Raw genomic sequence first — 72,089 nt, 5'->3', positions numbered from 1 at the left:
TAAAAAATGTTTATGTGGATAAGAAATATGCGAGGGGGAGGTCCTCAGACAAGCCACCCAGAGACACGCAGGTAATTTATTTACTAACTTATGTGTTTCTCATTGTGAAGTTTATTTTGTGCATCATATGCTTCGATCTCTGTTATTCTCAAAACAACTTATTCCTTAATATACAGTCATTAATTACTACTAACATCAAGGTTTTCATTCTCTGGAAGAGCCATAAGTACCATGAAGAAGAACACCGGAGGGCCAGTTCCTATCATTCCTTTTCTCAGAGTCCACCTTATGAAAATCAATATGAAGAAAGGCGCTATGGGAAGCAAACTGGGATTTTAAGTAGAAAACCTGGTTCAGATCGTGGGTATTATGAAGGGAAGGTTTCTAGCTTCATATACAGTCCAGGTCGTCAGGGAGAGCAAATGTATGAGGACAGATTTGCCAATGAAAGTTATGCTTCGAGAAATTCAGACTACTCAGTGTCTAGCACAGGCAATCCATTGAGATTTGATGGTCAGTCACCAAACTTTCAGGACATAGGGTATAGCAGCCCTCCTTTACAACAAGTAAGGGATATCTTAATCGAAGATGGACAGCCCCGGACGACATTGAATACATACTCCGAGGCAAATGTTAAGAGGGGCTTAGATGGGATCCCACACCCACAGGTGAGTAATATATCTTGTGCTATTGCTTGTGATTTGCCATTTTCTAAGGTAAAGCAACTGAATTAGAATTTTTTACACATGTCAAGTTTATCCCCTTTTTTTTTGTTAAATTCAGACAACTGCATCATCAGGCAGCTTTGGATCCATTGAGAGAAACTCGATATCTCTTAAGCCAGCTAATTCAGGCAGCTTGATTGATACTGTCCTTGAGACCAAACATGCATCTGTAACCCCACAATCCGAGCCATCCACATCTCCCTCTTCACAGTTATCTGCTTCTGCACATGCCATGAATCAGGACCCCTTCAGTCTGTCAATTGTGCAGCAACCAATCACTTCTGGAACTCCATCTATAGATTTGTTTGCACATATCAATGATCAGTCTTCATCTACTACCCCTTCTGAGCAGAAAACGCCGGCTGTTCTTTTATCAGAAAATGTTGGATGGGCTACATTTGACTTACCTCACCAAGTGGGACCTACTTCTGAAACAACTAAGGGGCTTCCGTCAGTCGTGCCTCCTGGTGAAGAGCCACCTAAAGGGAAGAATGATTTATTTGCATCAGTAAGTAATGACTCGCAATGGTTTTCAATACAAAATTCTGCTACCTGTGGAACTTCATCCTCGATAGCTGATCAGCAGCATGTGAGTTTACATGAAGTTAAAGGATTTGCAGACACAAACAGCTCTCAGGTAAGGAATATTTTAATGTGAAATTTTGATGTGAAAAAACCACTGGTCTTCTTGTTATCAACAGTGTCATTGGTGCTACTTGGTGTGGTAATAATGTTTCTGGAGTCATTTTACTGCCACAAACATGTCCAAGAACATGTTCAATTAGAGATGATATTCCAAGTAATAGTTTTTGTTTTTGCAGTCTTGGAATGCTTTTGATGATTCGACTTGGAATATTCCTCAAACTTCATTGGGGGCTTTACTACAGACCACTGAGCCACAGATTCCTGTGCATAACCATCCTGCATCTGCTGATCAGTTTATTGGTTTGAAGGTTTCAGAGGTACTTCAGTTTTTCTGATGTTATATGCAAGATATAACATCTCTGCCTTTTAAGCTTATTGTTTTAAATCATTTGCAGGTGCCTGCCACGGGTGGCTTGCAAAAATCAGCCATAGATGAACTCACAGCTTTCGATGTGTCATTTAGCGGTGTGGCTGGTTCATCCTTTTCTTCATCTGTTCTGCCTTTGATGGTATGTAAGTTTTTCAAGTTTTTGTCATGCCTGCTTGTCTTTATCGCACAAGCATGTGGCCATTTACTTAAATAGTGGATGTAAATGGAGCTAAGGTTCTGTTCGGATAGCAACTTCCAGCTATGTTTACTTGAGGTTACTTGGGTTGAACTACTGGACTTAGAGTTACAAATTCATTGTTTGGTTTGTAGGGGCTGCAGTTGCAGCAAGTAGCTTTCTAATGTTTATTTTTAACTGAAAGTTGCAACTGCAGTCACCTGTTTGTTTGGTCATGTAGCTCAAGAGTATCCCATCACCCTTGAAATGGAGTGATGAGCTTATCTCCAACCTGCCACTTGAATAAAAACTACCCAAGTGCGATAACCATTGAATCAAACAAAAAGTTTTGCATTCACAAGAATATAACAGTCTAATCGAACAAAATTGCACATTATAAAACCCAACAATTCAATCAACATTTGTTACCATGCTCGAATAGTTCTACTATTCAAATCAAACAGTATTTTAATATAACATATAAATTGTCTACAACCATTTCAAAAGGCGCCCAACTGCTACCATTTCACATTCCAACTGTTTATGGTAGTTTGTATCCAACAGTTTACATCTACGCCCTTTGAGAAACAGAAAGATGCTAGGAAGAACTGGCGCATGGTCCTTATCCAGCTTATACAACCTGCATGGTATCAATTTGTTAGCCTTTTGAACAAGATATCCACTGAACATGCAGATAGAAATTATATGTGAAAACTGAATCTATAACCAATATAAAAAATGCGAGGATTCATCCTCTCCCTCTTTTCATCCTATTGCTGCTTTTGATCCACCTGCAATATTATTAAAAGCTGATTTTGATATCACCGGATTCTAATACAACAGTGTTCTGCAGTTCGAGTCTAGACAATACCAGTTTTTTTGAAAAAATATCTATTATATATTTAAAAATAAAAAATAAAAAATGTTATAGTAAAAAATAGTGCATATTAATAACAATTAACTATAATAGTTGGTTCCCCATAGAGATCTTGTAAATATTTTAGTTGTAAAATATTGTTTTATTTACATATAAAGTGAAACATATTCTCATAACAAACTTTGGCAATGTCAATCAATGTCTATTTCATTTTATGTAATGATTGCTATAATGAAATTATAACTGAATTACAATAGTTACTAAAATTCGATTTAAGGTCTGCAATCTTAGTACTGGGTACTGTACGAGTATCTTATTGGTTCGGTGGGGTACGGTAGCACCTTATGCTGAAACATTCTTTTAACCATTTTTCATACTTTTTATCTTGGTATACCTCGGTATGTCTCGGTACGGATTGATACACACCTCGGGACGCTTCGGTACGGAATGGTACGAGGCCTGTGCGGACTCAAACTTGAGTTTTATATTGGTTTCTATCCGGTATGGTGTGCCCCAAACTGGGTGGTATGGGATGGTACGACATATCATGATTCCATTACTTTGTTATAACATATTGAAGACTTCTTATGACGTTATAATGCCTGTTATTTTAAGCATATCACAGAAAGCAGCAATAAATGGATGATATGATTCCTTTACCAAGAAAGTTGGATATGATTCCATCTTGACATTTTTAGTAAAATTGATAAACATAGTTTTCTTTTATTTTTTCTACTTTTGTCTTTCTTGGTCATTAATTGAAGGGTCAATATGATAACCCACTTGTTGATGTTAGAGGTTGGCATGTAGGCGCACTGTTGTGAATAATCGTGATCTGTGATCACCCAATCCAATAACATAATATTTTATTATTTTGATAAATATACATCCAACTGAGGGATGTGAATTTCTATTATTTCTTTGTCTTGTAGAGAAGAATCGGTAAATTTTGCATAATAACCATTTAATTATGAATTTTGTGTGAAATGCTTTTTTCTTATAAAGCAATATATATTTAGTTGTCTCTAGACAATTTTGCCCCTAAATCTAGGTACAAGATAGACTATGCACATTTTCTGAGCTTTTTGTACATATTTGCTGAGCACTTGATACATATATACGAACATTTGATACATATTTGGTTAGACTACCATCCACATTGTACTCAGATGCATGAGCAAAATTGTCAAGGGATCCCCTAAAGGTGTATCATTTTGCAAAAAATAATCCATCCTTTTTGTGCAAAACCAATAATGAAATGGACTTTTTATGCAAGAATGCGAAAAGAAATTAATCAGTGAGATATATTCGTTAGGGTTGGCAATGGTAATTAGCATGGTTACATCAAACACAATTCACAAAGCTTGATGAATGTGGTATAAAGGTTTGGATTTAATACAAGAATGCATGAGTAATTATGGAGTGCATTTAATTCTTTAAATTCAAATTTCAATATTAATTTTATGAAGAGTGATCTAATTAATTTATGTCATTACTTTGTTATGAGCATGGTTTGCCGTACCGGTCCGTATCGGCCAGTATGGGCCGGTACGTACCGGTCCGCCCGGGATTGGTACCAGATCAGCGTGGAATCCGGTACCGGTAGCTTATCGTTGGAGAACCGGTATGGAACCGGTACGGACCGGTATAGAACCGGTACGGACCGGTATAGAACCGGTACGAGACCGGTATGAGATCGGTACGTACCGGTCCGGGCCGCCACAGGTACGCCGACCGGTACGGCGGATCTTGGTTATGAGTATTTATTTATTGTGTCAAATAACCCACTGTATTTTGTTTACATGAGAGAAATATCAAATACAAGCATAATTAACAAAATATGATTATTCATGTGAAGGTATGCTTTAAAAAATCGTGCATATGGTTTTTTCTTGACTTTAATCAAGTTTATTCACATTTATTGTATTATTTTAATTCAATTGGTTTCATAAAGGATCTAGAAGAATTAATTTTTCATCAATTAAAGATGCTTTAAATAAATCTATTTGCAAGTTATTATTTTTATATTTAAATAAAAATAGATTATTATTCTTTAAACGAAATACAGAGGGCCCTCAAGGAGCCAAGCTGTGTGTCCCAATGTCAAAAAGAGATATATACATATGTAGTTTGGAAAGGCATATTTACACATGTATTACTGCTTTTCCAGCAACAAGAAGAAGTTGGAAAACAGTTCAGATATCATGTTGCTTTCAACACGTTAGGCATGGAGAAGTACAACGTTACAGTTGAAACCAAATAATTTATTGTTCTCAAAAACAAGGTAAATTAGGAGAAACGAAGAAGAAATGAATAAAAGAGGTATCACAAAAACCCGAACAAAAGTACATGGGCTGCTGCAAGCAAGGGAGATAACAGAACAAAAGTACGACTAATAGTGAACCTCACGTGGTCTAAAAGAGAGCAATATATCAACAACACTTATAGCTCAGCAACAGAATTGATATGAATTAGCTAAACAACTGCCATGCCAATCATACAGTCACACATTAGCTCAAGAAAACGAAACGTAGTAGTCAACTAATCACAATTAACTTAACAACAAAATGATTAGCGAATAACTCAACAACACCTGTGACAATTGACCAATCATACATAGCCCAACAACACATTGAACAGTAGCAATAAGCACAAGACAAGAAAGTAAAATATTTGTATATAGGACAGAATTGCCGGGCAAGCATCCATGGAACAATTAGAAATGTCAAATGGCAGAACTACATGTTTGCTATTATCAGTAGATAAACCATCCTTGACACATGAACTTGCTAAATAGTCAGAAAGCAATGAGATAGTAGTATCTTAGCGCCAGGAGCATGGTACATTGTACCGGACCATACCAGGCGGTATAGGGCAGACCGTACCAGGCGGTGCGGGGCAAATCGCATCATACCGGTTCAGTACTGGTATCCGGTACGGATGGTGTACCGATGTTCAGTACGCCAACAAAATTCTGTACCAATACTGTGCTAGTGTGGCACCAGTACGGGGTCCGGTACCGAGACGGCGAACTTTAGCTAGGAGTCTACTTAAGTTAATAATAAGTCTGCCAAGCCAAGTGTCAAAGTGAAGTGAGGGAAGGTGAAGTGATGTCAAGGGATGCATGCCTATATACTGCCTCGTGAGGAGGACCTGCTTGGAAAGGTGAAGAAGTCCTCCTTCCACAAACGATTGCCATTCCTCATCAAGTTCTATTGGCTTGTTCAAGTAGGCCTCACCTTTGGGGTTGAGCTGATGTTGACAAACAACCACACAAAACTAATATAACCAAAACACTTACATACTCACAGGAAATGAGTGCTGAATAATTTGCAATACCTCTATATGAGTGTGGTGTTGATCCTCTCTTGTATTAATCTTCTTCTCATTGTCATCCTGTGACCCTCCACTAAGATCTTTTAGTTTCTCGATCTGATCATATGTTGATCTGAAGGTGCACAGATGATTAAGCACATTAGCCTCAATTGCACCAATGCTAGTAAAAGTTTCATTAACTGCCTTCACTGTAGCAGTGATGGCAGGTTTGTTGTAAGCCCTACTTTGGCTTGCTCAACCATGAACAAGATAAAGAATCGACTTATTTTACTGCTTCAACTTAACATTACCATCAACCCACGTACTATCCCCTTTGGGAACCTGATTAGGATTGTTGGGCTCCACCAGCTCTGGTTCCATCTAAAATTATCACACATGCACACATGAAGCTGTGGCAATGCTGAAAAGGGATAACATGTAAGAGAAAGCAGGGGAAGGCCAGATTTGGGTAGGGAATGCATGCTTTATTAACGAATATAAGATACTGAGCTGAGGTGCCTTGTATATTTTCTGTCAAGGTGTTTGGCAAACTTTACTGGGTTTGTGCCTCTGAAGTTGGTGGCACAAAGCTCCATTTATGGTAAGAGAATCTAGTTAAAAATGTAACAGTGTTTTGGATGTTGGTCGTAGTCTATTTTGTGTTAACTTCTGTACCCATTTGCGAATTACAAAGACATAATTGTGTCTGATTTGAAATACAACGAGATGAGGTTATGTGTATTCTATGTGTATACAGGTATTCATATCTAAGTATGAAATCTAAAGCATAACCATGTTCGATTCAAATCCAGTAGTCTTATATGAATTTAATTAGCATATCTCTATTTTGTCGAAACCATTAGTGATATATCCAGGACTGATGTATCAGCTAAGACAGTGTGAATCAAATAGTTTACTGCCTTGAGAAACCCATTGCACTCTATGGTCCGTTATAGATTCATGGTTTGGAAAGGCAAAGAAGGTTTGATATTTTGATGTACTTAATGCATGAAATTAAATGATAAAATCAACCACTATGATTGGTAGGCAGGATGCAAGACCAAGGGCTTGAAGCTAATGCTGCTTTGTTATCAAACATGGATGTTTTTTGCTTTGTTCTTATAGTTAATTTTCCAATACCATGTATATGGCAAGTAGAATTATTGGTGTACAGAACATTTGTATACATTTAAGTCGCCAATAAGGGGTGTTTGGTGGTTGGCCCCACCAGTCATGCAGACCCACAATGCATATGCACTGCAGATTATGTGCCTAAACTATAAATTGGGATATACTGTTTCTCTTTTGATCACAGATGGGGAGGAATTTTATTTTCCCTTATTTCCCGTCATGTGGGTGACATTTGCATGAAATGAATAGGGTTTCAGAATGTTGCCTGAAAGTAGTTTGTGCTTATATAATATGCACATAAAAATCTTTGCAAATGCATCTGATATTGATTCAAGTATAGGTCTTTATATAAAAACACCTGCAGGTACATGCATTTTTTTAATAATTTGATTAATTTGTGTTTTACAGGGTGGGACTACTCAAGAACGAAAATCAACAAATCCCTTTGACCTCCCATATGACTCAGAGCCAGAAGCTAGCAATATGGTATGTTATTTCTAACAATACTAATGGTATTTTTTTCCTAAAAAAAATAAAAGAGTGGGATGCTATTATTAGCTATTCGCCCCTCCCCACCTCCCATCCCTTTTCTTTCCTGGAGATGGTTAGGGATAAACAACTAGAGAGTGTTACAGATGTCAGTGATCATCAATCTGGGCACTAATTACAAGAAGCATAAACACAAACCCTGAAATTCCCTTAGAAAGTGCGCCTGCATTATGTGCGTCTAGATTTCCCTGATCTTGATTTGGCCTAAAGTTTTGGCAAACAAACCTATAACAAGTCTGATGAGGGTTAAATTTGAATATGATAATAAACACTGCAGAGCAGCGGTTCCTCTGTTTTCCTCAGTTGTATGTAGTAAAGCCTTGAAGTCGGGAAGGAAGAAGTTAGAGGAAAATAAGGTGAGAAATAAGAGATAGAAAGTGAGAGGAAAAGAAGAAGAGGAAAGCAGCACAAATTGATTTCACTCAAGTTTGTGCATAATCAGTTTTAACCAGGGTTACTAATATCCCCTCAAAAAAAAACAGGGTTTCTAATAAACACATCAGACTTTGAATGAGTTACTGAAATGCTCTTTCACAAGATGTGGTGTTAGGAGTTACTGAATGAGTTAGCTGCAGTTTTGCGTACTTTGGTCATAGCTGCGGTTTTGCATACTTTCATATTGCACTTATATTTTATATAAGTCTCTTGCCTAATTTTATATTGAAAACCCTAAAATAACATATTAGGGTTTCTAATAAACACATCATACTTTAAATGAGTTACTGAAATGCTCTTTCACAAGATGTGGTGTTAGGAGTTACTGAATGAGTTAGCTGCAGTTTTGCGTACTTTGGTCATAGCTGCAGTTTTGCATACTTTCATATTGCACTTATATTTTATATAAGTCTTTTGTCTAATTTTATATTGAAAACCCTAAAATAACATATTAGTGTTTGTATAAATTCTTAGTGGTGATTCATGCCCCTTGTCATCTCTTAAGTTTTTTCTATGCATAATTCAAAAATAAAAAGATTTTAAACGATTTTGGAATTTAGCAGCTGTTAGCAAAATTTAGCGGCCACTAATTTTAGAGCATTTTAGGTAAGTAATTTGGTTTCATAGCTATCTTCTGTAGTGTTTTTAATAAGTTTATGTCTAAATGAACTTTTAAGGTGAGGAGATGAAAATAAAATAATGCTTAAGAGCTGACCTAGATGGTTGATACTTCACATGGACTGGACTTTCTAGAAAACATACTAGCAGTGGGAAGATCATTACCAATTCAATTTTTTAGTCTTTCCTTATTAGTTTACGCATTGCTGCCAATATAGATGAGTTTAGGCAGGTTCATAGAATAGTGTATTATTAAAACAAGTCTCTCTCATTTGACTACCAAACCTTTCAATACGACAAATCTAGCGACTGCCATTTTTTCAGTTGAAAGCAAGGTCCACCGAACCAGTACCAAAACTTGTACCGGTTGGTGGACGGGTCAGTACGGTACCGGTTCGAAATCGGCACATCTATTTTTTTTGTTTTTTAAATTCAATTAACTGGTAATCAATCTTTTTAAATTTTTTTAATGATTTTAAGTCTAATTTGATATTTTTTGATGTTTTTATGATCTTGATTTAAGCTAAATGATGCATCTTGTTATTTTAAAATGATGCAAAACATAAAATGATTAGTGAGATATTGCATGCTACAAGAAGCAACATGAAATATCGTAGTGAGATAAAAAATGTAAAATAATACAATCAATTACATATATTTAATCATCGAATGGTGATGCCTCTCGTAGATATCCGGATCATTAGTATAGTCAGGAGGCACATCAGCCTATCCCTATAACCAAGCGGTGTTGTAGTTTTGTATGTTCATTTCATAAGAAACGTGCTTCGGATTATAAACACTCTCGGATCTCTCATTGAAGCTTTGACTCTAAGAGGTATTTTCTAACTGAAAATGGCTGATAAAAGGACTGTGAAGGAGCCCATCTGAATAAGTCGATAGCAAAATCCGACTTGTAAGATGCTTCGGGCTGTGTAGGGTAGTAGCCACTGGAAGATGCCTCAGACACACCATATCCTATCCGTATCCGTATGGATCATAGGCTGCATGTGGCTGCGGGTAATAGGATCTAGTATACAACTCGGAATTGATACATCTATGAATTTTACTCCATATGCGAGGTCATCTGCTGCTGCATCGTGTCCTATTGAATGACTTTGAGGAGTCCGTCTTCTATATGCAATCGTATCTTCGCGGGCTCTGCCAGATCGTGCACCGTGGTTTCATTTCTGTATAGCATGCATAAACTGGGACTTATCGGTGAATCGAAGATCATCCGATTGTCTTATAAATGGTGGTCTCATGCCCTCCACTCTTCCTAGCCAGTAGATCCATGACCACCAAAACTACTGCTTCTAGTTTTTGAATCCGAGTGACTGGCTCCTCCCCACACTCTCTATTGGGGCTGCAGGTACCTTTTTTTTTCTTTTTTGGTATGTTGGGAAGCTGCCTGTTTATCCTTTGTGCTATTCGCTGTCTGCTTTCCTTTCATCCCACTCTTTATTTGCTTATCTTTCGTGCCACTCTTTGTTTGCTTATCTTTCATGCCACTCTTTGCTTGCTTACCCTTCGTATCCTTTTGTCTAGCTATGTTGGAAGGACTTGTCGCCTTCCTGATCAAGTCGATCGAGTAGCGTAGTAGTCTTGTTTAAGCATCTCTCAATCATATCTCTGAGAAGATGTCTCAGACAAGGAGTCATGTGGTGACCGACTCCTTTGTAGCTGTGGCTGTAGCTATGGCTGATTAGTTGGAAGGATGCGTGGAATATTGCTCTTTGCCTATTGTCCTGCATTGACCCTAACCTCGCTGGCTATGAAACTCGCTGGTAGTGAAGGTGATCCTCGCTTATCAAGCTCCGACTCTTGCTGTTGGCCCATAAGTTATCCGATCATAGGATCATCCTTATCATCAACGAAAGCACTATAGATCGGATCTGTGTACTTTAGCTCCACTTTCTTCTGAATGCACTTCAGCCTCAACTTCAGATCGTAGTGAATATATGCAAGGTCAAGGCGCTTCTGTTTCAAACGATTTCTTTGCTTGCTGTGGATGAGGGCGAATGCGGACCAGTTCTCTCCGACGGTCTTATATTATGATCTATTATCAGTGATGATTTGTACAACATTTTTCTGTTTTATCTAATCAATCACCTCGTCCATTAGTATGAAGATGTATGTGGCATTGTACACTTGATTAAAAACATCAACTGACTTGTGGAAGAAAAGCTTCATATCACAATATGTCAGAAAGTTGATAATGTTTCGCTTGGTAGGACCGGTCCAACCATCATACATTGCCGTCAGTTCATATGTGGGTCACTTGCTCTTGTATGAGGCAATCCACTTCTCTAGCTCATTATTGTCAAGAAGCTCACCGTAGATGTGATTCGATTCTGAAGGATCTACATCGGGACCGGCAGTTTATATGAAAAAAATGACAAACCTATAGTACGCATTGTTTGCCACATTTTTTGGGATGTGGTTGAAGTGGAAATAGGATTCAATAGCTCACCGCATATCCTTATCTTTTTTCAGCATTATGTCAACCCTCTGCTGCTTTGAATCTCTGTTGGGGAAGATATGTAGATTTAAATGATGGATGGTTGCTTCTGGTGGAATTTCTTTGGATGATTTTTTTCGCTATCAAAAGCCTCTTGTATAGTTGCAATACGGCCACCGCCTCTGACGACCTCTCTGGCTGAGGAGGTTCTACTAAACTCTGGATTTGTCCTGCCGCTCGCAGAATCGAAGCTCGACTCGGAGTATGAGGGCCTAAATTGAGCCCTATACTTGTTCACCTCATCTTGCTGCTACTGATCATCTAGCTCGCCTGCATAGTAACTTGGATCTATGTTTCATCTGGAGCGGACACTTTTGACTCCCTAGAGTGAGAAAGGTGTTTCTGCGCATGATCTCATCAAAACTTGAATAATTGGACACCAAATTTTGCTGGAGAGTATTTTGCATGCCCCTAAATATGTTTCTATTTTTGCATTTTTTTGAATTTTATTATATATATATATATTTTAATCCAAAAATATATTTTTAATTTTTAAAAATTATATAATCTGAAAATTAAAAATTTTGATATCATTGTGTCGATCATCTATAGATCTATAACATATCATAAAATCAAGCCCAAATTGAAAGTTTTGGTATGATTTTTTCTTATTTTGCAAATTTTGAGCTTTTTTTTGAGCCAAAAAAATCGTGGGAATGAGATAAGAGAGAGAAAGTACACCTTATTTAGGTTTGGATCTTTCTTCAATCACATTGAATCGATGCGATTTTGGAGAAGGGGGAGCCGTTTAGATCTATGAAGTCTAAACTAACAGAGAAGAAGATGTTTGCCCTTCCCAACACCTTTTAACAAAAGATGCAAAGGGGGAGGGGGCTTGGTTCCGAACCAAATCGACTCGGTGGGAATTGGACGATTCGCTCCGAGTTTGAACAGAATCAGCCAATTCCGAATGGTTCCGGTTGGTTCGGTCCAGTTTCGGCCTTTTCCGGCTGGTTTCGGTTGGTTTGGAACCCGTTCCGGCCGCTTCAGGGCTGGAACCGAGTTTAATGGATGAACCGACCCAGTTACCCACTTGGTCGGCTCAGTACGGGCCGAACCAGGCGGTTCGGTCCAGTTTGGCCAACCTTGGTTGAAAGGTTTTGTTTCAAGGCTGAAATGATGTTGGATTGTCAAAGATAGGTGGTTTCTCTCCCTTCAATACCAATTAAGTATTGTGTTAGGTAAAACTTTCTGAAAGGGATTGAAACTTGGTTTGAGGCAAATTCACTTATTGTGACATTCAGTTCAGCATTATCATGAAGAAAACATGAGTGTTATGTTTATTCGCTTTTGTGCCTATCATGTAAATGGATGGCAGATGGCCTCAACCAAGTTATACGCATTCATCCTCTCTATAATTGACATCTTATAGAAGAACTTCAAATTAGGCTGTCGAGCATTGCCAAATTGTAGTCTTAATATAGTTTCTCATGACACAACTTCCAAGGCTCTAGAAGACAATCAACCACATGATATCATTCTCGACACCTTTTCAACCTTTGCATAATTCATCTAGAAAAATTTAAGTCATTGAGTTTTGAAGGGGTGTGAATTTCCAAATCTTATCATATAACCACCTTCAAAATCACATCTTGTACAGACAACTATCTTCCCTAGAGAAGTTTGCTACATTGTATTCACTTCATACATTTGCAAGCTTCTGTGGGAAGGTTAGACTTCAACCTGAACCAAATGTTTTGCTAAAGACATACTCTTTTAACCATCTACTGACTCACTCTCCTTGCATGCAAGGAGTAGGACAATGGTATTAAGTGTAATAGGAAGTTATGTACAATTCACTCTTTAATTACAGTTCAACATCTTGTTGGGTTATGGCTAGATTAAATTGATATTGTATAGACAATTCTGGTGGTTCTGGCTCCAGTTTCGACCAAACAAGAGAATCTTGAGAATTAAAAATTAGAAAATATGAAAAGTTCAGAAATTAAACATTATCTCCATGTCAAATACTGTGAAGTAAGTTTGTTCTGGACCTATTGGCATCTCTCAAATATGTACTGCATTACTAAGCCTAGATTGTAGACCTCTTGATATTGTTGAAATAAGTACAACTATTTGCGTTTGTGCAGATTCACACCAAAAATTGTGGATAGCATATTTCCTAATAGAGCAGGCTGTAGCTTATAAATGGGCTAGCTATAATATGAAAAGTTTTGCAATTTTAAATTTTACATGGGAATTTAGAAAAACCTATTTTACACTGAAAATCATCCAATCTATTTCCAATTGAAACATAATTTTGTTAAGATAAAAGAAAGAGAAAAGAAAGAGAAGCTCATCTTGTTAAATCTTAAATTGATTCTTAACTATCATACCACTGCTCTTGAATCCCTCTGTGCTTGCAAAAATGCTTGGGGAAGGCCAAAACTGGGCAAGCACTTTGATGCTTTTGTATTGTATTCTAGTGATGATTAATGATGAAGGCCAAAAACCACCTATGCGAGCCACAGCATGGTGTTCATTTTACTCAGGTATTCTGTGTTATGTTATGACATTGATCAAGAGTCAGGAGATAAATCTTCAATTGCCTAATGGAATCTTATCCTTACAAAGAGTTTAAGAAGAAACTGTTTCATCTTTGCAAAGAAGAGATTCAGGAGAAGCATTTTATTTTTATGGAAAATGATTTTCACTGCGCTAGCATAGGATGAAAGTGTAGATTTTAGGAGAGCAAGAGTCCATTTTCTGTCTTGAATATATTTAGGGTCTCTGAGGTGAGGTGGAAATGTCAACATAATGCTTAATGTGCCTACTGTTTGTTAACCTTGAGAAGTTCGTATCTGCCTGACTTTTACTTTTCAACCCATCAAAGGCTGCATTCTTACACTCAAGTGCTTCAACAAAAAAATTAGAGTGCTATCGTGTAGAGATGGGCATCAGACATGTCATTTAGGTGAAAACTTTCTGCACGTGAATCATTTTAGTTGTGAGCAAATAAATATTTGGTTATTGAGTACTAAGGTTATGTAAGCATAACTAGTAAGGAAACTGAGTTCAAGTTTTCTAGACTGCTTGGACAGTGAAGAACTCAAATGTTGTAGATTATGTAAATTGTCTTAAGAGAGATGGATTCATTTTACAGTAACTGAATATTATAGATTAGAGTTCTGAATCCACATTCATTTTTTTCCTAGTGGTTAATGATATTCCTGTGTTTAGTACAAGCTTTGGTAAATTTGGTTTGAACTTGGATGCATGTTTTTTTTTATTCTTTATTGATACAAGGTGCTTCTTATTTTGTGGATCTGTCTCATATATCATTTCAAATGTTATATATCATAGGTACTTCAAACTTTATCCTTGCGTGTGTTATAAAATGGGTAACAAGGTCTAATGGAGGCAATGTTCTTTTTTTGACCTGGTATAGAAAGTGATAATTATTCTTCAACTTTGATGTTTATTACTAATACCTAATGAGGGTTGTCGCTACTGCTTTACATGGAGCTTGGGTGCTTTAAAAAATGATTTGTATTCTTTTTTAAGTTATAAAGTGCAAACTTCTTTGAAGTGGTTCTCTATTATTCTGTACGTTGCTCAAAATTGTTCTTTTATTATTTGTTGCAGTTTTTGGACATGAGCTCACTGCAAGCAACCTTGCCAAATCAACAGTTGCCTAATGCTTTCCTTGGAGGTTTGTCTCAAACATGGTTTCCTCAGAATTCAGTGCCAACATACGTTCCTGCTGTAACTCAAGGTAAGTTCCTTATGACTGATATTATTACCAGGCAAATCTCATGATGCTGTTAATGTCCCTTGATTTTTTTGTTAACATCTAGGTCTAGCATTTATGCCCGGACATGTTTCAGGATCCCAGTTGCCGTAAGTTGCTTCCATCAACTGGTTGTTTCTATTTTCTGGAGTTTGTGTATGTACTAAATATATGGTGATGTCACAGGAACATACCTGCACAAGGCCCCGTATCATCTCTTGGGGGAAATCCCTTTGCATAGGAAAGTGAGCAATAACATTTACCATGGGCATTTTGATGGTGGCATTTGCTTTCCTCATTTTCAGCATGATCATTGGTTTATACAAATCAGGCGCATGTGATATTTCTCTTGTATTCATTATGCAATAGAACTTTTACCAGCGAGGTTGCAATGAGTGAATTTAGGAAAACTTGGATAACCTGAAGTAGTTTCTTTTGTTTTAATGCTTACCGGCTGCATTCTTTATCGGCTTGGGTGGACCTAAATATGCATGTCGACTTGAGAAGATGGGACACATGCGGCTTCAGTCTTTGCACAATTTATATTGCCTCCGTGCTAAGGTTGTGCATAGTCTTGTTACATGTCTTTTTGATAGTTAAGACAGTCGTACTGGTTTTATTCTAGGAATTCCATGCAGTTTGCTAATTTCTTTTGCTTCAGAGCATCATTTGTTGAGGCTATTATGGCATTATGGGTTAAGATTTAGTTCATGAAGTGGTCTATCTGCGTCCGCCTTATTTACTGCTACTAGTTCATGATGACCTCATCCTAATTCCTCATTAGTCGTACATTATGTGTTCCTGTTGAAGTTTAATCAAGATAAGGTTACTAATGTTGTCATGCGACTTTGCTTTGTCTTTGAGCATTTGAATGTGATGCAAAATGTTTTGCAGCTTGGTTTGATGTCCTATTTTCAAGGTTGCAAGATTTTGTTACAGTACCTGCTTACGTTTTTGTAGGAAGCTGGGCGTTATCGTGCTTGCCGTTTTCATTTACTAGCTATATATGAAAGGAACGGTACTGGCGGCTAAAATTGTTTATTTATTTATTATTTATTCATGGAAGTTGGGTTATGAGCATTTGCGGAACTGATGATATTATGACAGTTTGTCATAGATGGTCTCTACCCTTTTTCGGAGAAGATACTGTTAAGCGCCATCTTAGATTTTTTTCAGGATTGGATTGCAAATTCTCTGGTATTTATGGATTGCTCTATTAATCAAAATCTTGTGGGACGGGGATAAATTTTTGTGGATAATTTTTATCATCTTACAGTCTTAAGGGTTGGGATTTGAGTAGATTTTTACGAGATTTGAGGGCCAATACCTGTAAAATTTTTAGTTCAATTCTATAAGTAAATATAAGCTCTTGCTCATGAAGCTCTTTCAGGTGTTCCGTTTCCGAAGTCAAGTGATGAGTCAAAAACTCTTTGATGCTACAATGATCGATAAAACTTTCAGAATATTCAAACGCACTAGTTTTATTTCGTTTTCTGTTGTTTAGAATGCCTGTAGAGCATGGGAATGCTGATCTTTCTAGCGGTATTCTGAAACCAGGATATTTGATGGTGCGGTTGTAGTGCTGGGCGGGGATTAGTGTGTTCGTTGAGCATGGGACGCGGTTTGTCGTGATTTGATGTGGGTCAAGTGCGATTTAGCATACCGCTTTGTGGCAAATAATGTACATGCTGTTAACTAATTATGGTGGCAGAACAGATGGTTGAGCTCTACACTAGCATAAATAACTACCTGTTGCATGCGAGATTTTTCCTTTTCATCACAATGAATTGCCCTGTTGCTGTGGAAGTTGTGCCATGATACAGAGTACCAAAGATTACATCAGATAATGAAAGCTCCTAAAATATAGGTATGATGAGAAATTATTCATTTGCTGAGCAGTGATGGAGGAGGATGCTTCTTGCTTCGGAACATTTGGTTGATGGTGAGAGATGGAGTGGTCTTTCAGGCTAAATATGTATTTAGTTCTTGCAAAGCTACAAATCTCCGCCACCTCGGGTGTGTTGCGGAGATCAGACCAGTGCGTCCGATCGAAGCCGTGCATGAAAACATGCCCCTCGACATTTTTCATGCCCCTCGACATCCGGGGGGGGGGGGGGGGGGGGAGATGCATTGATGGTGCACCACGGTGTGAACGTCGATGAGCACCCAGCTCTCTGGCTTCACCTCCAATCTCCACACCCTGCGCTCGAGTTTGCTGCAATTATATTCAGTATGGTAGGGCCTGTCTCCATAATCCCCAAATTGTTGCCACTCGGGGTCGATTCAAGTCTCGCACAGCAGGACATCAAAGCTCTTATTTGCTTCTGATTTTGGATTATGTACACAAGATATCTATCCATCACTGAAGTGTTCATAACTTCTGTAAAGGGAAAAATTTTAATCACCTCTATTTGTAATTAATTTTTAGGACGGGCAAGAGTACAATAAGCTAAGGACAAAAAGGTGGCTGCACATTGTGCCTTGGCATACATCGCCTTAAAGATGTATTATGTAGCAACACAATAACTGCCATATGCGTTTGTGCTATATCTTTGAATCCAATTAAGGAAATATGAAGCTGTTTATATTGAACAACTAAATTATTAGAAATGAAAGAAAAATATTCCTAGTTTTACTTTCCAATATGGCTGCAAAAGGTCAAACTTGAACCCTTAATGAATATTAAAATTGATTTTCAAGATTTATATGCATTTGAGAACAAAATAGTAAATGTATGTGATTACTAGTTATGCGAAGAGGGATTTAAACTTATATCACATGCTTCGATCGGCATCAAGAAACTTAATCAACATAATCAATCGCTTCTATAACAAGGAGGTATTCATATTGAATCTGATTTTTCTTTTCTTTTTCCAACTAAAGATAAGAAACCTTTTAAATGAGTATCCAAAGCGAATTCTTTTTTTTTAATATAGAAAAAGATTAAAATAGAAGCTAGCTACTAGTTATCTTTAAAATGAGTTAGAAGGAAAAATAAATCACTTAATCTCTATCAAAGGGATGCTTGAATTCATATATCTAGATTATATGCGTTCAATATCTAGATTTTATTAAAATTAGTATCAATATAGTCTTAAGGATATAATTTGTGTGGACATATCCAATTTCATCTAAAATAAGTATATACTTAATATCAAATCCACATCTCTATGTATTTAAGATGAATATGGATATACAACTAATAAAATACAATATCCTAATCCTTATCCACAAATATGGATTTGAACTTTAAGAGATAGACTGCGCTCCATTCGACTGGATCTGGAGGCAAATCCTGTCGCGTCGAGAATCGTCTATTCCATATTAATTCTGGCACATATAGTTTTTCACTTTATCATTAATACCAGCCGTTTGAAAAAAGAAAAAAGAAAAAATAGTTCGGGATGCACTGCCCATGCTCATACCTATCCTTTAGTCTACTCATTTTAAATTATTGTTCTTTCCTTGCCATGTTGAATCTGAAAAGAGAAAAAAGAAAATATTTTGTTAAATGCTGACCACTCTCCCAACGGGGCCTCAGGGCTTAAAAAGAAAAAAAATATTTCATTAAATGTTGGAACCATGTATCCCGTCTTTCATTCTCCTCGTCTCAAAATAATACTCTCGTAGCACCTTGTTGGATCTCAAAAATTAATTTTTTTTAATTAATTGCCGGGACCGATATCTATGCTATTCTCTGTTCCTCTAGCAGGAGCTCCCCCGTCTCCATTGCAATAGCACCATGTCCAACTAAAAAAATATCTCTCTCTGTTGAAGCTCTCTCCTTTATAGCAGCGCCATATCATTCTGACAAAAAGAACTAATTAATTATCAGGACACAATGTATCTCTCTTCCTCCCTCTCTTGTAGCTCTTCCCTTCTCCCAATCATTCTCTCTGATCCTCTTGCTAGTTTTCTTCACCTTTTTCTCCTCCTCTTCCTCTCTCCCTCGCTTCCTCCACTGGTCTACCTCCCCCACCTGTATTGAGAACTATATTATAAAGCTACATACTTGTGCTCTCTTACTTTCCATGAGAAGCCCATAAGGTCAGAAGAAACTAAGATGGGAACACAAATATACCTCAAAAATCTGCATAGTGGAACTAAATTACAGCGACCAGAGCAAGTGGTAGCATCTTTGAGCAATTAGAGGTAAGTATAGAAGAATAATTTGAATGTTCTTTTACCTATTGGTGCGAATGAATTCAAGTAATAAACACTTATTGTTCAATAAGGAACACTAACATTCAGAAATAAATACTAATTACTTTACAGAAATAAACACTTACCCTTCAAAAGTAAACACCAACTTTAAAGAATAAACACTTATCCTTCAGAAATAAACACAAACTTTACACTTACCCTTCGGAAATAAATACTAATTATATATGAATAAACACTTATCATTCCATAATAAACACAAACATTTTCTAAATAAATACTTATCCTAAGCAATAAACAGTAACATTTCCCAAAATAAACCCTTATCCTATGGCAATAAACATTAATATTTCATAAATAAACACTTACCCTCCAGCAATAAATACTAAAGTTTATCGGATAAATATGATTGTAATTAAAGTAATGGTTAATGATTCAGTTAATGTAGTTGAATATATGTTTGCTACTAATGCATTAAGCTTAGCTTAACTCTATTATTTATTTTTATTAACACTAATTATATCAAATTAAATTATAGATGGAAGTAGAAAGTATGTACGATAATAGCAATGACAATCGTCTTCAGCACATTAGGCACTATTGCGAGTAGATGAAGTACTATGACTGATTATGTATCACTCTACAATACTTACATATCTGTTGATAAGGTAGACAGGTCAACTCAACCAACAAATGGAATTGGTGAGTCTCTCAATGAGGAAGAGCAACCATCACTTATTTGCAATGTTGATCTTTTAGCATTGCATGAAGGCATGGTCTTCAATAGTCCAGAAGAAGCAATAGGAGTATCCAACCGATATGCTTATCACAAAGAGTTTGATCTTTGGAAGGGATCATCTTATCAATCTACCAAGGGTAATGAAATCACCAAGCAAGAATACATATGTTGCAAAGAAGGAATGTATAAGCCTAAGTTCAAGCATCCTGTTGATGGAAAAGGTCATTCACACTGGATGGAAAGAAAAAATGTGCATTATGAAAAATGAAGTTGGAAAGTGGGAGGTCATGAAGTTTGTTGATGTTCATAATTGACTATGGTAGATCATGATGTTGCCTTGTGCTATTTTATTGAATGTACCATTCTATCATTTTTCAGGCTTGATTGTTGTATTTCTGTGATGAATTTTATCAAGTGCATAGTGAGTGTTCAGAACATTACCATTAATGATGCTGACGTTCCACGATTTCGTGCCAAAAATGCTACCACATCATAATGAAGGGTCAAGAAAGGGCATGATTGTATCTATGCTATCATTCTATTATAATGTCTTACCATGAAGTTGTACTTTGGAAGAGACCCAATGTGTATGTCTTTTTAGAACTTACTTGTATTTCAGTGAAATGTAATACATGTTAGATATCATAGGCATCATATTGTATATCATTAGCATACAACGAATGTTCTACATCATTATTAATTATAACAGATGTACCATTTTATAAATTGTTTATCTGTCGTGCAAGATGGATTTGCTTCTCAAAGTTAGAAATCTAATATTTGGCCAGTTTCTATTTACCTAATAGAGGTTTGTATTATTCTGCTTATTTTATGTTTAATATATCCGAATTTTGTATTTACCCTCTATCCTTGCTGTTTATCCGGAGTGAGCTCTACCCTAACCTATAGTTGGGGGTGCACTTTTTATTTATATCTATGATGTTCTTATTTATCACCATAGAATAGGCATTTATTATGGGTTGTTTGTGTTTATCATGGAGGGTTTAGTATTTATTCTTCAGATATTTTTGTTTATTTCAGGAGGAGAGCATAGGAAGGCAACGAGCACCTATATTGGTTTATATTTATTCTTAGCCAGTTTTTCTTTACTCCATAAAAGTTTGTATTTATTTTACCCTACTTTGTATAAACTGCATTCGAATTTTGTGTATATACTCCATCCTCACTATTTATCACAAGCGAGTCCTAGCCTGACGAGGCATTGGAGATTTAGTTTCTGTTTATTTCTGTGGTGTTATTGTTTATCATCATAAACTAGTTGTTTATTTTGGAGGATTTATGTTTATCAAAGAGGTATTTGTATTTATTCCATACGTACTTCTGTTTATTTTTGAAGGAGAGCAAAGGAAGGTAGCGAGCACCTATATAGATTTCTTTATATTTTTGGCCAATTTCTATTTACTACATGGAGGTTTGTGTTTATTCTACCCCACTTGATATTTATTGCATCCAAATTTTGTATTTTTATCATCCATCCTTGCTGTTTATTAAGAGTAAGCCGTAGCTTGACCAAAGGTTGGGAGTTCGGTTTCCATTTGTTTCTAAGGTATTTTTGTTTATTGCCACAAACTAGGTGTTTATTTGAAAGAAGTTGTGTTTATCCTGAAGGTCTTTGTGTTTATTGAAAGAGTAGATGCCCTACAAGCCAATCGCAATATGTATTGCGAAGGATTTTTCTTTTTGATTTGTCCAAATCATGTACATGATATTTAAATATGAATAAAGGCATTGTGTTTTATCATATGCTGTTGATTATATTTGTGACAAACTTCTTAGATTAGAGCAATGGTTTTGAGGCTATGATGAGATCATACTAGTGAGACCTAAAACCCTAAAACCCTAATCTTAAATATTTCCATTCATTGGTACATTGAGTCGGGGATCAATGATTACCGGAAAGACTGCCACGTCTTATGTATGCTCGATGCAGAGGATGATTGATCTCACAATCATTTGTGTGGAGATACTAATACAAAGATGTGGGTGCTCATTAGAGGAATAAGTTCACTGAATTGACCTACAAAGAGAAATCTTATGAAGTCTTACTTACATGTCAAAAGATGATTCTCTTAGTGGAAGTTGTGCAACTGATCTTATGACCAGAGATCACTATGGTATCTTGTGCACATGAACCCATATTTTGGTTTACACTCATTCATGACAATAAGTTATGTACGAGATCTTCTGGATATGGTGAATTATGTACGAAGATTATGAGTAGATCAACAAGGAATTAATCACTTCTAGTAAGAGAAGATAGCATCCTATTTATTCTAATCATATGGTAATTCAGGAAGCCTTTGATCAAAGCAGAATGAAAATTAGAAAGAGTTTCTAAATATTTCATTACTTGAATTATCATTAAAAGATTGAGAAAAATATGAATATGAAATTGAGTTTGACATATATTCATACTCATATACATATTTGGGATGCAGTTTGATTAAAGGATTGAATTGCACGGTAACTTGCCACTGAAGGGTATTTTTGGTATTTCCACCAAATTTCATATTTTCCGGATAGACATGACACGTTGCTAGACGTCAATCTTGTCTTATAGGTTTGATCGAATTAAAGAGTTTAATTCGATCACTAATTAGAAAGGATTCTAATTGTTAAGTTCGGGTTCGCGCAGTTTGGACTTAAATCGATTAGAAGAGTTCTAATCAAGTTGGGTCAACTCGCACTCACATCTATTGCTGGCTAAGTATGGAACCCAATGGGTCACACACAAGAAAACTTATCAAGGGTCTAACTGGATTAGATCATGTTTGCAAGATAAACATCCTAGCAGGTGTTGCAAACCTTAGCTCCTGATTCGAATTGGATTCGAATCTGATTCGAATTGGATTCGAATCTGATTCGAATTGGATTCGAATCTGATTCTTAATTGATCTAATTTGATTAGATCATATTATAATATGGGTTAGCCAAGAGTTGGCACCTAATTGGCTTGGTTTGAGTCTAATTGGATTAGATTTGATAAATCATTCATTTTTGACCGTTGGATCAACATTTGGATGAAGAGATGGATCAAATGGATGGCGCCATGAATTGGAGCCATTGGATTTTCATCATAGGATTATGGGAGATCATGATGACGTGATGGATATCATTGGGAGGCGTGGTGATGAAAAATAGGTGAAGGAAAGAGAGAGAATACGTGAAGATTAAATGGATAAGGATGAACCATTTATTTGATCTTATCCATTCTCTCTCTTCTCTCTTCATCACGCCTAAGGGATATGTGGCGCCCTCTTTCATGGCCTTTGGATCATCATCAACCCTTGATGAATGGATAAGGTTGGTTCCTATTTTTCATGCGTGAGAAGAAATGAAGAGAGGCATGAGTACGGTGGATTTCATGAAGAGGTGCTTAGGGAATGGATAAGGATGAAGCGCCATATCATAAGCACTTCATCTTATCCTAACTACTTCTGATATGCCCTCTCGTCAAATGACACACCCCTTGATCTCACGCCCCTCTTCATGCATGAATGGATGGCTACAATGCATCCGTACACCATCTATAAATAGGGAATGCTCCCGGTGTTTTAATCTATCGGAAATCAATCCAACTCTCTCTCTCACATATCCCTTCTTTCTTACAAGCCTTCTTTCTTTCTAACATCACTCTTAAGTTGTCCTAATCCTAGACAAGAAGATCTTCTTTAGGACAAAAAGGTTAGAAGTGTTTTTAGAAGGAAAAAAAAAAATAGAAAGGAAGGAAAGCAAGCCATTAGAGTTCTTTAGAAGAATTCTGCATTAAGGATCAAAGTCCTTGGAGCTTAAGACTTGAATCAAGTTTTCGTGTGGATCACCATTGGAGGGTGGACACTTGGACGCCTCATGGAGATTGTACAATTTGGATTAGCGTTTGAGGTATTCTACTAATTCTGCGTTTATATTATATCATTTGATTGTAATCATTAAGGTGATCTAGGCTTAAAAGGGTTTCATGCATAGGGACTTTATTAAGAAAATTTTTAAAATCTCTAGCTTCCGCTGCGCATTATAACATACTAGAACCCTTCAGTGGTATCAGAGCCATCCTTAATTGGTTCAATCAAATAATTATGTATGATGTATGATTATTAATTTATTATGAGATAGTAATGTCATATGCTTAGAGAAATGCTGAAATGTATGATTCATATATGATATGTTATGTAATAAAATATCATGATATGAAATTTTCCATATAAAAATATGTTGAAGCATGTTAATTAATTGTTTATGATTTATACATGCTATGAGATAGCCATGATGCATAATAGTTTATTTTAGATATGTTATATATATGTTACAATTAAAGAATGTGCTAGAGACTAGTAAGCCCTCAATAAAAATTATATTAAGTCATAGTGTTGAAAAACTTTGAGCTAACCCATTCTAGAACAATTAATCTAATTGGTGTCTAAGGAAAGCACTAAAGGTGGTTCTCTAATTAGGACCTTACTCTCTGAGAAGGGGAGCCTCCCACCTGCTTACCTGGCCAATTGTTTGATTACCTATTATGGATAAGCTTAATATTTATATAACACTATTGATAGCCTTCCTTCATGCCTCGACATTATTATGTCAAGATCCATGCTAGTTTGTTGTGCTAACACAAGGCTTGCTATGGGGACTGATTTTATATTGTCTTGGTGCATTAAGATGCTTATGGCATATTTTAATATATTGCTTTGTTGTGCAACCATAAGGGCAATATTATTCGAATATGACTATATGGAAATGAAGGGTTTGACTTAACTCAAACATTATTGTTTGTTGTGCTAACACAAGGCAATAAGTGTTTTAAGAGGACAAGATAAAGTTGAGAATTGCATGAGATGCAATTGGAAAGAGTTTCCTACCTTTGAACTCATAAGAGTTTGTTGTGTAACCACAAGGCTTTTTATGATAAATTAGGATCTCAACCCTACTAAGAAAAATTATATTTTCACGTTTATCATAGGAGAGGGCTATGATATTCGATAAAAATAGTAGGAGACAAATTAGATTAAAGTCCTAGTCTAATTGCATATGTGTCATCATGATTGGTCTGCTTATGTTAGTTTTGTTCTTTATATATGTAGAATAAAATTCTGCATAAATGGCTTCTTCACTTTCACTAAGAGGCATCTTAGATGCCAACAAGTTGACCGGTCCAAACTATGTGGACTGGTTGAGGAATTTAAAGATAGTACTCAGGAGAAAATTTTCTATATACTTGAAACCCCTAATCTTGGATCAATAGGGGATGATGCTACTAAAAGTAGGAAAAATAAAGAGGAAGAAAGGAAAGAAAATCTTCGGATCAAGTACCTGTTTCCATTGCGGTAAGCTGGCCACTGGAAAAGAAATTGCAAGAGTTTTCTTGCAACTGTAAAGCCTGATGCAAGAGTTGCATTAGAAGGTATGTTTATGTTACATGCCAGTTTGTCATTAAGTTCTTCAAACTCAAATTCATGGGTATTAGATACCGGCTGTGGTTTTCATATATGCAAGTCATTGCATGGACTACAGAGAATTAGAAGTTTGAAGAAAGGTGACTTCGAGCTGTATGGCGCTGGAGGAAAGTCCATCCAGGCTGAAGCTGTTGGAACCTACAACTTAGAGTTACCTTCGGAAAAGCTCCTACAATTAGAAGATTGTTATTCCATGCCCAAGATTATTAGAAATGTAATTTCTATTCCTTTGTTATTAAAGAAAGGATTTGAGATTAATGGAAAAGGCAATGGTTGCTCTATTTCTTTTTTCTAATAAGCATCTTTGTAATGGCATTATGGAAAATGGTCTTCTAGTTCTATCCCTTAATGACGATATTTATCATATTGATAAAAGTAATAAAAGAAAGAGAGAAGAGATGAATAATACCCTCCTTTGGCATTGCCGTCTAGGTCATATTAGTGAGCCAAGAATACACAAGTTATACAAAGGAGAGTTCTTTGATCCTTATGATTATGAATCATTAGGAACTTGTGAATCTTGTCTTATGGGAAAAATGACCAAGTCTCCATTCACTAGACATGGAGAAAGGGCAAGTGAGTTATTAGGACTTATACATACAGATGTATGTGGTCCTATGACAACTCCAGCTAGAGGTGGATATTCTTACTTCATCACATTCACTGATGATTTATCAAGGTTCGGATTTGTGTATCTTATGAAACATAAATCTGAAGCCTTTGATAAATTTAAAGAGTATCAAAGTATGGTTGAAAAACAAACTGGAAAGTGTATTAAAATCCTTCGATCTAATCGAGGAGGTAAATACCTTTCTAGTGAGTTTTTAAATCATCTTAAAGAAAAGGACATTCTCTCTGAATGGACACCTCCGTATACGCCACAATTAAATGGTGTAGCTGAATGGAGGAATCGTACTCTATTAGATATGGTAAGGTCCATGATGTGCTTTACAGATCTTCCTATTTCCTTCTGGGGTTTTGCTTTAGAAACTGCCACATATGTGCTAAACAGGATACCTTCAAAATCTGTATCTAGTACTCCATATGAGATATGGAGAGGTAGGAAGCCCAATCTTAAATATTTTAAAATATGGGGTTGCCAAGCATATGTCAAAAGAAATTTTGGACATAAGCTAAGTGCTAGATCAGATAAATATACATGTGTAGGTTATTCCAAATAAAGTATTGGATATCTCTTCTATCACCCTACTGAACAAAAGATATTTGTTAGTAAGCATGCCACTTTCTTAGAAAAAGAGTTTATCTTAGAAAAGGGCAGTGAAAGAAGAATTGAACTTAATGAAGTTCAAAACCTACAAATAGAAACACAAGAAATTCTTCAACCAGATGTACCCATAAATGAGGTACAACCACAACACACATCTCCTCTCCGAAGGTCAAAAAGAGTGCAAAGAGCACCTGAGAGATATGGGTTCATTATTGAGAATGATGAAGCCCACATTGTTCAGAATAATGATCCTCTAACCTATTCGGAAGCTGTCATGAGTAGTGACTCTGACAAATGGCTAGAAGCCATGAAATCCGAAATAGATTCTATGTATACCAACCAAGTATGGACTTTGGTTGATGCACCAGAGGGTGTAAACCCTATAGGTTGCAAATGGGTCTATAAGAAAAAGATTGGAGCAAATGGCCAAGTAGAAACCTACAAGGCTAGATTAGTGGCAAAAGGTTTCAGGCAAAAGCAAGGAATTGACTATGATGAAACTTTTTCACCAGTAGCTATGCTCAAATCTATTCGGATTTTGCTTGCAATAGCTGCATACTATGATTATGAAATCTGGCAGATGGATGTTAAAACTGCCTTCCTTAATGGTCATCTTGAGGAAGAGGTTTACATGACACAGCCAGAAGGATTTGTCTCAAGTAAGAGAGCAAATCAAGTATGCAAGCTTAAGAGATCCATTTATGGATTAAAGCAAGCATCGAGGAGTTGGAACATCCGTTTTGATACAACAGTCAAAGAGTTTGATTTTATCAAAAATATGGATGAACCATGTGTGTACAAGAAGACTAGTGGGAGTGCCATTGTCTTTTTAATATTGTATGTAGATGACATACTGATCATTGGAAATGATATTCCAATGTTACAATCGGTCAAGACTTGGCTATCAAAAAGCTTTTCCATGAAAGACTTGGGAGAAACATCCTATATACTTGGTATAAAGATCTATAGGGATAGATCTAAAAGGATGCTAGGCTTGTCCCAGTCTAGGTACATAGATCATGTGCTGAAAAGATTCAGCATGAAAGGAAGTAAAAGAGGTTACTTACCTATGAGTCATGGCATACGTCTCTCTAAGAAGATGTCTCCTAAGACATCTGAAGAGAGAAATAGAATGAATTCTATTTCCTATGCTTTGGCAGTAGGATCGATTATGTATGCTATGCTATGTACTAGGCCTGATGTTGCTTATGCCTTAAGCATAACAAACAGATTCCAGGTTGATCCAGGAGAGGATCATTGGATAACTGTGAAAAATATTCTTAAGTACTTAAGAAGGACTAAAGATATTTTTCTAGTTTATGGTTGATCTGAGTTGAAACTAGAAGGATTTTCTGATTCTAGTTTTCAGTCAGACCCAGATGATAGCAAGTCCACTTCAGGGTATGTCTTTACCCTAAATGGTGGTGCAGTGAGCTGGAAGAGTTCCAAACAGCAAACTGTAGCTGACTCAACTACTGAGGCAGAATACATTGCTGTAAGTGAAGCTGCTAAGGAAGCTGTCTAGATGAAGAAGTTCATCTTTGAGTTAGGAGTAGTTCCTGAGATTGCTGGACCAGTCCCAGTTTATTGTGATAACACTGGAGCTGTTGCTCAAGCGAAGGAACCAAGGTCTCATCATAAATCCAAGCACATTCTAAGACGCTTCCATCTTGTTCGAGAGATTGTCGAGAGACAAGACATAGTCATTGAATGAGTAGACACAAAGAACAACCTAGCAGACCCGTTCACTAAAGCTCTACCACAACAGCAGTTCGATCGCCACCTCGATTGTATGGGGATGAAATATAAGAGCGATTGGCTTTAGTGCAAGTGGGAGATTGAAAGTGTTATGGGGGAATTGAGCCGCCATGCCCCACGTGATCGGCACGCGTATCCAGGAAAGCTACAGCTGCCCTATGATCCAGCACTCCGACCCCGAGTCGGACCTCCTCGGCTTCGCAGCCCGACCCCGGGTCGGCTGCCCTATGATCCAGCACTCCGACCCCGAGTCGGACCTCCTCGGCTTCGCAGCCCGACCCCGGGTCGGCTGCCCTATGATCCAGCATTCCGACCCCGAGTCGGAGATCTTTTGATAACGACAGGCTATTCTCCAGAGGCACGCCGCGGCCTCCTGCTCCACTACTCCCTGCAACGGCTGTACCCGATGCTGCCCACGATCTCCTGTATCAACCGTACAAAGCGGAGCTCCACTACGCCCTGCCATGACCGTACCCAGCGCTGCTCCACGACGCCCCGTAACGGCCATGTCAGTGGCCATTCTATCGTGCCCCACGACGACAAACCCCCCTGAGAGACCTCCCAGCCAGGTATATATGCGGCTGGGGGAAGAAGGGGGGGTAAGCAATACCTCCCAGAGCACTCTCTCCCACTTGGGATTATCATCTCTCCTCCTCCAATCTCCTCTGACTTGACCGTCGGAGGGCCATCACCACCCTGGTGGTGGTGCAAGGCTTGTTTGCAGGTTCCTTGGCGGAAGGTGGAGCGCAACCAGCACCAACCAAGACAACTCAGGCGGAACCCCGTTCACACCGTCGTGTCAATCATTCTCGGTTTGGACCACCAGCAACAGTTGGCGCTAGAAGGAGGGACCGAACCTCCGAACGATCGTAATGGCACGGCGAGGTGGTCGCGGAGCTTCCAATGCTTCCGGTCGCGGAGCCTCTCGCGCCTCTGGCCGGGAGGCTGCTGCGTCCCCAACACACTCTCAGCAGCATTCCACCGCTTCTCCTCCCATTCAGACGGTCGAACCTGCTCAGTTCGACCAGCTAGCCCAGCAGGTTCGCACCCTCGCGGAGGCAGTGCAGAATCTACAGGGTGTGATCTCTCGGGTGCCGCAGCAGGTTCAGGAGCCGCTGCTCCCCGAGCACTCGCCTCTTCCTCACAACCCGCGCTCCTTCCTCTCCCATGGAGAGGAGCGCCGGCGCGAGGAGGATTCTCGGGTGCGGTCCGTTCTGCCAGGACCTTCTCATCGGAGCTGCGCGGGGTACGAGAGGCGGACCCGGGCGCGTTCTCAGACACCCCAGTCCTCGAGGGGCCCGCACTCCAGTCGGTCCCCCTCGCGCCGCTCCTTGTCTCCCACCCACCGGTCGCGCTCCCTGGACCGGCGGGTGGACGATCTCCACAGACAGCTCCAGGTCCTGAAGGGCCACTCCAAAGATCCCTTCGCCGACTTGGAGATCTCCTCCCAGCCGGCGCTTGCCTCAAGGATCCTGCGGACCCTAAACCCGCCGGGGTTCAAAATGCCGGCGATCGAACCCTACGACGGGGCGGCGGACCCACGGGACCACGTGGAGAGTTTCAGGACTCTTATGCTCCTCCATGGAGCATCGGATCCTCTCCTCTGCAAGGCCTTCCCGGCGACCCTCCGCGGCCCGGCAAGGGCGTGGTTCGCCGGCCTGGAGGCTAATTCCATCCAGTCCTTCCACCAGTTCACCCGTCTCTTCATCAGCCATTTCGCCGTCAGTAGCCGGCGAAGACTGGTCTCCGACTCCCTCTTCGATGTCCGGCAGAACGAGGGAGAGAGCCTGCGGGATTATCTCACCCGCTTCAACAAGGCAACACTGGAGGTCCGGAATTTGAGCCAGGAGGTGGCTCTCTCAGCCCTGAAGCGAGGCTTCCGGAAGGGCAGACTCACCTTCTCCCTGGACAAACGCCTGCCGCGGAGCTTCCCGGAGCTGTTGTCTCGGGCAAACCAGTATGCAGACGCCGAGGAGGCAGCTTCCCACCGGAACAAGGAGGCCGCCGAGGCCCCTCTAAAGCCCGGGAAGAAAAGGCGAAAAGAGGCACCCCAGAGGAGGAGCCCGACGCCTCAACGCCGGCGCAGAAGCCCGTCACCAGCAAGGAACCACGGCGCCATACGCCCTCGTTCTCCGCACCGACGCTTCAACCGGTACACCCCACTCCTGGCCCCCCGGGCCCAGATCCTCATGGAGGTCAAGGGGCGGGAGGACCTCCCGGTCCCGAGGCAGATGAAGAAGATCCCTGGGAGGAAGCCTTCTCGGGCGTACTGTGAATACCACCGAGACCACGGCCACGATACCGAAGACTGCTTCCAGCTTCGGGACAAGATCGAGGCTCTCATTCGCAGAGGGCGTCTCGGTCGATATGTAAACGACCGACGTCCCCCCGCAGATCCGCGTCCAGCCGACCCGGCCCCTCAGGAGCCTCGGGAGCAGAATCGACCCGTTGCGGGAGTGATCCACACCATCACTGGGGGCTGCTCTCGGCCCGTGAGGAACGCTGGGGGCTCGGCGGAAGTATCAGGAGTGGCCGTCGCGAAGAGGCAGCGGGTAGGAAATGTAATCACTTTTTGTGATGAAGATGTAAAGGGGGTTCAGACTCCCCACGATGACGCCATGGTGATCTCTCTCACTATGGCGGACTATGATGTAAGGCGTGTTCTTGTGGATAGTGGAAGCTCAGCTGATATTTTGTATTACGAGGCCTTCCAAAAGATGGGCTTGTCCCGACAATTGTTGCACAAAACATCCACCCCCCTCATAGGATTCACTGGAGACGCTATCTCAGCCGAAGGTGTCATCGAGCTGCCTGTGACTGCGGGCATTGCACCCGCAGAAGCCACGGTGCGGCTCGGGTTCTTGGTCGTCCGTGTCCCCTCGGCCTACAACGCTATCCTCGGACGACCCGGACTGAACGCCCTTCGCACGGTGGTTTCTACCTACCATTTGCTCATGCGGTTCCCCACGGCGGCCGGGATTGGAGAGGTCCGAGGTGACCAGCCGACCGCACGGCAGTGTTTCCTAGCAACTCTCAAAGGGAAGAAGCCCATGGAGGCCCTAAGCGTCGAGTCACTTGACGCCAGAGACGAAGTGGCCTTGCGGCACGGGGAGCCGGCTGAGGGCGTAATCGAAGTTCCCCTCGAAGAAGGCCGCCCGGACCGCACGGTCCGGGTCGGTGCCAACCTCGACTTGGAAGCTCGGCTCCGGTTAGTGGAATTCCTCCGAGCCAATGCAGATGTGTTTGCCTGGTCGGCGGCCGATGTACCTGGGATCGACCCGGAGGTCGTTTCTCACGCCCTCAGCGTCGACCCGACCCACCGACCAGTAAAGCAAAAGAAGAGACACTGTGCCCCGGATCGGATCCGGGTGGTCGACCAGGAGGTAGACAAACTCTTGGAGGCAGGTTTCATAAGGGAGGTGAGCTACCCCGAGTGGCTGGCAAACGTCGTACTTGTCCGGAAGGCGAGCGGGAAGTGGAGGATGTGCGTCGACTACACCGACCTGAACAAGGCGTGCCCCAAGGATAGCTTTCCGCTTCCACGGATAGACCAACTGGTCGACGCGACTTCCGGATACCAGCTACTGTCTTTTATGGACGCCTTCTCCGGCTACAACCAAATAATGATGGCTCCACAGGACGAGGAGAAAACTGCCTTCATAACAGACCGGGGGCTGTACTGTTACAAGGTAATGCCCTTCGGTCTGAAGAACGCTGGCGCCACTTACCAGCGCCTCGTCAATAAAATCTTCAAGGAGCAGATCGGCCGGAATATGGAGGTGTACGTGGACGATATGCTGGTAAAAAGCCGCCATGCAGACCAGCACATTGCAGATCTGGAGGAGACTTTCACCACCTTGCGAAAGTTTCGCATGAAGCTAAACCCAGCGAAGTGCGCTTTTGGTGCTTCGGCCGGGAGGTTCCTCGGTTTCATTGTCAACCAACGGGGGATCGAGGCCAACCCGGACAAGATCAAAGCCATCCAAGATATGTCCCCTCCGACCAAAGTGAAGGAGGTTCAGGAGCTCGCTGGAAGGGTCGCCGCGCTCGGACAATTTGTGGCAAAGTCGGCCGAACGCTGCCAACCATTCTTCAAGGTGTTGAAGCGCCCAAAAGACTTCCTCTGGACGGCCGAATGTCAAGCGGCGTTCGACCAGCTCAAGGAGTACATGGCGTCTCCTCCCCTGCTGTCCAAGCCGCAAGAGGGGGAGATGCTCTACCTTTACCTGGCGGTCTCCCCAACCGCAGTCAGCGCAGTACTGGTTCGGGAAGAGGCAAGACTTCAGAAGCCTGTGTACTACATCAGCCGAGTCCTCCGGGATGCCGAGACGCGGTACACGAAGGCTGAGAAGATCGCCTTCGCGCTGCTGACTGCGACCAGGAGGCTTCGCCCCTATTTCCAGGCTCATTCTGTCACCCTTTTGACCGATCAACCACTGCGGCAGATTCTCAGCAATCCAGAGAATGCGGGACGGCTGGTGAAGTGGGCAGTAGAACTTGGTGAGTTCGACATCCGCTACCAGCCCCGACCAGCCATCAAGGCCCAGGTGCTCGCGGACTTTCTCGCTGAGTGCACTGTGCAGGAGGCGGAACCTAAGCCGCCGGAGACACCCAGCCTCGATCTCCCGATCTGGACGCTCCACATTGACGGGTCGTCGAACCCTGAAGGTGGAGGGGCTGGGCTGGTCCTCACCAATCCCGATGGAGTGATAGCCGAGTATGCCTTGAGGTTCGGATTTCCAGTGACCAACAATGAGGCGGAGTACGAGGCCCTAGTCGCGGGACTCAAACTCGCCAAGGAGCTCGGCATCCGGCGTCTGAAAGTCTTCACCGACTCCCAGCTGGTGGTCGGGCAGGTTCGAGGGGAGTTCGAGGCGCGGAGCCCAACCATGCAGAGCTACGTCCGGAAGGTGCAAACACTCATTCCCGACCTCGGCAGTGTTGACATTCAGCAGGTCCCGAGGAGCGAAAATGCCAGGGCCGACAGGTTGTCCCGCCTAGTGGACGCAGACGCGCACAACTTGTCGAGGGCAATCTACCTGGAGACTCTGGATGCCCCGAGCATTGACGGGGCTGGAGCGGTGATGGCAATTGATCCGGAGCCGTCTTGGATGGACCCGCTCGTCGCCTACCTCGCCGAAGGAATCCTCCCTGAAGACGAAGATCAGGCCCGGCGGCTTGTAAAGAAGTCCGCCCACTACGTACTTTATGAAGGGAGGCTGTATCGGACCTCGTTTACCGCCCCCCTCTTAAGGTGCCTCCGCCCCGCGGAAGCGGCCTACGCCCTCGGCGAAGTCCACGAAGGCATCTGCGGATCGCACTTGGGGGCTAGGTCCTTGGCGCATAAGATCATGAGGCAAGGCTACTATTGGCCGACCTTGTTGGAGGACTCGAAGGACCACGTGCGGAAATGCGACGCCTGCCAGCGCCACGCCAACGTCCAGAGAGTCCCCTCTGTCCCCTTGGCGCCAATCACCGCGCCCTGGCCCTTCGCACAGTGGGGAATGGATATCCTCGGACCATTCCCCGTCGCTTCGGCCCAGCGGAAATTTTTGATTGTCGCCATCGACTACTTCACCAAGTGGGTGGAGGCAGAGCCACTGGCCACCATCACGGAGGCACAAGTCCGGAAGTTCGTGAAGAAGAACATCATTGTCCGATTTGGAGTACCTCGGGTCCTCATCTCGGATAACGGTCGACAGTTTGATAACAAGCACTTCCGGGACTTCTGCGAGGAATTCGGGATCGAGCATCGGTTCACATCCGTGTCGCATCCCCAAACCAACGGCGAGGCCGAGGTCACAAATCGGACAATCCTCCAAGGTATCAAAGCGCGGATCGGCCGGACGGGGCAAGCTTGGGTCGAGGAACTCGAGAATGTCCTTTGGGCGTATCGGACCACACAACGGACTCCTACTGGAGAGACGCCTTTCAGCCTAACCTATGGCACGGAAGCCGTTGCCCCCGTGGAGCTCGGACTCCCCTCGCCTCGGGTGGCCACGCACCGACCCGAGGCCAATTCAGAGCAACTCCGAGGGAACTTGGATCTCTTGGAAGAGGCAAGGGAAATGGCTCAGGTTCGGATGGCAATGTATCAGCAGAGGGTGGCCCGATATTACAACTCCAAAGTCCGACCGAAGCTTTTCAGAATTGGAGATCTGGTGCTGAGGCGAGCTAAGGCATCTCAACCTACGGAAGGTGGGAAGCTAGCGCCAAATTGGGAAGGCCCGTATAAAGTTCGTTGGGTAAACCGACCTGGCTCCTACCAGTTGGAAGCCCTAGATGGCCGAGAAATTCCAAGGGGCTGGAATTCCGCTAACCTGCGGATGTATTACCAGTAGAACAACAAGGCCAGAAAGACAATTTAAAAAGGTGCAATACTTTTCATTTCAATAATTTCTGGTTACAATGGCGTGCTCGTGTGATTACAAGGAATTCCCAGAGGGGAATTAGGGAGTAAAGAAAGTAAAGAAGAGGTGGGGACCCAAACCCTCAACCCAGGGCGGCTGCAGTCCCACCAGAAGTGGGTGCTTCTAACCGGAGGCGCCATCCAGCACCTCACCAAAAAGAGGAGGAGCCGCCGCAGAAGAAGCTCCCGCTGCCCCCAGGGGAACGCCGCCTCCAAAGGATATTCCCATCTTCCCCAGTGGTAGGGAAGAGAAGGGATTCAAGGGGGAAGAGTATATGGAGGCGCGGTCCCGGATTGAGCGTCCGGCGCAGAGCTCAACCGGGAGGCTGAACTTCAAGGAGGGGAGATGTGATCCCGGATGAAACGCCTAGAGCGGAGTTCCGCCGGGGAGACCCTCCTTGTTGATCCCAGATGAAACGGCTAGTTGGCTGAAGTTGTAAGGGGAGCGCCCCCCCTTTCCTTCGACAGAAGTCTCTCAGTCATATGCCAAGGAGGAGGTCCGCGATCCATGGCAACCTGCAGCTCCGGCTTGGCAAATTCCATCGTACCTGCACCTGTATTTATAGCCAAGCTGCGGCCCCCTGGTAGTTCCGATACGGGTGGCACCAATAAATGCAGGCGCACTGAATCCGGAGCCGTTCCGGCTCCCGAGGCGTATCTCCCCGCGATTTCCTAAGCGTCATTCTCCTTAAATCGCATTCTTTGTGCAGGACGATCCGGGTGACGTATACCCCTAGGTCCACGTGTCTCCGCTCGCGCCCAGGCCGCATCCTCCTCGAAGAACCCGCGTATCGCGGCCGCTCAACTAACACTCCTCACCAGCAGCAACTGGCGATCTGATTTCCCAGGTAACGCATTAATTAGCGTTTAATACCCTTCTCGTGTTCCCCCCAGGCAACGCTTGGAGGAGAGGAGAAACACGGTCGCGGCTGGGCACGGAGAAACCCCGATGGGCGGCGAGCGACAAGTGGCCGACCAACGAGTGGAATGTCCCGAGGCTTGGCCCTCGGATGCCTGGCTAACCCGATGATCATCCCGGGAGCAGACTAGCCGGAAGCCCCGACCGGTCGCCTCGGCTTGCGCCAGCCTTGGCCGACCAACGAGCGGAATCTCCCGAGGCTCGGCCCTCGGATGCCTGGCTAACCCGATGATCATCCTGGGAGCAGACTAGCCGGAAGCCCCGACCGGTCGCCTCGGCTTGCGCCAGCCTTGGCCGACCAACGAGCGGAATTTTCCTGAGGCTTGACAACCCTCAGATGCCTAGCTAACCCGATGATCATCCCGGGAGCAGACTAGCCGGAAGCCTCGACCGGTCGCCTCGGCTTGCGCCAGCCTTGGCCGACCAACGAGCGGAATCTCCCGAGGCTCGGCCCTCGGATGCCTGGCTAACCCGATGATCATCCCGGGAGCAGACTAGCCGGAAGCCCCGACCGGTCGCCTCGGCTTGCGCCAGCCTTGGCCGACCAACGAGCGGAATTTTCCTGAGGCTTGACAACCCTCAGATGCCTGGCTAACCCGATGATCATCCCGGGAGCAGACTAGCCGGAAGCCCCGACCGGTCGCCTCGGCTTGCGCCAGCCTTGGCCGACCAACGAGCGGAATCTCCCGAGGCTCGGCCCTCGGATGCCTGGCTAACCCGATGATCATCCCGGGAGCAGACTAGCCGGAAGCCCCGACCGGTCGCCTCGGCTTGCGCCAGCCTTGGCCGACCAACGAGCGGAATTTCCCTGAGGCTTGACAACCCTCGGATGCCTGGCTTAGCGCCGGAAGAATTTCCTGAGGCCTAACCCTCGGATGCCTGGCCTAGCGCCGGAAGAGTTTCCTGAGGCCTAACCCTCGGATGCCTGGCCTAGCGCCGGAAGAGTTTCCTGAGGCCTAACCCTCGGATGCCTGGCTCAGCGCCGGAAGAGTTTCCTGAGGCCTAACCCTCGGATGCCTGGCTTAGCGCCGGAAGAATTTCCTGAGGCCTAACCCTCGGATGCCTGGCTTAGCGCCGGAAGAATTTCCTGAGGCCTAACCCTCGGATGCCTGGCCTAGCGCCGGAAGAGTTTCCTGAGGCCTAACCCTCGGATGCCTGGCTTAGCGCCGGAAGAATTTCCTGAGGCCTAACCCTCGGATGCCTGGCTTAGCGCCGGAAGAGTTTCCTGAGGCCTAACCCTCGGATGCCTGGCCTAGCGCCGGAAGAGTTTCCTGAGGCCTAACCCTCGGATGCCTGGCTTAGCGCCGGAAGAATTTCCTGAGGCCTAACCCTCGGATGCCTGGCTTAGCGCCGGAAGAATTTCCTGAGGCCTAACCCTCGGATGCCTGGCTTAGCGCCGGAAGAGTTTCCTGAGGTTTAACCCTCGGATGCCTGGCTTAGCGCCGGAAGAATTTCCTGAGGCCTAACCCTCGGATGCCTGGCTTAGCGCCGGAAGAATTTCCTGAGGCCTAACCCTCGGATGCCTGGCTTAGCGCCGGAAGAGTTTCCTGAGGTTTAACCCTCGGATGCCTGGCCTAGCGCCGGAAGAACTTCGGGAATCAAAAGTCAGCAAGAAGCAACCAAGAGCTAAAAAAAAAAAAAAAAAAAAGAGGACGAGGGCGAGATGAAGAGATATTCAACGTGCATTAATTTTCAGGGCCGAGGCCCATACAATTGGGCAAAACGCCGACATACAAAAATAAAAAAGACAATGAAAGGTACAAGAGGTCAGCTTGGAGGAACTCCCGGGTCGGGAACGCCGGGCTCGTCCGCGGGAGGTAGGGAAGCAGCAGGAGAACCAGCAGGCGATGGCGCCGGAGAGGAGTCCAGGAGGGAGATCTCGCTCAGGTCAACTTCGGGATACTTAGCCGACACCCTTGCCAGGCCTTCCTCGAAGCCCAAGGTGAAGGCTTCGGCCCCCGCGTCCGACGCGTCATGGACAAACTCGTCAGACTGGCGATAGGTCCGCACTGCCTCCGACATATCATGGGCGAACTCGGCGGACTGGCGATAAGCCTCTACCGCCTGACGCCCGATTTCCGCCCTCTTCTCGGCCAGCTCCGCCTCAGCTCGCTCCATAATCTGAGCCTTGGCCTCCAAGACCTTCGCCACAATCCGGCCTTCGGCCTCAGAGGAGACCCTCAGCAGATCAGCCTGAGCCTCTTTATGCTTCGCCTCGGTAGCAACCCGAGCGGCCTCGGCTTCCTTCAGGCGCGAACGGAGCTCTTGGACGTCCGTGCATGACTTCTCCAGGGCCGACTCCAGTTCGCCTAGTTTGGCTTCAAAAGAGCGGATTCGGTCGCAGGCGTTGTCGGCAGACCGCTGGGCCTTCTCCCACCGCTCTCGATAGTCCGCGATCTTCCGGGACTGCTTTTCAGCCCGTTCCTCCGCCTTCTTGACCCTGCTTTCGAGGCCCGAGGCGGCTTTGAGTTGCTCCCGAGCCTCTGACAGTTGCTCCTCCAGGGCGGCGAAGCCGAGTGCCCGCTCTTCGGCCTCCCGGAGCCTCGCCTCGAGGTCCCCGGTCGTCCTGCCTGCCGCAGCCCGGCCTCCCTCTTCCATTGCTTTCAGCCGGTCCTCGGCCTTCGCCAAAAGCCCCGCCTGTTCCTTGTAGCACTCCTCCAGACGGATCATGTACTGGGCGAGCTAAGAAATAGGAAAAATAAGGGAGTCAGGCGGAGAACAACAGAGCCAATAAATGGTGAAAGACGGCCAGAAGAACACTCACCGACATGAGACAGACGCAGCTGGCGGCCCCAACGTCAGAGACATCCAACTCCCGGACCCGCCGACGGTCCTTCTCCAGCAACACTGTTTCGATGAGATTTCGGGCGCCATCGGTAGTGAAGGCAGACCCCGATTTCTCCCCGGAGCCGGATGGTGGTTCTGCAGCCTTACCCTTATCCATCGCCTGGGGAAGAGTCCGGCTGATCGTGCTCGGGGCGGGGGTCGCCCCAGGAATTGATAGGGTCCCGCTCGGCCGGGGCCTCGGCGCGTCCCTCCCCGAGTCATCAGGAGCCGACCGAGTCGAAGGCCGGGTCGGGGACCGATCACGTCCGACCCGTCCGTCTTGAGCAGGCTCAGGTGGCACCTCCGGAGTAGCGGCAACCTTACCACCGGAGGGCTGATACAGCGTCAGCTGCCGGTCGGTGCCCACGACATCTCCCTGACCGGTGGGCCCGGACTCGTCGGTCGGCATCGGAGGTATCTCCTTACGGGACTTCTTCGCCGGTGGGGCCCCGCTCGGAAGAGCTCGTTTCCTCCTCCGGACTGCTTCCAGCAGGGACGCCCTACCAACAGCCTTCGACTTCACCGACCGCATGACGTCGTCGACCTCTGCAAGAAGGACGGGATAGTCAGGGACTGAGAAACCGAAAGGAAGAAGGAACGAAAGAGAAGAAAAGAGCTAAAGAAACGATGGCGGACTCACGGTCGGTGGGGACCGAGCTCAAACCGACGTTCACCAAGGTATCCTCAGAAATAAGGCGGCCCACCGGGGGAAGCTGGCCCTCGGCGACCAACCCCTTCAAGGCGGCGACGCCCTCGGATTCCTTCCTCGACAACTTCGACAGGCCAATTGGGGACTTCACCGGCGTCCCCCAGATTGCCCTGATTTCCCAGGAGGGGTCTGCATCAACGAAAAAGAAGCGCTCCTTCCAGTGGTGAATGGAGGTAGGACCCTCCTTGACAAGGCCGCACCCTCGCCGCGCTGCGAAGCACCACCACCCTTTGTCCTGGGGGTGGCCGCTCAGGCCGTAGAGCTCCCAGAAAACGTTCAAGGTGGCGGGAATCGCATGCAAGCGACAGAGAACCTGGAAGACCGTCAGAGCACGCCACGAGTTCGGCACCAGTTGCGTCGGTGCCATTCCTAAACCCCGGAGCACCTGTAAGACTAGGTCTGAAGGGGGAAAGCGGAACCCGGCCTGGAGGATGCCCTCATTGATGGCAATCTTCCCTTGAGGAGGATGAGACATCCTCTCCTCAGGCCCTGGGAGCGTGACATTGCAGGCCTCGGGAAGGTGGTACCGAGCCACAAATCCGTCTAAGTCCTCGGCGACCAGTTTTGACTTGATGCTATCTGCTCCCACTTCGCCCATCCCTAATGGCCAATCTACGGTCAGGACGGGGTCAAGAAGGAGGGAAAGGCCGGAACGACTGGGGTGCACTAGTACAAAAAGAAAAAGTATGAAGAGCTCAAAGTAGAAGAGTGGGAAACTCACTTGAAGAGGAGGAAGAACGGCTCCGAGAGCGTCAAAGGAAAAGCAAGCGAACGTTTCGGCGGCAACAATGGTAGCGCAAAGGAGAAACTCGAAAATGTCCGTAAAGAAGAAGACGGACGGGGGAGGGCCCCCGATTAAATAGGCGAAAGGGCAAGTGACACCTCGATGACGCCAGAAGACGCCTGGCCGCCGAAGGGTCGCTCGCACCCCAAAGGCGAATCGACACCATTAAGGAAGGATGTCCGCCGAAATCCTCAGGTTGCCAGGTCAGCAGCAACCGCCATACGCCATAAAGAAGGCGGGAAGCTTGAAGCGCGCGCGCCTCTCTGAAGGATGGCGGCAATCTCGAAACATCACTCCCTTCACCTGTTCCCCTTCTGGTTCCAGGCTCGGAAGTGGGGGGCTACTGTTATGGGGGAATTGAGCCGCCATGCCCCACGTGATCGGCACGCGTATCCAGGAAAGCTACAGCTGCCCTATGATCCAGCACTCCGACCCCGAGTCGGACCTCCTCGGCTTCGCAGCCCGACCCCGGGTCGGCTGCCCTATGATCCAGCACTCCGACCCCGAGTCGGACCTCCTCGGCTTCGCAGCCCGACCCCGGGTCGGCTGCCCTATGATCCAGCATTCCGACCCCGAGTCGGAGATCTTTTGATAACGACAGGCTATTCTCTAGAGGCACGCCGCGGCCTCCTGCTCCACTACTCCCTGCAACGGCTGTACCCGATGCTGCCCACGATCTCCTGTATCAACCGTACAAAGCGGAGCTCCACTACGCCCTGCCATGACCGTACCCAGCGCTGCTCCACGACGCCCCGTAACGGCCATGTCAGTGGCCATTCTATCGTGCCCCACGACGACAAACCCCCCTGAGAGACCTCCCAGCCAGGTATATATGCGGCTGGGGGAAGAAGGGGGGGGGTAAGCAATACCTCCCAGAGCACTCTCTCCCACTTGGGATTATCATCTCTCCTCCTCCAATCTCCTCTGACTTGACCGTCGGAGGGCCATCACCACCCTGGTGGTGGTGCAAGGCTTGTTTGCAGGTTCCTTGGCGGAAGGTGGAGCGCAACCAGCACCAACCAAGACAACTCAGGCGGAACCCCGTTCACACCGTCGTGTCAATCGTTCTCGGTTTGGACCACCAGCAACAGAAAGAGTAGATGCCCTACAAGCCAATCGCAATATGTATTGCGAAGGGTTTTTCTTTTTGATTTGTCCAAATCATGTACATGACATTTAAATATGAATAAAGGCATTGTGTTTTATCATATGCTGTTGATTATATTTGTGATATACCCCTTAGATTAGAGCAATGGTTTTGAGGCTATGATGAGATCATACTAGTAAGACCTAAAATCCTAAAATCCTAATCTTAAATATTTCCAGTCATTGGTACATTGAGTCGGGGATCAATGATTACCGGAAAGACTGGCACGTCTTATGTATGCTCGATGCAGAGGATGATTGATCTCACAATCATTTGTGTGGAGACACTAATACAAAGATGTGGGTGCTCATTAGAAGAATGAGTTCACTGAATTGACCTACAAAGAGAAATCTTATGAAGTCTTACTTACAGTCAAAAGATGATTCTCTTAGTAGGAGTTGTGCAACTGATCCTATGACCTGAGATCACCATGGTATCTTGTGCACATGAACCCATATTTTGGTTTACACTCATTCATGACAATAAGTTATGTACGAGGTCTTCTGGATATGGTGAATTATGTACGAAGATTATGAGTAGGTCAACAAGGAATTAATCACTTCTAGTAAGAGAAGATAGCATCCTATTTATTCTAATCATATGATAATTCAGGAAGCCTTTGATCAAAGCAGAATGAAAATTAAAAGGAGTTTCTAAATATTTCATTATTTGAATTATCATTAAAAGACTGAGAAAAATATGAATATGAAATTGAGTTTGACATATATTCATACTCGTATACATATTTGGGATGCAGTTTGATTAAAGGATTGAATTGCACGGTAACTTGCTACTGAAGGATATTTTTGGTATTTTCACCAAATTTCATATTTTCCGGATAGACATGACACGTTGCTAGACGTCAATCTTGTCTTATAGGTTTGATCGAATTAAAGAGTTTAATTCGATCACCAATTAGAAAGGATTCTAATTGTTAAGTTCGGGTACGCGCAGTTTGGACTTAAATCGATTAGAAGAGTTCTAATCAAGTTGGGTCAACTCGCACTCACACCTATAGCTGGCTAAGTATGGAACCCAATGGGTCACACACAAGAAAACTTATCAAGGGTCTAATTGGATTAGATCATGTTTGCAAGATAAACATCCTAGCAGGTGTTGCAAACCTTAGCTCCTGATTCGAATTGGATTCGAATCTGATTCTTAATTGATCTAATTTGATTAGATCATATTATAATATGGGTTAGCCAAGAGTTGGCACCTAATTGGCTTGGTTTGAGTCTAATTGGATTAGATTTGATAAATCATTCATTTTTGACCGTTGGATCAACATTTGGATGAAGAGATGGATCAAATGGATGGCGCCATAAATTGGAGCCATTGGATTTTCATCATAGGATGATGGGAGATCATGATGACGTGATGGATATCATTGGGAGGCGTGGTGATGAAAAATAGGTGAAGGAAAGAGAGAGAATACGTGAAGATTAAATGGATAAGGATGAACCATTTATTTGATCTTATCCATTCTCTCTCTTCTCTCTTCATCATGCCTAAGGGATATGTGGCGCCCTCTTTCATGGCCTTTGGATCATCATCAACCCTTGATGAATGGATAAGGTTGGTTCCTATTTTTCATGCGTGAGAAGAAATGAAGAGAGGCATGAGTACGGTGGATTTCATGAAGAGGTGCTTAGGGAATGGATAAGAATGAAGCGCCATATCATAAGCACTTATGCCCTCTCATCAAATGACACACCCCTTGATCTCACGCCCCTCTTCATGCATGAATGGATGGCTACAATGCATCCGTACGCCATCTATAAATAGGGAATGCTCCCGGTGTTTTAATTTATCGAAAATCAATCCAACTCTCTCTCACACATATCCCTTCTTTCTTACAAGCCTTCTTTCTTTCTAACATCACTCTTAAGTTGTCCTAATCCTAGACAAGAAGGTCTTCTTTAGGACAAAAAGGTTAGAAGTGTTTTTAGAAGGAAAAAGAAAAATAGAAAGGAAGGAAAGCAAGCCATTAGAGTTCTTTAGATGAATTCTGCATTAAGAATCAAAGTCCTTGGAGCTTAAAACTTGAATCAAGTTTTCGTGTGGATCACCATTGGAGGGCGGACACTTGGACGCCTCGTGGAGATTGTACACTTTGGATTAGCGTTTGAGGTATTCTACTAATTCTGCGTTTATATTATATCATTTGATTGTAATCATTAAGGTGATCTAGGCTTAAAAGGGTTTCATGCATAGGAACTTTATTAAGAAAATTTTTAAAATCCCTAGCTTCCGCTGCGCATTATAACAAGCTAGAACCCTTCATTTATTCTATAGGTATTTCTATTTATTTCTAAAAGAGAGTGCAAGAAGGCAGTAAACACCCACATAGATTTCTACTTATTTTTGGCTAATTTTTGTTTACTTCATAGAGGTTTTTGTTTATTCAATCCTACTTTGTTTTTACTGCATCTGAACTTTGTATTGATCCTCTATCTTTGCTGTTTATTTTGAGCGAGCCCTAGTCTGACCAAGGGTTGGGGGGTCCAATTTCTGTTTGTTTCTATGATATTTCTATTAATCAATGTAAACTAGGTGTTTATTCTGAATTATTTGTACTTATCCTTAAAGGTTTAGCATTTATTCTTTAGTTGTTTCTATTTATTTCGAGATAGGAACACAAGAAGACAGTGAGCATCCAGTATGTTTTTATTTATTCTTGGCAAGTTTCTATACTCCAAAAAGGTGTATATCTATTTTATACTACTTTGTATTTACTGCATTCGAAACTTTGTGTTTATTCTCTATCATTTCTATTTATTGCGAATATGTCCTAGCTTGATCAAGGAGGAGATATCATGGATAATGTACACATCAGTTCACATCTTTTTTGTTAAAGAGACGTAACATGTCAGTTTGCATCTCATAGACAACTTAGTGTTTAATATACACATCATACATAACAAATGAATTCATAACTTAGGAGGAGACATTATGCATTGGCTATCCAAGCTATGGTCCTACAAAAGTATAATTTGTCATATAACTATTACAGGTATATGATATAGGAGATCCTCTGCGATTATCATATTGCTCTTCATCAGAGGAATCCTTACTAACGTATCCTTCGAAATCATCAACTTGCATAATGTACAACAATGCAGAAACACATCAAATGAATTAGCCTAAATTTACATCAGTAAGAATTTTAGTGCATGTAGATTTGGCTTACCATTGCCTTCAATGTTTGAATATTATATCCCTTATGATGGCATTTCTTGCATGTCTGTTGTTTCTTTGACTCACTTTCCATTGGGTGCTTGAACCTGCTAACTTTCTTACAACCTTTACAATTTGAGACTGGAGGATCTTTAAGAATGTTACTATCAATGCTTGATATTTCTACTTGGCTACACTAGATCATGGGCACTGGAAGCTTTGTAGAGTTTTCATCACATACACTCTGTTCTTTCAGTAAATTCTTCTTGAATGTACATACCTTTTGGATTGTAGACTCTATATCCTTCATAACAAGATCATACATCTTGTGAAAGGTACAACCATCGTATGCTAATCTAGAAAGCTTTTTACATAGCCCACTAAATCTTATGGTTCTTGATGTTGTCTCCTCCTCACCTTTACTTGCCCTTGTAGCCATATCTACAACTCTTTTCTTGGCACTTTTGGTCTAATGCTTTAATATATAATGTGAGGGGATGTGATGAATTTTTAGATGAATAAGGATTTTTAAGACAGGAGCATAGAGAATACCATTGAATTCAAACATTAGACAAGTACATGAAAATTTCTCATATGATGGGGCACTTCTTACATAGTATGGTGTTCTATTGTTCTAGTTCCTATTGGAAGCATCAATCTCAATTTGATACAAGTTGTTTTTTCTCGACCTCCTCCATATCATACATGGTGGTCATTTTGAGTTGCTCCCTGAACACATTAAATAAACTTATAGTGTATAATTCAAGAACATGCTTCTTAATTGGATATCTGGACTATAAAGCCGGCTATGAATGCATTGTACGAAAGTCCTCCTTATCCTCCTGATCATATCGGATTTCCAATATTGCCTCATATTGAGTCACAAACTTGAAAGCGTTCATGTGATTGTCAATAAAATTCTTGAATAACGAGAGAATACTTTCACTATATTGTGTTGTAGGCATAGAAGCAAAGAATATGTGCCTAAAATATATCGGTACCTATTGGTCTCATCTGCTGAATATGTATTGAAAGTAAGTATTGGACTCTGAGGAGTACTTTTTGATAAAGACATTGCAACGATGCTCAAACTACTCAAGAGAAATGGAAGCAATGATGCAATGGAGAAGATCATCCTTCAATCCATCCTTTCTATTAAACAAAATAATTAGACATTTTTTGATATTCTTTATGGCATGGCACTTGCAAAATCAATGGGCATAAAAGGATGGATTCTCAGCTTATAAAGATCGAAAATAATTAATTGTTATCTAAAAGTCAACATTGAATAACTATTTTCGGAGGTTAGATCTAAAGTTGGATCCTTCTTAGTGAAGCTTATATTGCATATATCTCCATGCAGTTGTGAGATAGCACCCATGATTTGTTGAGAAAAAATATTTTACTCTTGTAAAGTTCCTATAAATTTTTTGTCTTATGTGGTAATCTTTTTATGAGATTGGAGGAAGCAAGTTTTAGACAAGCTACAAATGAGCTCATGATTATGAACATCAACAAACTTCATGACCTCCCACTTGCCAGCTTTATTCTTCCTAATACGCATTTTCTCTTTTTATCCAATGTGGATGCTCTGTGCATCCTTGCTCGGAGTTGTAATTCTGCACAACCTTCTACATCAACAGGACCCTTGACCTTAGGCTTATACATCCCTTTTTCAACATGTGTCTTCTTGCCTAGTGATTTCATTACCCTTAGAAGATCAATAAGATGATCCCTTCTGAATACCAAACCCTTTGTGATATGCATATTTGTTGTGTGCTCCTACTACTTCTTTTGGACTTTTGAAGATCATGCATTCATGCAATGTTAAAAGATCAATGTTGCGGTTGAAAGGTGTCATTTCGGAGATATTAGGGATTAGTGAGTAGGAGGGTACTTTGCGGTATCTCGGGGTTCCCATCACCGGACGGCGGTTGCGCAGGGGAGATTGCTCGGAGCTGGAGCTGTGCTTTCGACAAAGGTTGCAGGGGTGGCAGGCGAGCACCCTATCCATAATGGGCAGCATTACATTGGTTAGGTTAGTGCTAAGTTTCATACCTATATACTTACTTTCAAACACCATTGTTCCTATTGCCTTGCTGAGGTTATTGGGGCAATTGATTTGGAGCTTTGTATGGGGTGGACGAGCACGGGGAGGAGGCACCCATTTGCTCGCTTGGGAGGTTCTTTGTTAGCCGACGAGTAGTGGAGGATTGGGTATACATTCCCTCATCACTAGGCGGGAGGCACTGACGACCAGGCATGTGGCTAGATATCTTTTGGAGTCAAATGGACTGTGGAGCAGATTGATGAAAGCCAGGTATGGGCGGTGGATTGAGGAAGATGTATTCAGACCTAGGCAGCAGTGCTCCTATATTTGGCAAGAGATGTGTGCATGCATTGATGCCGTAGAGGATAGATGGCTGACGAGATTGCCATTATTCAGATGGCCGACCTTCTTTGACCCAGCTGCATTGGACGGGACCAGAGTGAGTGATCTCATCACCCCGGAGGAGAGTAGATGGAATGTTGACCGGGTTCACAGGCTTTTCGGTGGTGCTCTGGCTGAGAGAGTATTGGCTACACCCTTACCACATGTGGATATGGCTGATGGGAGGATATGAAGCTTGACTGGGAGGGCGAGAGTTACAGCTAGTGATCTTCAGGCTATAGTGGACCCAGGGTCAGCTCGCCGACTGGAGGAGCGTTGGATTTGGCGGCTATAGGGTACATCCACATGTGGCCCTCTTCCTGTGGAAGATGGTGTGGGGTATTCTACTGACCAGAGGGACCCTGGCTAGGAGAGGGGTTTGGATTCCTACCGACTATGAGGGGTGCTCGGGGGAGGAGGAGACTATCAGCCATGTCCTGTTCACGTTCCCATGGGCGTTTCAGGGATGGGGCCCGGCTTCTTCCCATCGACGAATTTTTACCTCCACGGACGCATTTCTGAGCCAGTTGAGAGACCTAGGTCAGAGACCTGGCGGAGCAGAGAAGGGGACTGCATGGGCTTATATGGCATACCACATTTGGCTGGAGAGAAATGCGAGGATATTCGAGGGCAGAAGTTTTTATCCGAGATAAGTGGTGGACAGAGCATTTGCACATACACCTGAGTTGGCGAGCGCTACATCAAAGTTTCCACCTAGAGAGGACAGGGATATCTGGGGGCCCCCTTTGGCTCTTGTAGCGCCCAGATATGCGATGGTACCCATGGGATCCTGGGAGCCCGCACCTCCTGGTTTTCTCAAGGTGAACTTTGATAGCAGTATTTTAGAGGACGGAAGTAGATGTGGTGTGGGCTTTATGGCAGGAGGACAGTGCATATTTAATGAGTCCATCCTAGTGGAGGGTCTCGTATATACTAGAGTACATTTGAAGGCTCAGCGGATATTCTTGGAGGGTGATTCTGCCACAGTGATTGAGTAGATCAAGAGCGGGCGTGCCAAGCCAGATCTACACCCACTAGTCGGGGATGTTTGCCACCTTCTGGACAATTTTGACTCTTTCTGGGTCGCACATGTATTTCGGAAGGCGAACAGTGCGGCGGACTGGGTCGCCTCCTCAGTAGCTTATCATTCTAGGGCTTTCTTATGGGATGTCACTGCCCCATCCCTCAGAGCCTCGATCGTGTTTTGCATTTTGATTCATCGTGGCGTATTCATATCCATATGTAATGAGACACCGGTTTATCAAAAAAAAAAAGATCAATGTTGCAATCAATGATGGTTGCTCTTCCTCATTGGGAGTCTCATCAATACCATCTGTTGGCTGAGTTGGTCTGTCTACCTAATCACTAGATATAAGAGTATTCTCTCGAGTGGCATATAATCGGCCACAACACTTCCTCTATCTGCAATACTGTTTGGTGTGCTGAAAATGGTTGTCATGTTATCATCATACATACTTTCTACTTCCATTTGCACTGTATTTGATAAAACTAGCTCCAATAAAAACTATTAATAGATTTAAGCTTACCTCAATGCATGAGCAATAAAAAAATATTTTTAACTATATTAATTGGACCATTTACCATTATTTTAATTACAATCACATTGATCCGGAAAACTTTAGTGCTTATTGCTGGATGATAAGTGTTTATTCCGAAAATATTTATGTTTATTATGGAATGATAAATATTTATTCCTATAAATTTAGTATTTATTGAATAATAAGTGTTTATTCCTGTATAGTTAGTATTCATTTTCGAAGGATAAGTGTAAATTTAGTGTTTGTTTATAAAGGATAAATGCTTATTCTTGTAATGTTAGTGTTCTTTACTGAATGATAAGTGTTTATGAGGGTAATGCTAGTGTTTATTACTGAATGACAACTTTTTATTCTGCCAATTTTAATATTTATTAGTATAAGCGTTTATTACTTGAATACATTTGCATTGGCATGTCAAAGAAAATTATTCAAATTATTCTTCTATATTTTTTTCTAATTGCTCAAAGATTCTTCCACTTGCTCTGAGTGCTGTAATTTGGTTTCTGTATGTAGATTTTGAACTATATTCTTCCTATCTCAACTTCTTCTGACCTTGCTAGGCTTCTCCTTGTGACATGGAAAAGTACCAGAACACAATTACATAGCTATAAAATGGAGTTCTCCATGCAGGGGGGAGGGTGGTAGAGCAATGGAGGAAGAGAGGGATGGAAGTGGAGCAGGGAAAGAAGGTGAAGAAAACTGGTGAGAGAGAGATTTAGAGAGAGTGATTGGGAGAGTGGAAGAGCTACAAGAGATGGAGGGAGAGAGAAATGCTGCATCCAAGTAATTAATTTGTTCACTTTATTTTTGAAATGATGTAGCTCAGCTATAAAGTATGAGAGCCTTGGGGGCAAACGAATTAGCCTTCAGATTCGATTGAATGGAGCGTAGTCTATATTTGAACTTTAAAATCTATTTGATATAGTTAACAGATTTTTTATTTGCTAAATAATAATACGTATGAATATAGATCTATCATATGTTTGGTCCATATAAAATATATATTTTTAATCCCAATTATGAATGAGAGAACTATTCAAGAATCTACATATCAAATGTCCCAATCCTAAATAGTAGATAATGAGATTATAATATAACAAATATCTGATCCAAATCCAGTCCATTTTTTCTATAAAATTTCAATCATACATTAGCTCTTAACATTGAAAAAAGACGTGGCTTAGATACCAGACAAGAATTCAAGATGATTCTGAATATCTGCTTCGACTACTGGAACATTTCTTAGAAACCATATTGACGGATACTAAAAACAAACCTATTTTGGTTAGATATTAGGACTCCTCAGTCCCAAAAGAAGGAAAAAGAATTGTGACAAAACTATAGGCCTCTTTTGTCATTAGGATAAGACAATATGGAAAGGCTGCTGCTAAATTTTTCCAATAATTTTTCTAAAACTGATGGGACCCGGTCTTTTTGGTGCCAAATATGATGAATAGGCGATCTAATAAAGATCAAAATACTAATTTTGTGCCTGCCAGGGAAGATTCTGAGAGAGGAGAAGCACTTTTCATGCAGAAATGGAAGTGCATGGATTTGGCCTGTTGATGCTTCTTTTTTCCAAGTCTAGCAAAAGACAATCGTTAGTTTCCAACAATATGGAACACGGTCCCTTTCTAAGTCCGAGCCTTATCCGTCCCAGAGCAGTAGAAAAATGGTTCATATCTTATATCTTTGGTGGGTGGGTGCATGGGTGCGGGATTGCACAAAAAATGGATAATTAGATGAGAAGGTTTTGTTATGGTTGATTTGAAAGGTACAAATGCTTGCAGTTGTGGCGTTTGATGTATGTTAAGTTCGATAGATATTTCTATTTTTGGAACTGCAAGTGCAAGTTAGAAGATAGAAACAAGTTAGAATGACTAAGATCTTGTTATGGATTTGTTGTAAAACGAAAAACCTAATTCATATACAAATTAAATTGAAACGTACCTAGCTTGGATAAATGGTCGACTTACTAAAGATCAAAAACTTGACACTCTAATGAATTTTATAATTCTATATTTAAGATTCACAAGATTTTTACAAAGATAGTAAGCAACAACCATGATTACGAATTGTAGAAGATAAATTTGAACATTTTTAAACAATTACGAAGAAGCCACGGATGCTATTACGGTGCCTAGTCATATATTAACTCTTCTTTTAATAACTATATTCTCCTGGAGGCTGCAGCCTGCCTCTGCTATATTGTTTTTATACGTCAGATCCTGTCATACGCCAGAAGATTTGATGCAGATCCTTCCATCCTCACCGTCCAAAAGATAGAGGGAACGGTCCATCGATCAATCAATCAGATCGATGGGCGGCGCCGCCCCGCATCCTACTCCCCCAAGTCGCCTCCCGCCTTGGCCGGGCCGCCCACCTCCAGAGCCCCTCCAGTTGGGCCTCCCAGTCCCCGAACCCTTCTCTCCCCCGCGCCCTCACCGTAGCGCCGCCGGCGACCCGGAGGGAGAGGTCGTAGTCGCGGCGGAGGGCGGGGTCTGAGAGGACCTCGTAGGCTTCTCGCGCCCGCATGAACTGCTGAGCGAAGAAGGTCTTCTCACTGGTGGAGCGGCAGGCGTCCGGGTGCCACCGCCGCGCCTGCAGCCGGTACGCCGCCTTTATCTCCGCTGGTCCCGCCGTCTCCGCCAACGCCAGCAGCTCGTACATCGTCGCCGCCTGTGGAGACCGCGGCCGCGCCGCCGTTGACGCCGCCGAGATCCTCAGAGGAGTCCTTCGATTAGTCGAGAACAAAAAGGTTTTGGATTGAGGAGAAAAAGAAGAAAAAAGAGGCACTCGGAGAGAAGCGAAAGAAGAAGGGAGAGAAAGCATTGGTTTCGTATTAGTTTTGTGTATGCAGATAAGGAGAGAGAGGTTTTAGATCGATTTCGCAATAGATATTAAAAGAGGGCCCGTACGGCTCGAGTTCCAGAAGAGGATGTGTTGGCTTGATGGCAGAAGAGGGGTATATATAGAAAGAAATTATTAGCTGGAAGGGTGGCACGTTACGGGACCGATTGCTCAGACAGCGCACCGCATCCTATTTTTTATCCGAGAGCCCTCGCTTTCGAGTTTTCTTGGAGATTAACTTTGATAGATATGAAAAAAGAAGGAAAAAAAGAATGGCTATTTTTTGTCATCAAAAACTCAAACTCTATAGTGATGGTGCTGGTGGTTGCCAGCTCCTTGACGCCGTGACACAGGCCATCTCGATTATATTGGAGTGTGACTCGGCCGCTATAATTCATTGGATTCAAAAGGGTTCGAATAGTGGTGAGGTGAGTCACCCTATGCTCCGAGACATCTGTACAATAATGAGGAATGAAGCGGTTTTTCAAACTAAACATTTAAAGAGGCTAACAGGGTCGCAGACTAAGGCCCTGTTTGGGGGAGGTTTTGAAGGGTCAGAAAGCACTTTCTGGCCCTCCAAAAGTACTTTTAGATGAAAAACTGTGTTTGGTAAATTTTTCAAAAAGCTGTTTCAGCTTTTGCGGGAAGCTGAAAACAGCTTTTGGGAGGAAGCTCCAATTTGGAGCTTTTGGAAGGAAGCTGTTTCAGCTTTTTTGGAAAGCTGTATTTTTGACAAAAATGCCCATATTAAAATAACATAATTACATAGTTTGTCCCTTTATAAACCTAAAAATCTGCTGGAGCCAAGAACCCTAGCCGTCAGACTCCCTTTCGTAAGAAAATATATTTTTCTTTTCAATTTTTGTATGCATCTCTTCAACCACATTTTAGAAGAAAAAATTTTAATCCTTTTCCATACCTTCCAAAATCAATCTATTGTTTTTTTTTTATCATCAACCTTGCGGCCCACGCTGAAGTCCTCCTCGAGCGTGGACCACGAAGAAGAGCCCCTAGACCGCGGAAAATTATTTTATGAAAAATTATTATGGGAAATTATTTTATACTAATAATTATAATATTTTATACCTTTATTTTTGTGTGATACTATAAATATAATATCATATTATATTATATCATAATACATTAATATGCTATGTTAAATAATTTAATATTATGTTATATTATGAAAAATTAATTTATACTAATAATTATAATATTTTATACCTTTATTTTTGTATTATACTATAAATATAATATCATATTATATTATATCATAATACATTAATATGTTATGTTAAATAATTTAATATTATGTTATATTATGGAAAATTAATTTATACTGATAATTATAATATTTTATAACTTTATTATTGTATTATACTATAAATATTATATTATATTACATTACATTATAATACATTAATATGTTATTTTAAATAATTTAATATTATGTTATATTATGAAAAATTAATTTATAATAATAATTATAATTTTTTATACCTTTATTATTGTATTATACTATAAATATTGTATTATATTACATTACATTATAATACATTAATATGTTATTTTAAATAATTTAATATTATGTTATATTATGAGAAATTAATTTATACTAACAATTATAATATTTTATACTTTTATTATTGTATTATACTATAAATATAATATATATTACATTATATCATAATACATTAATATGTTATGTTAAATAATTTAATATTATGTTAAATTACCAAATATTAATTTACTCTAATAATTATATTACTATTATGCTATATTAACATAATATTATTTTATATTACAATAATATTATACTATATCGTATATTTATGTATTAATTTATGTTATGTTTTATTATGTTCTGTTGTATAATACTATGCAATGTCCTTTATGGTAATTTTGTCATACAAAAGTACTTTCTCAGTTTGTTTACCAAACACAAAACAAAGTACCACAGCACTTTACGAATGTAGTTACCAAACAGCAAACAGCTTTTTATAACAGCTCTACTTCAGACAGCTCTACTTCCAACAGCTCTACTGCCAACAGCTCTCCCAAACAGGGCCTAAGTGGCTATTTATGTGGTCAATCATTTTAGGAGCACCCTATAAGCTGAAAAGGAGAAATTATTTTAGGCACTTCATGGCATGTTATTTTTTAATTTTATAGGATATATCCGTATTTTTATGGTATTAAATATCTGTTTTAGAGAAAAGAAGAAGAGAGACAGTACTGTCGGCGGCTTCTGGAAGGCATGTACAGCCAATGGATTCATTTTGTCGGTTTGTCGCGGGAGACGGCACGCGAGTTGAGATGGAAGGCACTTGTTTGGTTTTTCTTTTGGCATACGTGCATCCACCGTGGGAACAGACAAGAAAAAAAAGGAAATTTGAATGCATGGATGGATGGCTGAGATCTCTTAAAACATAAAGAATCTTTCTAGAATTCTCTGACCTGGCAGATAGGTGGACCTTTCTTTGTCCGGTGTAGAAGCTGGGTGGACTGGTTTTCGTACAGAAAAGATTGCCTTGCTCTTCTAGACGTTTGAAATTTTTGCCGGTGGGAAATTTAAAAAGCTTATCATCTGGCATACGCGGAGTTAGCAGCGGTGTCTGCCTCCGGTTGAAACGGTCAGATGATACAGAGGAATAGCAAAAAAAGATTTTTAAAAATAGAAACATGTTGCTTATCGATGAGGGTAAGAACCTCCCTCTCAATTCTCTCAATATGGTATATACAATCAGTAATAAATGGAATGTATCACCAAATCAAGAGATATTCTTCTTTTCACATTCCCCCTCAAATTCGTGTTAGGGATCAACAAACATTAATTTGCCAACTAAATATGCACGGCAAGCCTGTGTCATAGATTTGGGGAAGAGATCTGCAATTTGATCATGAGAGGACACATGAAAGAATGAGAGTTTTATCTTGCACAAGTTTTCGAATATAATGATAGGCCACTTATATGTGTTTTGCGCCTTAATGGTGCACAAAATTGATAGTAATTTGAATAGCACTCATACGGTCGGTATAAAAAGATGTTGGCTGCTGATATGACACACCAAATTTCGTAAGAAGTCAATGAATCTAAACAACTTTTGAGATAATGGATGACATATATCGATACTCAGCTTCAGTAGAAGACTTAACAACTCAATATTGCTTCTTACATTTATAAAAAATTGGTGATGAATCCAAGAAAACACACCAACCAGTGGTAGAGCACCTAATATTGAGACCACCCGCATGAGTTGCGTCCACAAAAGTTGTAAAAACAAGAGAAGAATCAAAAGAAAAGAAGAAACCACGACCCAATGTGCATTTAAGATATCGAATGATATGAAAAAGTGCTATAAGATGTAGTTGTCATGGGTTAAAAACAAATTGACTAACAACTTGAATTGCAAAAGATATATTTGGCCTAAGTTATAGTGAGATGGACGAGACTTCCTATAAGATGCCTGCATAGAATTAGATTTGAAATGGGTTGTTTGATCCTTCTTCAACTTCACATTAAGTTCCATGGGGGTGGCACAAATCTTGTGATCTATTAAATTTGAAATAGACAAAGGTAGAAACAAGGTGGAATGACGAAGATCTTGTTATGGATTTGTTGTAATAAGAAAAACCTAATTTGTACACAAATGAAATTGAAACGTACCTAACTTGGATAATTGGTTGACTTACTAAAGATTGAACTTGACTCTCTGATGAATTTTAAAATTCCATGTTTAAGATTCACAAGTCTTTTACGAAGAAAATAAACAACAAGCATGATTATGAATTGTAGTAGATAAATTTGAACATGTTTAAAAAATTACAAAGAGTTCAATGAATTCTGCCAAGAAGTTTTCTTTTTTCAAAAAAAAAAAAACGTTACTGGATGCTTTTACGGCGCCTATTCATATATTCACTCTTCTTTTAATATCTACATCTCAAATATATTGACTCAAATACTCTGTCCAAAACCAATTTATTATCTATCAATATCAAGTCTCCTCGGGTACAAGGATGGCTGCAGTCTGCTGCTGCTACATCGTTCTACATGTGATCCTATCATACACCCCCATATTTGATGTAGATCCTTCCATCATTACCGTCCAAAAGATAGAGGGGACGGTCCGTCGATCAATCAATTAGATTGATGGCCGGCGCCGCTCCGCATCCTACTTCCCCAAGTCACCTCCCGCCTCGGCCAGGCCGCCCACCTCCAGAGCCTCTCCAGCTAGGCCTCCCAGTCTCTGAACCCTTCTTGTCCCCATGCCCTCACTGTAGACCCGCCGGCGACCTGGAGGGATAGATCGTAGTCGCAGTGGAGGGTGGGGTCTAAGAGGACCTTGTAGGCTTTGTGCGCCTGCATGAACTGCTAAGTGAAGAAGGGCTTCTTGCTGGTGGAGCGGTAGGCGTTCTGGTGCCACTGCCGCACCTGCAGCCGATACGCCGCCTTTATCTCTGCTGATCCCATCGTCTCCACCAATGCTAGCTGCCCATACATTGTCGTCATCTATGGAGACTGCGGCTGCACCGCCGTCGACACTGCCGAGACCCTCAGAGGAGTTTTTTTTTTTTTTTTTTTTTTTTTGGGGGGGGGGGGGGGGGGTGGGGGGGGGGTTAAAGAGGATGGCTCATGCACATCTAGTATGGATGCACCTAAAAAAAGTCAAAAACAAGAAATCTCATAGTACTCTGGACAACTCTTTTTTTAATCCATAGGCCCCTAAAATGATCGGCCTCGTACAAAGCTACCTAATTCATGGCCCTGTTAATCTTTTTGTAAACATGCTTGGCCTGAAAATTAACATCGCCACTCACTATGGCTCTGAATATCCTAGAGCAAGGGGTGGCACCCACTCGCACCACCGGTGCCCCTTGGATCCAACCAATCATCGTGGCCAAATCGCCATAATGAAGGACGACTCGGGCCCGCAGAACACGCCATACATAACCTAGACCAACCCATACCGCTCTCAGCTCTGCCTCCAGAATGAAGGTGTGAAAGATCTAGCACCCTTCAACAACAACCACCCTAAAATCCGGGCCTTTGATGATAGCCTGCACCACTTCTCCTTCGTCGTCAAGCACGCACGCACTTATCAAAGTTGACGTTGAGAAAACTTGGGGTGAGGCTCCCAGGTGAATAACACTAGCCGAGGTGCTACATGAGCAGAAGTACAGCCCCGGGTGCCCCGAGCTATCAAGGACCCGTCCGATGAACCTGTATGGGAGATCTCCACTGCCTGAACCTGAGCCCACTCTATGATGAACCTAGGTGTAGGACTGCTCTCTCTAAAAATTTAGGTATTCTTGGGTAGCTAGATGTGCTAAACAATGTAAGTCGCCACAATGGCTATCTATCGAGTCTGAGGGACGAAAGCCCACCATCTGAGCGCCTGCAAGAAGGGGTTCGAATGGCTTCGAGTGTCCGACAGGATGTCGGCAAGCCTCCAGACCCTTCTAGCATGCTCGCATTGAAACAGTGTGTTATCTACAGTCTCATCCAACTGGCACCTAGGGCACTAATATTGGATGCCTAGTCCATGCTCGCACAATACTGCTTTTGTCGGCAACCGGTCCCGCACCACCTTCCAGAGGAATAGAGCTACCCGCGGATGGAGGCCGAACCTCCAGATCTAAGCGTAGTCCAACTTCGGGTGTTGCTCACTCCGAAGAAAACGATAGACATCTCTCACTCTAACTCTGTAGCTACTAAACGAGCTCCAAACCCTGACATCCAGACAAGCACACCCTAGAATAGGCAGTGATGGGACTCTTTCTATGAGGTGCTCTCTAAACAGGTAGCCGATTTGGGCAGAATTCCACCTGCCCCCTCAGGGTGGAGAAGATCCCAAACTCGAAGTCCACCCGCAACTTCAACGTTGACTATGGTCAGCCATAGCCTCACCAGAAGAGAGTCCACCCATGGATTTTCCACCATATCGACACTACACCCATTGCGATAAGCCATCTGGTGTTTGCCCAGGCAGTGGGCACATATCTGTATATCTCTCTTTAGAAGAAGTAGCACCTCCGACCCTTCTGAGCTACCTCACCCGCTACCATCGGACCATAGTGGGCAGTTATCATCCAACTCCAGAAGCACTGTGGCTCACGAACCAGTCTCGCCATTTGCTGAGGAAGCAACGCCTCCCTTCTTCAATGAGTCGAGAACAAAGAGGGTTTGGATTGAGGAGAAAAAGAAGAAGAAGAAGAAGTAAAAAAAAAAAAAAAAAGACCCCGGAGAGAAGTGAAAGAAGAACAGCGAGAGAATTGGTTTCGTATTAGCTCTCTATCTGCAGATGGAGAGGATTTAGATCGATTAAGCAATGGAAAATAAAAGAGAGCCCGTACGGCTAGGAGTTCCAGAAGAGGATGTGTTGGCTTACATTGATGAGGGCAGAGGAGGGGATTATTATATAGAAAGAAATTATTATTTAGATCTAGAAAGAGTTAGGGTTCGCGAATGCTTGGAAGTGGAAGTTTCCGTACAAAGGGTGGCTGGTTACTGTTGCCGGCTTCGGAAGGCATGCGCAGCCCATGTTAATCACGGGAGACGGCACGCGAGGCCCGCAGCTGAGATGTGTGCACACAGTGTGCCACTTTTTTGGTTTTTCTTTTGACAAACTTTCATCCTACGGTGGGAACAGACAAGAAGAAAAAAAGGAAATTTGTGTAAATGGATGGATACTGAGATCTTTTAAAACATAAAGAATCTTTCTAGAATTATCTGACCTGGCATATACGTAGACCTTTCTTTGTCTGATGTAGAAGCTGGGTGGACTGGTTTTCGTACAGAAAAGATGCCTTTCTAGACGTTTGAAATTTTTGCTGGCGGAAAATTTTAAAAGCTTATCGGCTGGCATACATGGAGTTAGCAGCCACGTCTGCGTCCGGTTGAAACGGTCAGATACTAGAGAGGATTAAAAAAGATTTTTAAAAAGAGAAACATGATGCTTATCCATAAGGTTAAGAACCTCTCTCTCAATTCTCTCTACATAGTGTGTACAATCAGCTATGAATAGAATATATCATCAATTATTTACTCGGTCATGATCTTCATGATAATTATTAAATCAAGAGATATTCTTTCTTTCACATCCCCTCTTAAATTTATGCTACGAATCAACAAACATCAATTTGCCAACTAAATAAGTATGACAAGCATGTGTCATAGATTTGGTGAAGAGATCTGCAATTTGATCATGAGAGGACACATGAAAGAATGAGAGTTATCTTGCTTAAGTTTTCGAATATAATGATAGTCCACCTCTATGTGTTTTGTGTATTAAAGGTGCACAGAATTAGTAGCAATTTGAATAGTACTCACATTATCGGTGTAAAGAGATATTGGTTGTTGATATGATACACCAAATTCCATAAGAAGCCGATGAAGCCAAACAACTTCTGAGCCAATTGATGGCATAGATCGATATTCAGCTTTAATAGAAGACTTAATAACTCAATCTTGCTTCTTAAATTTCTAAGAAATTGGTGATGAACCCAAGAAAACACACCAACTAGTGGTAGAGTACCTAGTGTCGAGACAACCCGCATGAGTTGCGTCCACAAAAGCTATTAGAACAAGGAAAGAATCTGAAGAAAAGAACAAACTATGACCCACAGTGCATTTAAGATATCGAATGATACGAAGAAGTGCCAGTCGTCATGGGTTAGAAACAAATTGACAAACAACTTGAACGGCAAAAGATATATCTGACCGAGTTATAGTGATATGGACAAGACTTCCTACAAGATGCTTGCATAGAACTGGATCCGAAATGGGTTGTCTGATGATCTGAAGGATCCTTCTTCAACTTCACATTAAGTTCCATGGTGCTGGCACAAATCTTGTGATCTATCAAATTAGCTAGTTTGATCAGATATTCAGTATATGTTTATTGGCAAAGAAGTAAACCATATTCCAAGTGAGTAATTTGTAACCTCAGAAAATAAGTGAGAGATCTAAGATCTTTCATCTGAAAGGAGAATTGAAGAAAACTCTTTAGCACGCCAATGCCTTTTGCCATCACTACCTATTATAATCATGTCATTAACATAGAGTAAGAGAATAATAATTTCATTAGAGGTACTAAAAGTAAACAAGGAGCGATCATTGAAGTTTTGTTGAAATCTGGTTGAACTAATGGTAGAACAAAATTTCTCAAACCATGCACAAGGAGCCTACTTTAGTGATTTGTGAAGTTTACACACTAAGTTAGGATTAAGAAGAGAATATCCAGAAGGAGGCGCCATGTAAATAGTTTCTTTAAAATGCCCATGAAGAAATGTATTCTTTACATCCATTTGATGTAAAGTCCATTTATTAGTAGAGTTTACAACATGTTTTTTATGAACAGCAATCATTTTGGCTACTGGAAAACTGTCTCTTATCCCATATGCTTGTTTATAACCCTGAGCTACAAACTGAGCTTTAGATTTATCAATTGAACCATCAGATTTCATTTTAATTGTGTATACCCACTTGCTGCCCATTATAGAAACATCAGTAGGTTTGGGAACTAAATCCCAAAGGTGATTAGTCTCTAGTGTATGAAGCTCTTCGGCCATTGCTTTTCTCCAACACTCATGCTCCACTACTTTCTGATAGGTAGAAGGAACAAAATTAGAATTTATGGTAGTAAAGAAGGAAGTGGAACGATCATACTATTTAGAAGAATAACCAAATTGATTTGGGGAATAACCTAAGTTGGAACAGGTAGAACGCCGTAGTAGCGGAGGACTTATGCATTGATCAGACGATGTAGACACTATAATAGAATTATTATCAAGAAAGGGACTTGAGGTAGGACCTTTAGGATCATGACTATTGGGAGGCATGGTTGGTATTTCAATATAATATGTGTTATTAGTCTCCAAAGCCAAACTCTCCGAAAATTTGGGCAAGAGAGAAAAGAATTGATTGGATTGATTGAACTCGTCAAAATGATTACTTAATTCTTGAGATAAATCATGGTAATAAGAATTTTCAAAGAAAGTAACATGGCGAGATACATGCATGTGTTTATTTTGGAAATCATAACAAAGACATCTTCTTCGTTTATCGCTATAACCACGTACATACTTTATAATTTCGGAAGATAATTTATTTCTTTAATGAGGAGGAAGTAATTAATCAAAACAAATGCACCCAAAAATATAGAATTGATTGTAATCTAGAGGTTTATTTTAGAGATAAAACCATAGTGACTTGTGGCCAAGGTGAAGATCATCAATTTATAAGATATATTGTCGTATCAACAACCTCTACCCGAAAGATAGACAGGACATGAGACTCAAGTAAAAAAATTCCGGCATTTTCTACAACATGACAATTTTTTTTCCCAACTATTCCATTTTGCTCAGGAGTTTATGAACATGGTACAATTCCCTTTTTATGAAAAAACGAAGCTGTGAGAAGCAAAAGTCCCCCTCTTTATCTGAACAAAATACTTAGATTATTTTGCCAAATTGTGCTTCTGTCATAGTAATAAAAAACTTAGCAATATTTGTGGGGTAAGATTTGGCACGCAAAACACAAATCCATGGGAACCGTGTATAATGATTGATGAATAAAATAACATATCCATAACCTAGTCTATAGGGAATTCATGATGGTCCCTATAAATCAATGTGTATCAAATCAAATGGGGAATCAAGTTTGGAAGTCCTAGAAGTAAAAGATAATTTTGAAGCCTTACCAAGAGAGCAACTTTCATAATTCTTATCAAAAGACACAGATTTAATATTCAAATTGTCTAAAAAATAATCAAACTTAAACATATAATCAAGTCTATTTGCGTGGGGATGTCCCAGGCGCTGATGCCAGAGATAACAAGTTTTATTTGCAAGAGAAATATTAAGAGACGAAGAAATTGAAAGACATGGTGAGGAAGTCCAAGTCCGGTGGAGCAAACATCCTTGCCGATGCCCCTTCCTGATCATTTTTCCTGCTTGTAGGTAATGTATATCACAATAAAGAGGAGAACATTTAAGTGAACAATTTTGATCATCTAGTTGGCCAGCAGAAATTAAATTTGAAACCAAACTAAGGACATAAAAGGTGTTAGGAAGAGACAATATTTTCTGTCATTTGTCTACTAAGTAGACTGTCCCAACACCATTAGTACATAATTTTTTTCCATGAACAGTCATGACCATATGACCCAGATAAACTAATTTTTCTCCTAACATATGATTAAAGGTGACAGAATCAAGAAACCAAGGAGATGATTGAATTCCTTTACCTGGTAAGCCAGCGGAGAAAATGGAGGAAATAGCATCAGTAAAGCTGATTATAGTGAAGTTTGCATTATTTGCTAGATTGCCTTCCAAGAGACAAGTATTAGATGATTTAGGTATCTTTTGATTTTCACTCGAATTTGAAATAAAGAATACTGATCAGCCTTGCTTATTCTTTTGTAGTAGTCAACATTCTAAAATTATATATCCCTTAACAATAATTGTACAAATTTCGTTTCTTGCAGTGAGGCTATGTATGCCCAAATTTGTCGCTATATCTGCATTGAATTTTATTATGATCTCCATTCATCTATTCTGGGTGAGACCTATCATGACTAATGATAAGAAATACAGCATCCGAATGGGTAAAATTTCGATCTAAGACGGTCGTAGCTGCCATACGAATGGCTCTGATACCATGAGAATTTTAGCAAAACGTTGCTAATTACAAGAAGAGAATAGAGAGAGTTCAAAGGGAGATTGTTGAGTAGAGAATCTTGTTGCTCATTCACAAGGATAAGGATCCCTATGTATACACATCTTCTCAGCTATACATGGTATATACAATCAGCTATACATGATATATACAATCAGCTATATATGGTATATACAATCAGCTATAAGTAGAATGTATCATCAAATATATATAGTATGTAGTATCAGTCGTGATCTTCACGATGATCACCAAATCAGTAGATATTCTTCCTTTCACACCCCAAGCTCCTTTCTTTCTACTCCTCCTCCACCCCCACCAATTCAATGTCTTCCACGGCCATCCGTCCAACGTCCACAACCTCTTCTCCTCCCTCACTTTCTCCCTTACCCCTTAAAATCCGCTTGAAAAGGAAAGAAAGAATTCTCCAAAATCTTCCTCGTCGGCAATGGATGCCTTGCCCTCCACTTCCCCACCCTCTTCCAATGGCGACATCAAGAAAAGGAGGAAGAAGGCAACCCTCTACTTCCTATCTTGGTCCCAAAAAAGATCGACTCGACCGGACAGGTCAAACATCGGAGTGTATGGAAAAAGTCATACTAATGGTTAAAAAGTAAGATTTGGATATGCATCTCTCAGATTAGCCAACTTGTCTTTGATAAAGAAAATGTAATCAGAGACGCAAGTCGAGTACTTACTGTTGCTGGAAATTGAACCCGGGGGCGACCAGTGGCTATGAAGGAGGAGCTCCGGTAGAAGACGGCGGGTGGCGGTCCGTCGGCGAGCGGCGTCCTCTGGGGGACCTGCAAAAAGCCGGTGGCCGGGGTTTCTAGCGTCGGCCCTCCAATGCTCAAATCAAAGGGGGCTAATATGTAGAGGGAGAGAAAATATCTTCTAGAGTCTTCTTTTTTCTTTAGAGTCCGGGGGCCCCTTTAAGAGGGAGAAGCTTCCCTTATATAGGAGGGATTATCTGCGATGTGACGGGACAAACGAGTTACCGCCATGATTGAGCACGATCGTGTGAATTAATGCATTGCCATGAGAGATCAGGCCGGAGCCAATGAGTCGTCGAGGGTGATCGGACGTAGTTGAGTGGGTCAACTGGTTGCCGTGGAGGGCCTGAGAACTGTGGATAGCATGCGCATTAAATGTCGAGTGAGCCGGAGATCTGCGAAGGCCATGCGTATTAACGGTTGAGTAAGCCGGAGGTTTGCGAGACCATGCGCATTAACTGTTGAGTGAACCAGAGGTCTGCGGAGGCCATGCGTATTAATTGTTGACAATAGTAGCAGGGCATGGTCCCGGTCGGGCTATAGAGGGATGTGACCGCAGCGGGTGGATAGCAAGGTCGGGCGTCCGAGGTCGGGAATGCTGGGGTCGAATATCCAGGTTGGATGCCTCCAGGTCGGGCACCTTGAGATCGGGCACCTCCAGGTCGGGCGCCTTGAGGCCGGGCGCCTCCAGGTTGGGCACCAGGTCGGGCGCCTCCAGGTCGAGCGCCCGGTCGGGAGCCTCCAAGTCGGGCGCTCTCTGGTCACGTGCTGGCGATGTGTTCATGTGTTTCGGGGCGATCCATTTTCTCCCAATACTACCTCCGACTTCCGAGTTCGAGCCGTTTACAAGCTCGGGCGAGGAAAGTGGTTGCCTTTATCGTGCAAGTGGGGCTAGGGAGCTTTAAATTACTCCGGCGCTTCGCGCGCTTCGGAGCATCTTTAATGAGAGGAGACGGGGCGATGCCCTTCCGTTTTTCGAGGTTGCTTCGCGTCGTGGGCTCATGATGAGGCCACGGGATCCGACGGGACGCCGCCTTGATTCCGCTTTTGAGGTGTCGATTCAGGTTTGTATGCCGCTTCAATTTTCGGAGCTAACACATGTCACGATCCGAACAGAGGGCGGGATCCTGTCTTGCCGATCTGAGCCATCGAAAAGGTCTATATAAACCCATGTTCTGGCCCCAAGGGCTCTTATTTGGCCGCCGCTGTTGCTGTTTCTTCTCCTGCTTTCTTCCTTGTTCCCTGATCTATGTCTGATTTCTTTCGGTGGTGCTCTGAGGCACTTTCCGGCGATCATCTTGATATTCCACCTCCGGGTCGTTGGTGCTGTCGGCAGGAATCTCAGTACGTGCTTCCCCCTCGTTTGCTCGGAGGGTTTTTGTCCTCTTTTCTTCTTCTTTCTTCTTCTTCTATTTTGGGATGTTTCGTGGCCCTGACAAAGTTGGGTCCACTTTGGGTGAGGAGGAGTTGGAGATGGTCGCCGAGTGGTTTTTCCTCGGCGCGGGTTTCGTCTTGAACCCGCGGGGTCGGAGGATCGGGTGACAAGGCCTCCCCCAGGTCGGATCGGGGTGTACGTAGAAACACTCTAGGTCGGCCTGCGATTTTCCTTGCACGGGTTCGTGAACGAGCTCCTGGCGACATATCGGCTTGTCCCAGCGCAACTCGCTCCGAATGCTTGGAGGACCATCATCGGATTTTTGTCCCTCCGCCTAGCGCACGCAATACCGACCTCGGTCAACGTCTTCCATCGATGCTTCCTGTTGAAGTCCAATCCGGGGGATGGGGAGTGGCTGTACCTTGCCCTTTGGGGCGGTTGATCACTCTTCCGGGATGTTCCTTCATCCATTCATGGGTGGAAGGAGAAGTTTTTCTTTCTTTCCTTCGAGCGCACGTGGGGGTTCGACCCCAGGTGGGGGCAAGCTCGGCTCAAGGCCGCCAACAAGCTCCCCAAACTCTCAGAGAATGAGCAGAAGACCCACGACGCTCTTTACAACCTCGAGGAAGACATTCTTCTGAACGACCTCGTGAGCGAGGTGGCTTTGGTAAATATCGGCTTGAGCTCGGTGCGCCCTCAGGGTAAGAGTGGTTGTGTGGCTCTATTCTGTCATCTTTTGTCTTGTTTGTTTTACTTTTCGCTTTTTCTTTTCCCTTTCTCCTTTGGCGATAACCTGACATCCAGGCTTTTTCTTTTTGGTCTTCTTAGATATTCCGAAGATGGTGACCAGCAACGTAGCTCTTTACGCTCGGTTTAGGAAAAGGGCGGCCGAGGTCGGTGGTGTTCCGCCCGATCCCAGGAAGAAAGCTAAGTCTTCGGTGGGCGTGGCCACCGAAGCGAGTGTCCCCGGGACTGGGATGTTAGATGTATGCCCTAGAAGCCAATTTTGGCTGACACATTATTAATTCTAGGACATAATTTGTACTTGACTTTATTATTATTGAATAAATGAAAGGCATCTTTTTCATTCATATTATTATTGTGTCTATGAATCGTCCAAGAAATTAATAAGATGATGAGGCATATTCTCAAGAGTTGAGAATTTGAGCCATGTATCATTAGTGATTAATTTCTGAACGCTCCTGATCGATGGATCATCACGAGGACGGTGATCGATCCGATGAGATCAAGTGCACAAATTACTTTCCTTATGGATGGACGAGACTCGAGTCCACGGTGTGGCGACACTGAAGTAATAGTGCAGGTGCTTGTTAAGAACAAGGGTACTGAGCGTGACCAATACAAGAAGTCACTTGGATGTCTATCCACTCGTCAGTGACTTGCTTGATGTTGCAGTAGTGTGACTGGTCCTTTGACCTGCGGTGCTTCGGCTACTCACAGTGAGGTTATTATAGTTTGACTGCACACATACATGGTCTCTAGCCATATGGGTCCATGCAGTGTAGATTGGCTGCAGTAAGTTCACTGTAGGAGTAGGGTATGCACCTATAAGGAATCTATCGACCTTGATAGATAAGGAGAGATCCTATGTGATTTATAAGACTGAGTTCGTAAGACCTCGGCCGGGGCAGTATGCACAGTGGAGAAAGAGTTTTCCACTCTCGAACTTAAATCGAATAAATCTTCACATATGACAGACGATGGGGTTTGACGAGTTGTCCATGACCTCCGTCTTGTAGGGATCCATGATAGTAGGACTGTATCACATGATAACTGCACCTAGAGGTTCATCATTCTATTCTACTGGATAGCCACTATATGCTGCTAGGTGTCACTGGTGGATGGTGGGACTCACAGGGATTATCTCGATGATCGATAAACCCTAATGAGTAGAGTTGGGATCGTTCCAATCCATTGAAAGGAGTTTTCAATGATATTATGATAGAGATCATAATATATCTCACTACCAGTCAGAGTAGAACCTATGGGGTCACACACACTAGATGTATTGATCGATCCAATGGTTGAATCGTGATTAGGAATCACAAGTAATCAATTCGATTGATATTCAGTTGAAGAAGGAACAAAGGGAATTAATTAATTGGACTTGAAACAAGAGTCCTACTTCAAGTAGGATTCCTAGAGTCCTAATTGGATTAGGACTGGAAATCCTAGTTGGAGTAAGACTGGGATTCCTACTTGGAATAGGATTCCTACAATCCTAATGAGATTAGGAGTTTTGAATTAAAATCGGATTCCTATTTGGAGTAGGATTCCTAGAGTCCTAATCGGATTAGGATTTCGGATTCAAAAAGAGTCCTAATTGGATTAGGACTAAAATTAAATATGTCCTAATTTGGATTAGAGTTTCTTAAGTCACAATTAATTATTAATCTAATAAATCAATAAGACTTCTAATTGGATTAGGATTGAAGAGTTCAATTGAGTCAAAATTGATTTAAGTTCTAATTGGATTAGGACCTACCTAGATTGGATCCAAATCGGTTCACCCTTGGGCTAAGCCTAATTGGATTAGGGCTTGACCACATTAGGGCATTCCAAACCCTACCTAATGTGGATTAGGGTTTACCATGAGGAAGGGGATATGCCCCTCCCTTTTCCATGTGGAGAAGGGTGAAGAGAGGGGGCCGGCACCCCCTCTTTGGAAACTTGTCTAGGGCTCCTAATTTGTAGGAGCCCTAGATGGCTATAAAAGAGGGCAAGGGGGCTGACGCCCTAAGAGATTGAAACCCTCTCCCTCTTGTGCCGTGGCCACCCTCTCCCTCTCCTTGGTTCAGCTGCAAGCAAGGAAGAACAAGTCCAAGGTGTTGGCGGCATCCTCTTCCTCCCTTCTTCCTTCCAACGCAGGGAAAAGAAAGAGGGCTGCAGGGGCTGTGTTCTTCTTCCTTGGTTGCTCCTTCTTCTTCCTCCTCTCAAGCACAATCAAGGGTTGATTGAAAGAGAGAAAATCAGCCATCAAAAGAAGTCTTTGCAAGGGAGCTAGCACCCCGGAAAGACAAGAGAGCTTTGATCGGATCACTGCTTCGTGTGGATACCTGTAGAGGCCGGACACTTGAACGGCTTCAAGCGAACCCTCTTTCTAAAACCACGAACTCAGATTTGCGGTGATCATCTACCCGCACAAGGTGAAGATCTGATCTTCAAATTAGTTTAAAAGTTTTTAATCCTTACCTATCTACGAACGGTCATGAAACAACGTTCATGCGATGAACGTCGATCCCGCACATGCCTCTTCCGCTGCCATCTGATTTTATTTTTGAAATATCAGCGGCATGGGCGGGTTCCCAACAGTGGTATCAGAGCCTAGGCATCATAGATTAAGGTAAGAATTAATTATCTAAAGGCTTATTAGATCTGAAAATTGAATGATCATGCATGCTGAAAATTTCTGCATGCAGATTTTTTCCTAGGGTGCTGATTTTTACATGCTGATTTTTATGTGATAAAAAGATGATTCTAATTGCATTGTTAATGGGATTACAAAGTTTAGAATCATGATTAGCATGATCAGCAACCTATGTCATGAGATAATCAGTTAGTTTTCAGATCTGAAAATTATAATTGCTGCATGTGGTGATGATCATAGGATTCAAACCCTTTTGGTATCAAATATAATGACCTGCGATGTGATCTGTAATGTCATGTAATTTTTCAGATGCTTGCATGCATCTTATTTGATGTTTTGAGAGGCCTGCGTGCCTCCTAAAAGGGGATGTAATTTATTTTTATTTTTATTTTATATCTGGTTGTATTTCTGTGATGTGATGTACGTCAACGATCAAGTCGAAGATGATGCATGAGATGAGCAGGGGTCTAAGCGGTTGATGGCGATTGGATCAAGAGTTGGTCAAGGATCGAATCAAGAAGGCTTGGAACCAATTCAAGAGTTGAAGACCAGTTGATCGATTGACGTGCATGTGCTTGTAATACGACCTAGCTAGAATCCATGATCATCACCTATTTAAAGTTTAGCTTTAATTATTGCTGCGATTATAACTGCCTGCAATGTGCCGTTTGCATGCGATGTGAATGAGAGTCGGGTAGATAGGTTTACATATGATGTAGCAAACCCAATTGAGACCTAAATTAAAACCTCCTCAATCAAGTCGAGAGTGAACCGACATGAGCAAGTCATATTAGATTATTTGATCTAATTGGTGTCTAAAAAAGCATGAAAGGTGGTTACTTAATTAGGACCTTACTCTCTGAGTAAGGAGAGCCTCCCACCTGCTTACCTGGCCAATTGTTCGATTACCTCTTATGAAGAGCTCAAGTTGCAAATACTAAGACCTGATTAACCAATATTAAGTCAATAGGTCTTCCACTGTAGTAGAGCTGCTAAGGTCTTTCTGATGTTGATTTGTCTCGGCTGAACACAGTGGGCAAGTTGCATCGGGGGGCTGGACCTCTCTATAGACATGAGATGTTGTAGGGTAAAGATGGGGTTGGGCACCAATAACTGTTAGGTGAGGACCCAATGACGACTTTATTCCTACGGTTATACGGTGGGTCTGACTTAACTAAGAAATGGGACCAATAACTGTTAGGTGAGGTTTTCATGGCTTAGAGACCAAGTTACACTGCAACATGCTTGAGAAGCATTGTACAAGAGTTGTACATTCATCAATCTATGTGTCACCAATAACTGTTAGGTGAGGTGGCATGTAAATCGGTGGAACCGTAGTACCCACTAGAAACCCTAGTCGTGTAGGATTTCCGTTTTTCTACCAGGGGAGTGTGAGGAATTCGAGAAAATAGTGGGAGGTACATTTGTTCTAAAAGACCTTAGAACAGATTAATGATCAAGTACAAAAGTCTAACTAGAATCTTTACTCTCTGCAGATACAATGTCAGCTTCAAACCCTTTGACCCGTATTCTTGAGACCAACCGATTGACCGGAACCAATTACAAGGACTGGCTTAGAAACCTCAAAATTGTTTTGGACTGTGAGAAAATAGGCTACATACTCGATTCAGATAGCCCCACACTACCAACACGTCCTACTGATGTTCAGCGTCAGATGCATCAAAAGTGGATGGATGATGACATTAGAGTTAAATGCTATATGATGGCATCCATATCCAATGAACTCCAATGCCAGCATGAGAATCTCAAGACTGCTAGGGACATACTAGCACACCTGCAAGAGTTGTATGGTGAGCAGAGTCGCACAGCTCGTTTTGAAGTGTCCAAAAGGCTCTTCAAGACAAAGATGCGCGAAGGGCAGTCTGTCCATGATCATGGTCTGACTATGATCAAGGACCTAGAGGAGCTTGAGAAGCTCGGAACGGACATGCACAAGGAATTGCAAGTGGATTTGATCCTACAGTCACTTCCTGATTCATTTGGTCAGTTTATAGTAAACTATCACATGAATAAGATTGAATGCACTAAGACTGAACTGATCAACATGTTGGTAACTGCTGAGGGAGCCTTGAAAAGTTCAAGGGGCAATGTCCTTGCTGCTGAGTTGACTTCTGGTTCCAAGAGAAAGTCTGCTTGGAAGAAAAAGAAGCCTGCTAAGAAGCACAAGAAAGACAAGAAGCCAAAGAAGAAAGTTCAAAAGAAAAAGGCTAACGACAAAGGAAAATGTTTCCACTGCAATGTCGACGGCCACTGGAAGAGAAACTGTCTTTCATACCTCGAGAGCCTGAAGAACAAGAAAGGTGACACACCTTCAGAAGGTATAGACTTGCTCATAATTGAAACTAATCTAACGGTTTCTTCTACTTCTAGTTGGGTTATAGATTCTGGTTCTAGTGCTCATTTGTGTACTACCATGCAGGGTCTAAAGGAAAGTAGAAGGCTGGCGGAAGGTGCGGTAACCCTTCGGGTTGGCAACGGGGCAAAAGTTGCTGCTGTGGCTGTCGGCACCTACCATCTGCGACTACCGTCTGGTTTTAGTTTATTACTTAGAGACTGCTATTATGTACCTGCTGCTAGCAGAAATTTGATTTCTGTTTCATGTCTAGCACAGGAAGGTCATGTTTTTACATTTGACAAAGACTGCTGTTCTATTTATTTAAGAAATAAAATAGTCGCATGTGGTTTTATGATTGACAGTCTCTATCATTTACATATGGATGTATCTATAAATGTGTCTGAGCAAGTAGTGAATGCCAAAGGATCCAAAAGATCCAGGGATGAGATAAACCAAAAATATTTGTGGCACCTCAGGCTTGGCCATATTGGAGAGGATAGGATGAACAAAATGGATAAAGATGGGCTTCTCGGCTCATTGACTTCCGAGTCATATCCAGTTTGCGAGTCCTGTCTTCAAGAAAAAATGGCCAGCCCTTTGTAGGACATGGGGAGAGGACCACTGAAATACTTACCCTAGTACATACAGATGTATGTGGCCCATTCGATGTGCTAGCCAGGGGACGGTATTCGTACTGTTGTCGGCGCCCCGCACCGGAACCCACTCACACCAGCGCCGCCACCGACGTCGGACAAGCAAGAGAGATACAAACGGATAAGCACTCTCTCGCTCCCTCGACTCCGGACTCAAGGATCACCTCTTCGCTCCGCCTACGAAGGGCAAAAGATTACCCCGTGGTATCAGTAGGATAAAACACTTGAGCACCGCAACGGATTATCAAAAATCAAAGGAAGAAGAAGGAAGAAAATAGCAAAGCAAACACAAAAATGTAACGAGGTTCGGCTACAAATAGCCTACGTCCTCCACCGCTCCAAATCTCAATAAGGATGAACTGATTACAGAGATAGCACACACCCGAACGATCACAAGCGATCGATCTACAAGAGATTCACACAGAATTCCCTTTGCACAAGAAGTAGGATCCCAATCCTCTTCTTCTCTAGAACCCTAGCCTCACAAACAAGAGTCTCTCTCAAATATACGGCCAATAATCTTACCCTAGGGCTCTCATGAGTCCTATATATAGTCTCAAGACCTTCAGATGATCATAGCCGTCGAAACGCCACCAAAAACACCAAAAGAAAATCGTCCGTACGATTTTTCGCGAGCCCGAGTCGACTCGGCTGAAGTCCGAGTCGACTCTGGCACGTCTGAACAACTTCCAGTTTAACTGGCACGATCTCGAGTCGACTCCACTGTATCTCGAGTCGACTCGACGATGCTCCGAGTCGACTCGACTGTAGTTCGAGTCGACTCTGACAGTCCAGACAGAAACATGGTTTTTGCGGCTTTCTCCTCTCGGATCGATTCGACAGACCTCGAGTCGACTCGACTGTTCCCGAGTCGACTCGACTGAAGCTCGAGTCGACTCCGACAGTCCGCCAGACAGAAAACTATGCAGAATTGATTTTCCTTCAATTCTCTTCATCACCAAAGGTCTCCACATACCCCAACAATCTCCCACTTGGAGACCTTGGGTATATCCTCTTGTTACTTGGCTCTCCTCTGTGCTCCCACTGAAACTAAATCATCCTAGTGAAATAGGTACGATGCCTCCTCAACGTCTTCAAGCATGAAGACCAGCAGAAGCTGAACAACTCCTCAACTTCTCCACCGTGACGACCTTCGTCAACATATCTGCAGGATTCTGACTTGTATGAATCTTCTCCAACTTGACGAGTCCCTGCTCGAGCAATGACCTCACGAAGTGGTACCGTATGTCAATATGCTTCGTCCTTGAATGGAAAGCTGAATTCTTTGCCAGATGAATTGCACTTTGACTATCTGAATATAACATGCAATCCTTCTGTTCCTTCCCAAGCTCCTTCATCAAGACTTGAAGCCATATTAGTTCCTTGCACGCCTCTGTGGCTGCCACATACTCCGCCTCCGTAGTCGACAATGCAACAACTGGTTGCAACCTGGAAATCCAACTGACGGCTCCACTGCCCAAGGTGAACAAGTACCCTGTCGTGCTTCTCCTGCCGTCCAAGTCCCCTGCCATGTCTGAGTCCACATAGCCCTGTAACCGGATCTCAGAACCTCCATAGCACAATGACATGTGCTCAGTGCCTTTCAG

The 72,089-nt window shown here is 42.6% G+C and overlaps 2 protein-coding genes across 5 annotated transcripts in view; one reads left to right on the top strand and one right to left on the bottom strand.

Annotated features, from left to right (window-relative positions):
• The window catches only part of LOC120107981 (probable ADP-ribosylation factor GTPase-activating protein AGD14), a 19,628-nt gene extending 3,707 nt beyond the window's left edge, over window positions 1-15,921 (top strand). For 2 of the 4 annotated variants that reach the window (XM_039121509.1, XM_039121508.1), the window contains 9 exons: window positions 1-71; window positions 201-668; window positions 784-1,362; window positions 1,547-1,687; window positions 1,766-1,879; window positions 7,647-7,724; window positions 14,944-15,073; window positions 15,156-15,198; window positions 15,275-15,921. The exon at window positions 1-71 is cut by the window's left edge and continues 26 nt beyond it. In XM_039121509.1, coding sequence (XP_038977437.1) covers window positions 1-71; window positions 201-668; window positions 784-1,362; window positions 1,547-1,687; window positions 1,766-1,879; window positions 7,647-7,724; window positions 14,944-15,073; window positions 15,156-15,198; window positions 15,275-15,329 — 1,679 coding nt within the window. In that variant the 3' untranslated portion in view covers window positions 15,330-15,921. The remainder of the gene's footprint in view (window positions 72-200; window positions 669-783; window positions 1,363-1,546; window positions 1,688-1,765; window positions 1,880-7,646; window positions 7,725-14,943; window positions 15,074-15,155; window positions 15,199-15,274) is intronic. The other 2 variants (XM_039121510.1, XM_039121511.1) reach the window with 2 other exon arrangements.
• A 34,798-nt stretch (window positions 15,922-50,719) lies between these two features.
• Window positions 50,720-51,082, bottom strand: LOC103697846 (chaperone protein dnaJ 20, chloroplastic-like). Its single transcript, XM_017840758.2, has one exon. The coding sequence runs from the start codon at window positions 51,080-51,082 to the stop codon at window positions 50,720-50,722; it is 363 nt and encodes a 120-aa protein (XP_017696247.2).
• Window positions 51,083-72,089: the final 21,007 nt, after the last annotated feature.

Source organism: Phoenix dactylifera, unplaced genomic scaffold (assembly GCF_009389715.1).
Source record: "Phoenix dactylifera cultivar Barhee BC4 unplaced genomic scaffold, palm_55x_up_171113_PBpolish2nd_filt_p 001099F, whole genome shotgun sequence".
Lineage (NCBI taxonomy): Eukaryota > Viridiplantae > Streptophyta > Magnoliopsida > Arecales > Arecaceae > Phoenix > Phoenix dactylifera.
This window is presented reverse-complemented; position numbering and strand designations above follow the sequence as displayed.

Coding starts and splice junctions, on each gene's coding strand:
- LOC103697846 (XM_017840758.2), bottom strand. CDS start 51,082: ATGTACGAGCTGCTGGCGTTGGCGGAGACGGCGGGACCAGCGGAGATA.